This window comes from Zeus faber (assembly GCF_960531495.2).
Source record: "Zeus faber genome assembly, chromosome: 1".
In the NCBI taxonomy this organism is placed as follows: Eukaryota; Metazoa; Chordata; class Actinopteri; order Zeiformes; family Zeidae; genus Zeus; species Zeus faber.
Genome location: NC_137193.1, coordinates 53,626,821 through 53,698,909, shown reverse-complemented (window position 1 = coordinate 53,698,909; position 72,089 = coordinate 53,626,821). Strand labels below are relative to the sequence as shown.

The 72,089-nt window shown below is 44.5% G+C and overlaps 2 protein-coding genes across 5 annotated transcripts; both read right to left on the bottom strand.

Moving 5' to 3' along the window:
• Positions 1 to 15,090: 15,090 nt before the first annotated feature.
• prdm5 (PR domain containing 5) lies at positions 15,091 to 47,087 on the bottom strand (the record flags this gene model as incomplete). 2 transcript variants are annotated; one of them, XM_080002433.1, is made up of 15 exons in its annotated part: positions 15,091 to 16,132; positions 18,965 to 19,069; positions 22,488 to 22,573; positions 31,023 to 31,116; positions 34,826 to 34,986; positions 37,070 to 37,163; positions 38,289 to 38,446; positions 38,544 to 38,628; positions 39,999 to 40,074; positions 41,113 to 41,238; positions 43,050 to 43,227; positions 43,539 to 43,707; positions 44,706 to 44,828; positions 46,137 to 46,220; positions 46,995 to 47,087. In XM_080002433.1, 15 exons carry the CDS (start codon positions 47,085 to 47,087, stop codon positions 15,968 to 15,970), a joined length of 1,797 nt encoding a protein of 598 aa, XP_079858559.1. In that variant the 3' UTR covers positions 15,091 to 15,967. The 2 variants fall into 2 exon arrangements, with proteins under 2 accessions (XP_079858559.1, XP_079858560.1); XM_080002434.1 differs by lacking the exon at positions 18,965 to 19,069.
• Positions 47,088 to 53,581: 6,494 nt separating this feature from the next.
• Positions 53,582 to 64,260, bottom strand: ndnf (neuron-derived neurotrophic factor). 3 transcript variants are annotated; one of them, XM_080011970.1, is made up of 6 exons: positions 63,970 to 64,260; positions 63,788 to 63,827; positions 63,139 to 63,264; positions 57,993 to 58,196; positions 57,365 to 57,489; positions 53,582 to 56,129 (listed from the first exon to the last, which is right to left on the bottom strand). In XM_080011970.1, the coding sequence occupies exons 4-6, from the start codon at positions 58,193 to 58,195 to the stop codon at positions 54,733 to 54,735; spliced, it is 1,725 nt and encodes a 574-aa protein (XP_079868096.1). In that variant the 5' UTR covers position 58,196; positions 63,139 to 63,264; positions 63,788 to 63,827; positions 63,970 to 64,260; the 3' UTR covers positions 53,582 to 54,732. The 3 variants fall into 3 exon arrangements, with proteins under 3 accessions (XP_079868096.1, XP_079868095.1, XP_079868097.1); XM_080011969.1 differs by having other exon boundaries at positions 63,788 to 64,260; XM_080011971.1 differs by lacking the exon at positions 63,139 to 63,264.
• Positions 64,261 to 72,089: the final 7,829 nt, after the last annotated feature.

The window sequence follows — 72,089 nt, the reverse complement described above, 5'->3', positions numbered from 1 at the left end:
ATTGATTACGATGCCAAACCAAGACATCTCTCAGCATCTATCATCCCATGCAAACAGTTACTCTGCTGCACTTGGAGCGTCCTCTCTCCTCCATCACATGCCGAAATAAGGCACGTGATCCATTGCTTATTAAACAGAGCTTACACGGAATTAAGCAATCCCAGACCTGTTTATTGAGGTTCCTTTTTCCACTCCTGAATGTGATGAGTGAAGGGCACAGACTTTCCATATGGCATAGTTAGGCATTGCCTGGAGCGTTGTGTGCTCGGGGGCCTCGTGAAATTGTTTGGATTTTTCTTCTCGTAAAATCTCTATTGTCCTTTGTCACTCCAGCGATAGGCGCTGTGCATCACACTCACATATTGAAAGTATCCCTATAGTTAGAATTAGAAAAGAGAGAATGTACAGAGTGGACACAGCAAACCAAAACTAACCTGACAAAATACCGCCACAGTAGGGAGGTGGGGGGACCACGAATATATTGAAATTTAAAATGCATGGGTTTATATTTCATTCTGACTTTCACAAAATAAAAGTGGGATACTGGTTTTGCTTTTTCTCTGTTGAATGGTCTACTAAATTCAAGGTTGGGCGAGAATAGGGATATAGAGTTATACCCTCAGTATGACTTTCATTCATAGATAATATTTAACTGGATACAGTAGCAGCATTTGCGCACCTGTGTACCCATCAGCCAGTGTGGTAAACATTTCCATGGTAACTGCGAGCTCCATCAATCAGAGACGTTCGCTGTTACACTTATAGTAGTTATAGGATAGTTATGGGTATTGTAGTACTTCTCCATGACATCAGAATTAAAACATGTTTTTCTCAAAACAAGGTTGATATCATACAGAGCAAAAACAAATTATTATACACATTACGTAATATTGACACAGTTATTTATAAACATTTGAAACCCTAACTCTAAAAACTACACAAACAATTCCTTGCGGTGGGGTACATTTGTTGGGTTCGTTTTAGTTTCAGTGTACGTAACTGTGCCCCCCTCCTTCCCCATGCCGCCTGTTTCTATTTCGTAGAAAATCTCCCCATTCAAATAAATTGGTTTGAATTGAGTTCTGTGTAGCAGGAATAAAGTAGGACAATCGTGCTCCGGGACACAATTCAATAGATTAATTTTCGTGACTTCTTGAATTATTTATGCACTGAGGGGCGCAGCCATAAGGAGCAATTAGGGGTGAAGTGTCTTTCTCAAGGACACTTCAGCATGGTAGCAGGAGGAGCCAGGGATCGAACCGGCAACCTTCAGAATACTAGACGACCCACTCTACCTCCTGAGATTACTGCCACCCCAGAAATTCTTCCTGTATTAAACAAAGCTCTCTGGTACCTGCGGGCCCCCTGCCAGTGTTCCTTTGTAGTGAAGGTGTGATGGTCATTGTTGTGTCTCCTGCAGGGTCAGTTGCTCGAAGCTTGGTCATATCGTACAATCATTTGATTCAAGGAACGGGACTTAAATCTGTGACTGCAGACTCTGAGCCATCATGCAACCAGGTTGCCTTCACGCTGAGCCCTGGTCTCCTGGCGCTACTTTAACATGCACAGCTTTCAATTGATCACATGGCATCGAAACCTCAAGTCCTCATCCAACAACTTATCCCTTTGCGTACATGGGTGAAAAAATCAGGACCTGTGAGGACAGCGCTGGAAGGCAGTGTCTGAACCGCCACCCCAACAGGCCTCCTTCATGTTTGCATCCAACCCCCAAGTCCTCCTACAGTGACTTGGATGGTAAAATGTGAACTTGACCCTGTGATAGCAGCACCTCAACCCATCCGACCACCTGCTAGGTTTCCGATTCTCTGAGATGATGAATTTTTGCCCCTGACCCTAACACGCATGCCACTGCACTAGAGATATTTTATGTCAGGGTATTGGCACTTTCACTTCATTTAAAGGTCTACGTACTTCTCGCAGCACAGATAGATTTAGTGAATGAGTGTCTATACGGTATATACTGTATACCAAACACTTCAGGGTTTCCTAATTATCCTCAATAAGTAGTCACAATTTACACATTTTAAAAAATTGTTAGTGTTCAAATGTTTTATTTTATTACATGTAGGAAGACTAACAGGATAGATACTGTACAATTAATAATAAAAGAGACTTTCTATTCAGTATAGAGATCCCATTAGTTGCTCACGGTCCGAGTGTCATGGCCTCTGTTTGGGACTCAGGGCTCTCGGCTCTTTTCGTTCCAGATTGGAGTCTCAGTTCAGCCTGTGAGTCACTGCAGTTAGAGTCGCAAACAAAACAAGCAAATTAATCTTTTGCTTGAGTGACTCCTGACTCCATCATATCATATTTGAAATAATATTTAATTAATTCCTAATCATATTCTTGTCCCACTGTCTTCTTCTCGCGTTAAAAGTGAGGTGGAGAAGGGTCTCACTTTGGTCCTGACTGGGGCCTCCAAATCACTAAGAGCGCCCTTGGTGAAGGGTAATTGGTTTATGAAGTGCCACAGAAAAATGACTCACTGTTGACAAATCCCATTACTTTACCGCAACTGTCTCACATAAGACAAACACACCAGTTCAGTGTTTACTATAGTTTGATAGCATCTTCAATTAAAAAGCACATTTAAACACAAATCTTCACGCTCATGCATTTTTTTCCATCCAGTAGAGTCATGTTGTCAGATGTGCTGCAGTAAATGACTGGAAATCGTATGCGAATGCATTACAGAGTTACATGACATGATCAAAAACATTTTTATAAAAGGATGAAATATTATGTGAATTTTCCATGTCTTGATGTACCTACAATCCATGGGGCACTACTTTCCCTGTATAAAAGTCATCGTGTAAGAAGACTGAAGACTGAAAAACTGAGGTAGAGACCTCCGCTTTGGCCTTTTGTTTGAGCACGTTATGCCTGCTGATCACTGCGTAGGGAGCCTAAAGGGGGATCCAGTCGAGCATGATGCGGCAGGAACACATCTGGGATCTGGGACGAGAACCAGGAAAGCAGGTGTGATACAGCAACGGTCCTGGGGGCCGGGGGTCCCTCTGATGTGAGTGTAGGCCTCCCAACACCTTGCTCCGTACCTGCGCCACGCTAACAGCTTTTACAGCAACATCTGGCGGGCAACAGGCTTACTTTCTCGGCTCTCTTGCCAATTAAGTGTGAAGAAAAAAAACCCTGAAAAAACGGCTCCACATACCCTGTGCGTCCGGCACACAGCCTGCTCTGTCTTTCCGCTCTGGACCTGCAAGCTCATGCCGGGTCGGTAACACAGGGATGCAGACATGAAAAGGAACCTATAAAAGGCTAATCTATCCCATTTTTAAACATGGAGTTTATTTTTACAGTCTCCAGCTGGAGTTCTATTTCACAGTGTGGAAGCAATCAGTAAACAGGGGGGGGGGGGGGGGGCTGAACAAAGACTCAATGACTCAAACGTCACCAAGCCCTTGGGATAAACTTGTGGAAATCCCAAAAAAGGCTTATTGAAACAATGTCTCATCCGAGCACTCGGGCAATTGTGACCAAATGGATGTAAGCGTGTTTTATCAGTGGAAGAGGGGTCACTGTAAAAGAAAAATTGGAAGCACTAGGTTTGTGTGTCTGGGCTTTAGGCCAATCATCAGCCCTCTGAAGCCACTACAAAGTTGGCCATACTTTGTCAGTGGCTGAACAGAGGAATCTGAAACACATACACACACACACACACACACACACACACACACACACACACACACACACACACACACACACACACACACACACACACACACACACACACACACACACACACACACACACACACACACACACACACATACAGGTCATGTTTTATTCTCATGGCAAATATATATATATACAGTATATCCATAATTGCCTTCTAATTCTATCTATCTATCTATCTATATACAGTATCTATCTATCTATCTATCTATCTATCCATCTATCCATCTATCCATCTATCCATCTATCTATCTATCTATCTATCTATCTATCTATCTATCTATCTATCTATCTATCTATCTATCTATCTATCTATCTATCTGTGTTGTTGTTGTCGGTCTCAGACCCCATATGACTGAGGCTTGACCCCCTCTCCTCGCCCTGAGGATGACTCTCCTGGTGCCTCCCGCTCCCCTGATGGATGTGTTCTGTCTGGACTAGGTGGCCCTGTACTTTCATCAACCTCTCAGCGGGCAGCAGACGGGGCGAGGGGTGCGGGACGATCATCCCACATCTCCGCGCAGGAGATAAAACAACCGTCCCATGTCACCGCGCTGCAGATAAAACAAGGGCCTTCTTCACAGGTCGTATATCAACATTATACCAGCTGACACCAGGAAACAGCAAGGCATGCTGGGTAGATGACACACCTAAAAGATGGATCTCTTTAATCCGAGGAGTAAACACATAAATTATCCGGGGATATGCTTAACCGTGTCAATGGGAAATTGGTTTCAATTTAGTTGAGATGTAGCCTTGGAGGTATTTATCTGATGGCTACAACAGATACGGCAGTTTCATCCATAAGGCCTCCAGCGTGTTAACATCACCAGCGGGGAAGCGATGAAATTCTAGTCCATGATTAAGAAAAGTGCTGTTTTCCCTTGATGATAATGTGATTCACAAATTCAAATTTTAATATTTAAACGATGTTTAGACAGAAAATGGGTACAATAGTTCAACCGTGTGTGTGTGTGTGTGTGTGTGTGTGTGTGTGTGTGTATGTGTGTGTGTGTGTGTGGCTGTGTGTGTGTGTGTGCGCGCGCGTGTATGCAACGTCAGCAGACTCCCTATAGCAGCTTTCCTTGTCACACATTTCACTGGGGAATCATGACGTACCGCCGTCCCACCTTCGCCGAGTGCCTTTAAGCACTGCGGCAAAGCACCTTCTCCCGGACACAGGGGAGCATTTTTCTCAAATGACCTTGAGAAGATGCGCTCCTCCGTTTACCAGAAGAGACACTGCTTGACCGCTGCGGTGACCCTGAAAAGGAAAACTCTGGTATTTTTTCAACATAAGCCTCGGTTTTCAATCAACAACGCTGTCGCCAATGCTGGAGATGTGGTTGCCCCGTTGCACTGCACCGCATGCAGCATATGGTGCTATTATTCCAATGATTCTTCCTAATCTCTCAATGTCGGATCGATTCAAGAGTTTTCCTTGAATCGCTCACCTCTTCCTCTTTTGGCGGTGGTGTTTCCTTCTACTGCTTTTCTTTTTCGGATCCCCGTCTTTTTCATCTTCACGTCCTGCGTTGATAATGTAAACATACAAAGAGCTCACACGCACCAACGGTTCTCACCGCACGCGGGGAACTCGGCGCGTTGTCGTTTTGGAGCAGCGGTGTGACAAGCAGTTGATATCAGAATCCGGTTGTATCGCTTAGCGGGTTCCTCCTATGCGCTCGACATTTCAAACCCAATTACGCGTGATTGTTCTGTTGTCCTCAGAGCGTGCTCGAGCCGCCCGCCATCTCTCTCCCCACTTACCCAAATGTGGCTTTCATCTCCCTTTAACATGGTTTCCATTTTTTTTTCCCCCCGGCTGAAGTGCCTTCTCACAATTTTGCATGACCGTGAGCTTGGCCGCTAGATTGCCGTGTTTAAACGCCATTTCGCCGGCTGCGGGACTGTTTATTTGGAGAGCCAGCCCACGCTACAACTCTACAACAAACCCAGACGAGTGTAGTAGAGCCTTTAATTATTGAAGTTTGAAATGAGGCTCCATTAAAATGAATGACCTCCATTAACGTGGTATTAAGGGACAGATGCCTTTGCTGGTGGTGTATGTGTGTGTGTGTGTGTGTGTGTGTGTGTGTGTGTGTGTGTGTGTGTGTGTGTGTGTGTGTGTGTGTGTGTGCGTGTGTGTGTATGTGTGTGTGCGTGTGTGTGTGTGTGTGATTGTGGGGAGAAGGGGGATATAGGGTGGTTTGGGGGTGGGGGGGTGGGGTGTACTTGACCAGGCCTACAAGTGCCTGTATAAACAGCTCGGCAGGTTTTTCTTTCGCTCACTTTCCTCCGTTGAAGCCCCACCGCGACTGCCATCAAGATTACAACCACCTGGCTGTGCGTCCCCCCACCTCTCCCCCTCTCCCCCTGTACACCAAACATTTTAATCATGGATGAAATTCATTTATATCTTGCGATAATTGTCTCTAATTGTTTCTTTGAAGGGGAGTGAGGCCGGCCGCATCTGGCCGACATATGGTCGTGCTGCCCGGCTCGTGTGAGAGTGACTTTGTGCCCGGCACGAAGCTGAAGGGCCTAATCCTCTGCTTAATGCCCTTTTTAAAGCCCTTTGAGCCTGGCGGAGGTGTGATGGAGCGACGTCCTCCGGCTGTAATGAACGCGTAGCAGCACTGACCCGCTGGCCGAGGTGGACGGGGTGCCCGCGGTGAAGGTGATGTGCTAATCCCCGCCTGCGTGTGCATGACTCCAAAACAAAGGTGTGTGTGCGTGGTGTCACCGCTGAGCCCGGCTGTCTGGACCTGTCCTGATGCGCAGTAATTTGGCGATTCCCCAGCTGGGCTTCCCCCTGTCTTGATTATGCATTCCATATGGCCCGCAGATTCACCGTCGGTATTCACAAGCACGCACACGCACAATGCCGGTCCGTGAGTCTGTACACGTGCTCCAATTAATACAGTACAACACGTTCAAACAGACACACACACACACACACACACACACACACACAGAGGCTTGCACTTGGAAGCCCATAAACGCAGGATAGCAGAACGCCATCTGTGGGAGTGGAACTTGCTTCCTCTCTCAAACACACACACACACACACACACACACACACACACACACACACACACACACACACACACAGATATATGCATTACACACAACACCTACCAAAACAAGTGCCGACGCGACGGCTGTTCAGTCGTACCTGGTACTACCAGGAACCCTTACGGCCCCGAAAGCGTCTCTGACAAAAACACACAGGCTGCCATTGAGGAGGAGATTATTTTTCTCTCTCTGCTTGAGTGATGTTTTAGTTAACTCTGAGGGCCTGTCAGTCAACCCGCCCGACACCGAGTGTCGTTGACGCTGACACGTCACATCTGGAAGCAACATTCCCTGCATGTGCCGCGTAGACATTTCTCCGCTCACTTTGCCTTTCTCAGGAGGCCTGACGGTGAAGCTCCTGTGATGGCGTTGAGACGGAGGGAGGAGCACCGGGGTCCGGAGTCATGCTCCCATCATGTTGGCGGGTTTGCCATTCACCATGCACAAGAAAATGAGAGAAGGTTGGAAAACCACTTGCAAAATGAATCACTGTCAAGTCAGTTGTCAGTTTAGGTTTTTGTTTTTTTTTGTTTTTTTTGGAGCTCACCATCACAGGACAAATAACTGACTCTTGGGTTGGAAAAGGTTAACATGCTTAAAAAGGGACACAATGTTTGGCATGTTTTCAACCACCATGAGCACATCAAAAACTTGAACACATCAACTTCAACAAAGACAGTCGCCCATCCCAGAATGCACTGCAGGGTTTGTGGGAGTCGACAGATGCACGTCAGGCTCCTGGTTCCTGTGGAAAATCTATGCTAAGTGTGCTGGTTTGCACCCTTGCTAGAGGCAAGGGTGTTTCCTTGGCAGGAGAGGACGATGAAATAACCATTAATGTGTCTAAGGGGTAAATGATGTCATGCACACTGAATAAATGTTCCTGCCAGGCCACGCAAGATTAGTATATTATTTCACCGAGAAAGTGACACTTCGTTACAGACATGTATACCACGGACACTTGCATGACACACACACACACACACACACACACACATACACATACACACACATACACACAGCGTGGCCTACTGATGAAGAGTTGGATGATCTGCTTTTAGTTAGGTTGCACATTGTTCCTGTTCGACTGGTGTACAAAGGAACGGAGGGATGGATCAGATTTCAGGACATGCTCTAAATGAAACTCAAACCGAAACACGTTTCTGATTGGAGAACAAAGACCCAGAATCAAAAGCTGTTGCGGAGGTGACCCGGGCTGGAGCGTGCTCACAGCTCTAAACACCGGCTCCAAACAAGACCCCACCGACGCATCCTGTTCCCTGTAAAACAGCAAACAGGTTGACAAACGTGGGCCGACTTGGAACCTCGCGGAGATAGGATTACATAATGTTTTCAAAACCAGCGTGACATATGCATAAACTACAATTAAAGCTTCTTACGATGTCCAGATCAGCACATGGGAAGCTACTGACATGCTGGCAAAGCTTTGAAGAGGAGAATTGCCAAGAATTCTGTTACTAAAACAAATGTAATTTTAAACAAATGTGCTTTACAAAAATATTATGTCTTATGTAGGAAACAGATATGAAATGTACATCATGAATGAGATCATATGTCTATACTGTACGTACACATATTTCCCCCCAGAATAGAAAACTTTTGAGAGATCTCCAGAAGGTCTAAAAAAACTACAAACTTCAACTACCCTACGCCAGTGTCTGTGAATATCATTGGCATTAATGAAATGAAAACGGTTCTTTGCCTCCCATCTCTTACAACAATACGTCATATATATGCATCCAGTGCAAATGGTGCGTGTAAATGCAGGGCCCAGAACCCCGGCCAGAGCGTGTCCAGGGTCCTTTTTCGAGTCCCAGTGCGACCCAGGCCGTTCCCCAAAGGTCTCTGGTCTCCCCCCTACACCTGTGGCGGACCATGACCAGAGCTGGAAAAAAAAAGCAAATAACTCTCCCATCCTGCTTAATGGAGCTTAAGAGCCGCTTTCGCCCATTTGCCATGAAGAACACAGGGTTCAAAATGGCTCGGAGCACAAAAGCGCTCACACAATGCTTCACGGTACGAGCAGTCCGCAGTTGCACCACACATGAGCGAGCGAGAGATCCTATCAGTTTAAACAGTGCGGTGAAAAGAGAGAGAGGTGGGAGTTTGGTGATTGTAAAGGCTTGCTGCGGAGGTTAAATATGCAGGTTGCCCACATTCACCAGGGGGCAATAAGAAGAAAGTCAGACGCACACATCATTGTCTGCTACTGAGGCACGGAAACTGCGGGTATTTGCATCAAAGGATATTCCAAGGACATGAAGGTTTGCCGTCCCGTTTGAAACGCAGGCCGAAACCCGAGTAGCTTAACAGGGTTCCTTTCATATGCTCTTCAATGCATGTTTAGATTCAGCGTCTGGTTATTTTCATTCTGAAACCTTGCTTTTTAGTATGTAAAACATTGTTCTCAAATAAAAAATACATCCATTTTATTTACAACTCCAAATGAATATGTCCGTGCGTCGAAAATTACCAGTGATGTTGGAGTTGGGAAATTTCTTTGCCTCCCTTTGCCCTTCGGCTTTGGGACAGCTATTTTATTTATAACAATGGGATAATTCATGAGCATCCGAGGACCCGGTCGCTCTGTGCCCAGGTCGGCCTCACTCATTCCTCAGATTGACAGCGCTGGGCTCCTGGAGTTATGGGATCAAGGCTGATGTCTTACAGACCACCGCTCAGGGAGCCAGTATCTCCACTTCCCATTTTATCAGCTTTCTAACAAGTGAACATGAACACGGGTCCCAATAAATCACTAGCTTCAGATGACGGGCCAGAAGCAGCGAGGCAGAACATCATCTGATGTTGTGCATGTGTGTCTTTTTTTCTTCTTTTCTTTTTTTGTTTTTTTACCTCTCAGAAACGCCCCCTACCAGAGTCGGATGTTACTTGAAATGCATTTGATTCTGTCTATTAGAAATGTTGTCTGTTTGTAACTTGCTTGCAGTCAATCTTACTTCAAGGCGCAACTGACGGCCTCGTAAGAGTGGATCATAGTGGGAATAGTGGACCTGATCAGGACCTGATCCTGAGGCGGACCACTAATGCCTATTAACAACGATTCTGTTTGTTGTTAACGTTTGGCCAGCGAGCCTTTTTGTTAACTCTTTTTATAAAGGACTGCAGCCGCACCTCACTGCCGGAAAGTCTCCGTCTCCCTCCCTGAACCTCCCTGAACCCGTATCTGTGGGTAGAGTCTCCCACAACCACCCAACTGAAAAAAGCTAATAATGATAAACTGAGGCAATTGAGCTTATTCAACATAATATTAATAATGAAAATAATGAATACGAAAAATAAATAATAATATTAAAAATAATAACACTCTAACATAATAATAACACTTTTTCCGTCCTGAGAAGGTAGTGTTTAGAAGTGAGAGAATGAGATGAAATGACAGAAAGGATATAGCAAAAGAGAGAAAGTCTGTGTACCTACTTGTGTGCACCCATGTATGCATGTTTACAGAAGAAGACGATGTGCGTGCATCCGTGTGTGTGTGTGTGTGTGTGTGTGTGTGCGTGTGGTGGGGAAGTGGTGGGAGTGGATAGATATGGTCACGGTCAACTGGCAGCGACAACACGGTGAGGAACAACAGATTCATTACATTTGTTTGACTGATAACTTCCTGTGAAAGATAGATGTGTTTTGGCCGCGGCAGCTGCTGATCCTGACAACAGTCACTCCCCTCGTGTGACGTCCGTCTATACACAGGGCCTTACCATTCAGCGCACGTATGTGTGTGTGTGTGTGTGTGTGTGTGTGTGTGTGTGTGTGTGTGTGTGTGTGTGTGTGTGTGTGGTCCTGGGTGACAGGTTCAGTGCGCCCACGGTAATTCAGTAAACTCAAACTCACACACACAAATAATAGGTTGCATACTTGACATAAGAAGTTCAACAATAAGTGTGCATATAGAATGGAAAACACACACACAGACACACATACACACACACACACACACACACACACACACACACGCACGCACACACACACACATACACACACACACACACACACACACACACATACACACAGAGGTCGCGGACTGTTCTTAGTTTTGTTTTGTTTTAGTGTGTCATAAAAAAAAGGAATTAAATCAATGTGTATCTCAGTGGTGATCCTCATTCTTCGCCATCTCCGCACCATTTGGTTTCTCCATGTTAACGGAAAAACAATTCATTTTCAAGTCCTACAAATTCAAAGCAGAAATGTGCCCCGCGAGCGTGCAGCAAAGCCAATATTATGAAACGACCTCCTTTCCTCAGATTGCAAACTGTTGTTCCAAATACAACTTTTAATTTGTCAAAAGCACTCATACCCTTTAGTCTGGGGTTGAAATATGTTGACTTAATTATGTTGCAATTCAGTTGTAATTCAGTTTTAATTACATTGTAATAGTTTACATGGGATTGTATCTACTTCCAAGGCGTCCAACCAGGGTAGTCTGCTCATGTTTTGTTTTTTTTTGATGATGAAACACAATGAGCCATTACCCTAAACCTAGGGTCCCACCTAGTTCTCAAACATCTTGGGAGAATGGTGATATTTGTGCTGAGTGTCGCCTCCCACCAGACCCAGTAGAACCTGGAGGGGGCTGAGACACAGAGAAGACAAAGGACGGAGATGAGAGGAGGGGGTGGATGAGCGCCTTCTGGACAGAGCGATATATAGTAGATCTATCATCACGTTTGCACAAATGTTTTGGCTAGACCATGTTAAGTCGTCTCCGTCACCACCAATCACCTAGCGGCAAAGCCCTGAATGAGACTCGGAGAGAAGGGAGGGTCTGGTTCCAGGAGAGGAGAAGAGAGGAGCGTTACGCAGCGTTTTCAAAACACCGACGAAACTTATCGAAGGAATGTGTTGTGTTTGTTCATTTTGCGGGCAGGGTTTGAGCTTTTTCGCTCTATGGGCTACAATTAAATTTGTCCATTAGGATTGGATTGTTGACTGGATTTTGGATTGGACCGCTCAAGCGTAAAGCAAATGACTTAGGTTTGTGTGAATGCCATATCGAAAGACATCCGATACGCGGCCGTAATGAGCATGGACACAAATAAAAATGCAGGATGTTCCTCCCGTTGTGTGTGTGTGTGTGTGTGTGTGTGTGTGTGTGTGTGTGTGTGTGTGTGTGTGTGTGTGTGTGTGTGTGTGTGTGTGTGTGGGTGGGTGAGGACAGCTCTGTACTTACTGTACCACTGAGGTAACAACAACCTGACGACAGCACCGACCAACGAGGGAGCAGCGGAGCGACGCGCTGAAGGACGTCTTTCGGTCTCCGGACCTTTCAGAACAAGCGTCAACGTCTGTTTTGCTTCAGACCAAAGTGAGGGCCATTTTTTTTTTTCCTGTTGTTTTTCTGTCTGGGAGAGACGATGGTGTTCTTCAGCGTTGAAACGTGCAGCAGTCACGAATACTGCTGGTTATGGTGCGCTAACCATCCGCATGGTAAGACCCGCCTTCGGATGCGTAGAATCTTTTGAGAAAACAAAAACTGTGAACAACCATGTCAAACACAAATGTACTCAATGTAAAATGTCAATACATAGTGTTTACAAAAAAAATGTGTGACAAAAAAATGTAATTTTTCGTGAACTGCCTTTCAAAGCTTACATGCATTTCAACTGAAATTTAATTCAGCATTTATAAAGACAGTTCAATTTTCCCTTTGACTCCAGACTATTTCGTTTTGCACGATAACATTGCACAAACTGGAGGTTGTTTTCATGATATTAATCATGTTTCTTTGCCAATTTTCGCAGAGCGGAATAATCTGTCTCTACCTGAGCTGATGCAGCAGCCTCTTGCCCGGGGTGGAGTCTGGAGATCAGATTATAACCATCTTGTAATTAAACCAGCCCGAGAGACAGAGAGGGGGAGGGCGACAGAGACACAAACAGAGACCAACAGAGACGCACCAGAGCATCAGCATCCAGAGGACCGTGGTGTACGGTATTACTAAAATAGATTATTTGAACCATTTAGATTGAGTTCGATTTAGATTGAACTGAGAAGAGTCATTTTATTTTGCAATCAAATCATTAGCTCTGATCTTTATTATTATTTTTTTTTCTTAAACCCTCTAGCCTAATGTCAAGAATTTGACCTTTAGGTGGTTTTAAGTATCATGGTTTTTAAGATGCCCAAGTGCCTCTGTGTCTGTTTCCATGGAAACACGTCTTTAAGGGAATGCCCATCAGCCTCGGAACGGGCGACCAGGAATAGACCTTAAAACACCCTTCCAGTGCGCATTAAAATTCCTCTGGATGGTAACCTTCGCCGGGCACCCGCATTCCACATTCCATCCAAGTCCGGGAACGGGTCCTTACTACCTGTTCCCATGGCAACATGGGCCAAACACCAAGGTCAGAAAAGCGTGTCCTTGTCATTCCCAACCTGACAGTGGTCGGCCATAAACTTTGGCTGGCGTGGTAATGACACTCCTGCGTGGTGGGCGTGGCCGGCGGGAGGCTCTGTGGACGCTGGTCGGGGCCCAGTCTGGCCACACTCGCAGATTGGGAGGCAACACAGGAAACCGGGGCTTCCAGTAAAAACATGTAATTAGAAACACATTGACTGAGCCCAGGCATGATACACCCAGTTGGAGAGGGGAGAGACGCATGCACGCAGGGGTGCTCAGACCGGTGAGGTTTCAGTTAAGATCACTGGGGAACGGGGTCACTGGGAAAGTCCCAAGAGAAAACCAAACTTTGTGAAACAAACAACCAAATATCATGCGAAAACAGGGGAAACACCAGCGGGAAGCCACAGTGACAGAAGAAGACCAAACCAAACCAAGCAGCAGAGTAATACAATAAACAGACACAGACATGAAGCGTAATAGCAAAGGAAAGGAAACAGATCACTTCCACGCTCGACTGCTGTGACCTGCTTGGAGCAGAGTGGGTGTAGGTCGTAGGAAGGAGGGGGAATGTTGAGAATCCCTCGTACATCTTCCACCACCACCACCACCGCTCCGACTACTACCGTTTACAAGATGCAGTATAAATGCCACCGGGTTTTAAGGAGCGTCGGCGTGGCCCTGAGGCTTGACCACTAAAGAGCAGGCAGCACCAGCACAGCTGGCAGTGTGGGCCCGGCCGGGGGGACTGGGCGGACTGGGACGACTGGGCGGAGCCACACCCTGCGTGGCCACACGGTGAACCCGGCTCAGCTCAAATGAAGGGTAGCACGGCCACAAGGCCTGGTCACCACCTGCCATGCGAGTAGACACTAGTGAACCAAGACCTGAAGGATGGAGGTTGGAAGGAAACTATACTGACACGTTTGACATGGACTGTAAGGTAGCATTTATAGTGCCATGAAAAAAGTATTTGCCCTCTTCCTGATTACTCTATTGCGTATTTGTCACACTGAACGGTTTCAGATCTTTGGACAAATTGCAATATTAGACAAACTGAAGCTGGAGTAAACATCAAATTTTTCATTATTATTTCAATCATTTGATCCAAAAAGTAAGCAAACACCCATTTCCCTGCTGTGAAAAAGTAATTGCCACTTTAAACGTTATACCTGGTATCGCCTAATTCAGATACATTGGTAGATTTTCGATTCATGAACTGCCCGTTTCAGGTCCGCTGCAATGCAATAAATATTATAATGCAATAAAAAGTCATTCAAACAGTTTAGAAATGCATACTTGTATACAATACTTTTTTAATGTGTGCGTGTGTTTTAGGAAGCCAAACTCCTTTGCCTGTTACTTGCTGCACGCTAATGAGCATAACCATAACTTTCCTACTTGTTTCCACTGTCCACACGGTTCCCACAATGCAGACTCCTAAGATACTCTCGCTGGGTGAGGACGTTCAGCGAAGGATGAAAGTGAGCGGCAGCTCCTCCCTCCACAGAGAGAAACCATCAGAGGAACTCTTCAGCGTGCGGCTTCAGAGATCAGGCCCGGCGGTTATTGTGGCTTTGGGGGGAAAAAGGAGGCTGTTCTAAGCTGTTGTTTCAAACTTTGAGTCTCCCAGCCCAGAAAATGGTTGAATTCACAACAAAAGTGAAGAGTTTTCCAATGTTATGTGCTCCAATGTCCACAGTCCTCTCGGGAATGAACAGTGGAAATGGAATTGTTGAGTGATGTGTTTTTTTTTCATATGTTTCAAAACACAAGTGTAAAGTGACAATTCACAGTCCACAAATGAGTCTGCACAACAAAAGGACAGAACTGCTTTGTTTTTCCTCAAAATGCATATTTAATAACAACGAACCAACAATAGGAATGTGAACGCATCAAATATTGCCATCAACATTTCGTAACATTACATCACACATGAGAGGAACACAGTACATTGGGCTCATTTTCAACAGTAACTCAGCAGCAGTGAAGCTGCATCTTCAGCACACAGACCATCATCATCATCAAGCCTCCGCAGAAACCATACAGTATTCACCAATAGGTTTTGTTGGTACCATTCACAAATCCAATCTTACACACTCTACAACTATGATAACTTTATTTGAAAACAGCTTCAAACCTGTAATAACTTAAAAAAAAAAAAAAAAACATTTACATTGATAAATCCTCTAACCAGTATGTAAATAAAGACCATGAAAAAATATGGCCCCATGGTACATGGCCCAATAGTAGAGCAAACAGAGTGTGCAAACAGCACTACGTAAACAATTTCTGGATTAGGATTTCATCTTAAGGCAACAGGCTACGGATGTACAGTAATTTATTTGGACAGTATGACACAAAAAGTAAAATACAGTGAGATGTTAGACGGTTAAGAGATCAACCTCAGTCAGGAACTCATTCAGCGTTCAGTGAGGCAATCTGTCTACATATGATATCATTAAAAGAAAGGAAGGGACATTTTTCGGAACATAAGGCTGGTCTAGATGCACCAGCGAAGTAAATCTCTGAATCATTTTTAATAAAGTGTAATATTTACAGTAGGCTTAAGATATTGAACTAGTATTAACCTTAAGGGTTATACTTTCAAAAGCAAACACTGCAAATGTGTTTATATATATATATATATATATATACACACACACACACACACACACACACATTGGCTTTGCCAGCTTTATGAAGAACAAATAAAAAGTAAACATAAGTCTCAAGGCACTGAATTGGAAATCTTGGAAATCTTGGCCCTTCAGTGGGCAGAGCCAGCCGCTAGACTTCCGTTTCCCCGTGCACGTTCTCCATGTGCACTTTGAGGTAGTCGTTCCGGGTGAACTTCTTGTGGCAGAGCTGGCACTCCGCCATGGGCCGGTTGGGGTTGTGCGTGAACTTGTGTCTGCTCAGCATCTTTTTCAGGCTGAACGACAAGTCGCACACCTAGAAAACAACAACAGCATTGAACAGCTTTGGAAAATCTTGTGGCACAAAAAAAACCCATCTCTTTGACCCCGCTGACGTCTCATCTCGCTTACAAAGTCAATCTGCTCCTCGGCAAATTAAGCTCCTATCACGGCACATCATGGCCTGAGAAAAACCAAGGCTCATTTGTAAATCACATTCAAAGAGGCCTTCGAGACAGAATTTATTATTATTTTTTTTTACGAAGAGGGAACGCATTTGACTTGACATCCATCACAAATGAGCCGTTTTACACTATTCAAATGACTCCATCGTCTTCTATCAATCACTGTAATCTGCCGTTGGCCAGCATTCAGCGGCAGTTCAAGCCTCACAGCTTGTTCCCCGGTCTGCTCAGCCTGGCGAGGCAGAGCTGAGGTCTGTTGGAGGCGGGAACCTCATTGTTCTCTGCTAAGTCTGTGGTGTCAACCAACTCAGTACGTCATATTTTTAACAATGTTTTGAAAGTATCCACACGCTACTTGTCTGGATACAGGGCAATGAGTGGAGCAGTGAAGGGAACATGTTGACTTCAATGGAAACCCTAGTGTGGCTGGGTATACACAACGAGAAGAGGGATTGTCAATGCTGTGTGAACATCAAACTAATTAGATTTTCTCCATGGTTCCTAAATCCGGTGTATTAAAAAGGACTATGGCAGGACATAGCTTTAGTTTTTAAAGTTATTCCATGCAGCCATCCCAGATCTCAAGCTCTTGCAGATGTGGAAAGCGTGACACAAGCCGACGCCTCGTCATTTCAATTCAATGCAACTTAGTTATGATGCATTGTGCAGTAGATTTAGACTTAATATACTGTGCGTTGCTAATAAATTGATGAGCATAAACCTTCTTTCCTTGAAACGTTATCCAAAAGCCATATGAAAAGTTTTGCAATGATATGTTGAGTCCCCCAGTTATAATGTATGGCCTCTACTCTATAATTTAATTTTTGGCTACAGAGGTAACCCAAGCTGTCATAAATTGCTCGCTCAAACATAGTACCATGTTCTTTCTATATCGTCCGTACAACATTAAACATAGTTATATTTGGAAAAACGATACAGGGTATGAGAACAATGTTGACATTTACTAGATGTCAAAAAAATATTCTTGATGATGCGAAAGGCTCCCCGTCTGCTCTCGGACCAGATGGATCCGTCTGATCCGATGACGCTGCTAATGCCCTATGATGTATACGGCTTACACTCTTTTTAGGAAAACATTGTGTGTACTTCTTTTATCTCGGCCAAAGAAATCCACCCGGAAAATAAAATGCACATGTTATTTCTATTATCTGGAAAAGTTTTGTCTTGTGTTTGCGTCCATGAGAAAGCCTCTTCCAAAGCGACAAAATGAAAGACAGAGTGAAGACTAATCTGGGATTGTCACAGAGAAACACTTTCTGGAGCTGCTCCACTGACAATGAATGGGATACTTTGTGGTCTCGGACAGAACCCGGGGCAAGGCTCCGGGGATATGGGCGCATTTTCTGTTTAAGAGCTCACAGCGATGCTATGACTGAGGCCCTATTTTGGCGAAAGTGCTCAAATGAATATTCTCTAAGTCCGCAGAGTAAGCCTCCCCTCCATTTCAAAGGATTACCTCTGCAAGTGTCTTTGGGTGGTGCCATAAATTTAACAGCTCTCCAGATTCGGGCTTTGGGAAACAATTGTTCCCTTAGGATGAGGGGTTGGATCCTAGAGCATCTGCGCTTTGCTTCACACAGCCTTGGTTGCAGGGCTATGCGCAGGAAATCGGGTAAATGGCTACTCAACTGAAAACCCAAAACAAGCCTTTTTGGTCCTCGTAGTAGTGGGGAGTGGTTTTGGCGCCATCTGTAGGTGGGCAGAGCCAGCATTGGTAGCCGGAAGGGGATGCAGCTGCAGGAGATTGAGGTCATTAGCAGAGTCTTAAAAGGCTGCTCTGTTTTCACCTCTCTCCTGCCAGCGAGGCTGGGCTCTCACTCAAGATGGCGTACTACGGCGAGTACGTAAACGTTTGTCTGAAAAAACAAACGTTTCGACTTTTGTTACAATAAACGTCGAACGAAGACTGGTTTTCCGTTCCGCCGGCTTCCTTGTCCTTCTCCTACCCCACAAACGAAGTGAGACTTAAAGTCCTACACTTAAAGGAAAACTCTGACTTTTTTTTTAACTTAAACCAGGAGTTATCGGGAGTCAATCTGAGGCCAACCATGGCAGCATTATGCGTCTGTCAGCGGAAGCTATTCTCTCAATACTTGATCAATTTCAAAGATTCTGATGCCAATCAATCGGATTGACTCCCAATGATGAAAAAATAAGGTGAACATAAAAGATAAGCATTCTTATGGTGCAACTTTACTCAAACTATACAGTACATAGCAGAAATGTGGACATTACATTTTCTCCAATTTTAAGGAATACAAGAGCGTGGCATCAACAGAGCCTTAAATGGCTTCATCTACACACCAGCAATACCCTCCATCACGTGTTCTCCCTCTTGTCTCTGAGAATAATTATTACTCCTGCCGTATTATAAGCAGAGGGTAATTTCTCCCTCTGATCCTCTCAATGTGTTTACGTGAGATCAGCCCACTAGGCCACTCCAGAGGAGGGAGATCCTTATCTACCTCTTATTGGTCCCCCCACACCCCACCCCCCAACAGCTGGCCCGGTGCCAGCAGCTGCTAGATCGCTGTTAAACATGCACAGATCCACACACACACACACACACACACACACACATCCAGAAACTACATGGAGGACAGACGCTGTGGGTGGGTGTGAGGATCTGGGGGGGGGGGGGTTAGAGGTGGTCGGACACTCACGTCACACTGGAAAGGTTTCTCCCCCGTGTGCGTCCTCATGTGCTCGTCCAGCCCTCGTTTCTGACTGAACGCCTTGTTGCACTCACTGCATTTGTACGGCTTCTCCTGGACAGATGGAGAGATGGATGGGCAGACACACACACACACACACACACACACACACACACACACACACACACACACACACACACACACACACACACACACAGAAACACACACACATCACCTCTTAATACACAGCAGGGCGGATTCTTGAGACAATACTTCCGCCCGTCCTTCCACATATGGACAAAACCTGGAGGAAGATGTATCCAACATGTACTGAGGCTTTCTCTCTCTCTCTCACACGCACGTACGCAAACACAAACACACACACACACACACACACACACACACACGATGATATACACATGCCAATACACATTTAGCACAGATGTAAAATATAGAAATACAAGAATAAATTCACAAAGAAATTTGTGAGTGAGTTTACGGAGATATAAAATGAGAGATTGCACAGCCCCCGCAGTAGGGAGGAAATGAGCGACATAGAGGCCATCAGAAACACATGGATTCCTCAGAAGACGAAGGAAAACATGCTGCAGTGAAGCCCTTTGAACGTGTATCAGAGCACTGGCACGGTGGTGCTGTGGAATATCACTCCTCTGCCTCCACGCCCCGTCATCTTACCAAAGAACATTTCCTTCCCGGCTTCTTGGAGGCCTGTCTTCAATGTCAGTCAAAGGGGATATCTCGCTGTGGGTGTGTGTTTTCACAAAAGCTGTGTCCATGTGTGTCTGTGTATCCAAATGCCTCTCGTGTGTTTTACAGAGTGGATAACCTCTCAGGGTAGGGTTTGTATACATAATGTTTTTTAGGGGGAAAAGTGGCGACACTTAAAAGACTTTGAGTTTGAGCCTGAGAAGTAAGAAGCACGTAGATAGGAGTTTGGGAAGTAGAGTTCCTTGTTAGACTGTCAGTCTTTGGGAAACTGTTTTTGACAAGTCTGGCTGATAGCAAAGGCTCTACCCATTTGAAGCTTAGTTGTCATAGGAACAGGGTGAATGCAGGAAATAAGGGTCCTGGGAACAGAGCTATCTTGTGGGCGGGACAAGGAGTGCCCAATGACACAGGATACAAAAGGAGGTAAAGATCAGGTTCATTGCATGTTTGTGTTTGTGTGTGTGTATGTGTGGGTGTGTGTGTGTGTGGGTGTGTGTGTGTGTGTGTGTGTGTGTGTGTGTGTGTGTGTGTGTGTGTGTGTGTGTGTGTGTGCGCGCGAGCGCGCGCGCTCTATGTGCCACTGTGGGAATAATGAAAAAAAAAAAAAAACATCCAATAAAATTTGAGCTGGGAGTTTGGGATGGATGCTGTGATGGTCTGAACGGTTCCAGTTCTTCAGTCGGGTTAACAGGGTGAGCGTTTCCCAGCGAAGAATCTCTTTTCCATTAGGGGAAAAAAATGTTTCTTGAATAGCAGATAAAGCAAACCTATAATGGGTCAATGTTCAGAGGTCAGGAAACACATGGGCAGACTTATGTGATGCGCGTACCCAGAATGCATCGCTGTGACCCCGGTAACTTCGAACATCTGTACCTGGTAACCTCCGGTCTTTAGCAGCTGTTCAGCCTTTAGCCTTTGACCCTAACCTTCCCTCCGAATCTGACCACTCTCTTCGGCGGCCACATCTATGAATGCAAGGATAAAACCTTGTTTATTTACCCCTGGAGAAGCTAGTGTCTCATATTTCTTGAGAAATGTGTGGGATTTCTTTTTAAGAAACACGGCAACAGGATGTCTGTTATCCTTCCTTAAGTTTCCAGGCTTAATCTAAAATAAAGAAAAAACAATGTATATCTGTTCAGCTTTGGGTCCACAGCACAGCTCTACTTTAATTTATTAATCAATAGAGTGTTAAAATCAACAGTGAAAACTGTCTCAGTGGCTCGACATATTCAGGAAAAGGAGCCAGAATTTCTTGCCGTCTTGCCAAAGCAGGGAAAAAAAAACAAAAGAAAAAAAACAATGTCGTGCACGGAAAGAAATTTAAACCAGTTTGAGCAGAGATCAAAATGGTATCAATAAAACTGTGTCTGAACAGCAGCAGTAATGATCAGCGTCTCGTGTGAGCGGCTCCCTCTGATGTGGTCAGTGGAATAAACACGCCAGCGACAAAACAAATCCATCTAAAATGTATTTTGCACGTTCACGCCGAATCCCACCGCCGCCTTCGGCCAAATGACATTTGTTCAGCCCGGCACTGACTTCATCTGCTCCTGCTATTTGTCACTATTTAGTCCATATTTCAGAACCGTCTCAGCGCCCTGAGCGAAGGCAGATCTGGAAACATTAGCGAGCGCGTGTCCGTCAAGCACAGCGGTCAAATCAGCCGCTGGCCCGGAGAATTGAAAGCAAATGATTTAATTGGAGAGACGTCTGCTCCGAGGCTGGATTCCTCGATATTTCCGAAAGTCAAACTGGGATTAAATCGCCCTCTATTCAGATAGTTCGAAGTCTAAAAAACGAACATAAAAAGTTGTCGACGAGCCACCGCGATAAAATGCTTTTTCAAAGTTGAACGGTCAAAAAAAAACACACAAACGGAAACATATGTGCCATAGGAGGGAGTAAGATGTGAAAGGAGAGAAATGAGCGAACGAGAGAGAAAGAGGGAGCGAGGAAGACAGTCAAGTGCTTTGAGTTTCTACTGGCACTAGGAGCGGCGCTTGGTCAGCGGCCATGTCCAGGCCCAGGAAATGAACTCATGAGGTCCGGAGCCTCGATACCTTTCACTTCTCCACCCAAACAGGCTTCTCCGCCCGTCCGCACCACTCGCTCTCTCTCTCTCTCTCTCTCTCTCTCCAATTTGTGTCCTAAGAGGCGAGGGGAGTCTCATTTAATTTAAGCCTTTTTGCACGTTCTACTTCTACTTCTTCTCTCTCGTGTCTCTAGGTGTATTTGGTCTCTCGATAGTACAGAGGCCTGGAACTGTGTTGGGTTATTACCTGCACAGACGGGAGCTTTACAGTACCATTGATGGCTGCACTGAAATCCGAAGCGTGGCATTTGAGATTGAATAATAAAACCCGAGGACACCTTGAAGTAGTGTTTCTCTCGCTTTCTCTCCCTCTCTCGCGCTATAACAACAAAAACACTCCCTCACTCCAAGACTCCTCACATATATAAAATGCACATTATATAAGTTGCTTTTGAATATTTAATAGAAACTTTCCTGTGGTTTGAGATAGAATTTCAAAAATGGCCAGATGGTCTGCCGGTTAAAAACATCACGCAAACTTCATAAAAAAAAAAAAGAAAAAAAGACTATCGCTACTTCCTGATGGACATTTTACACTGGCTGAAAATAACTATAAAGTCATACGAGAAGGATGTAAAGAATGTGAAATATGGTCACGCATGCTGAGTGTGCGTGCCCCGGTGTGCGGGGCGGACATGATAAAAGAAATACGAAATCTTTTCAATGCGAGGAACGGTTGCTGAGGCTGTGGTGCGAGGAGGGACTTACGCGGGTGTGCGTGCGGATGTGCATCTTCAGGCCGTCGTTCTTGCTGAAGGCTTTGTCACAGTACGGGCACTGGTACGGACGCTCGCCTGGGGAAGGAAGGGAGGCAGGAAGACATCGGTCAACGGGCAGCGTGCACAAGAGCCCCATCGCGTCCGCACGAGGGCGGAACGCGAGGAGGTAAATCGTCCGCGGTCACACTCCACACTTTGATCTGGGAAACATGAGCACGGCCTCTCAGATACAAAGACGGAGCTGGACCACGGTCATAAACGTCTCCGTGTAGGACGGATCTGCCCTTTAAGATATCGGATATGGGATGTAAAGGGCTGAGGAATATGTGTTGTTTTAGGAGTTTGTAGGCGTCTTTATATTCATTTTTTTAGCCTCTATCCTCATTTACTCTGACCCCACAGAAATGGTGGTGAACAAATGTATAAGCATACATGAAAACTGCTCCTAAATCAATGTCAAAACAAAGTGGTTTATTGAAACTACAATGCAAACAAAACAATGAGTGTTCGACGTGATTTATCAACAGCTTGATTCCATAAACATAAAATCAATTCAGTATGGGCTCAGTATTACCACTTTTTAACAGTAGCCTGTGTGCAGGAACTTCATCTTTATATCTTTAACAGAATATAACAGAAAGAGCACAACTGTGACTGTAACTTCATTTAGGTACATAAATTTTATTTTGCTCTCGCATATCTGGTGGGAGAGGAAAAAAGCTGAGTGTGTTCGATTTGGATAATCGTGATTCTAATGTCTATATCGTCCTTCAAGGTAAACCATTATGAGTTTTGCAATAGCATCCCGTTTGTATAAATAATACTGACACGTCCTGTCATGTTCACTTTCTGTTTTCTTCCTTTTAATCAGAAAAAGTCAAACAGCAAGAGCAGCCGTAAGCTGTGTAAAGAGTTGACAATACAAATGGAAAGGGGATGGATTATTGTGGGAAGAAGAGCTTTCCACCCTGGAAGAGAAAGAAAAACATTGTGATATATTTCAGCGGTTCTGTGCGGCCCGAGTATGGACACATCAAAGTTCCCATTGCCTGAGTGATGAGAGCTGTGTGTGTGTGTGTTTTTGCTGGCGCTGACCTGCTCCTGACTTTAGCTGCAGTTCCCATCATGCTTTGCTGCAGATGCTTTGCTTTGACCTGGCATCTGCTTGAGCAGACATCTCTCCCTGGCAGTCATTAATCACTGATGCACCTTCACCATCCCTCGCAGAGCGAAGGTACCGCTACCTCAGTGCAGCACATAGTGTGCTCTGTGAGCTCCTATTGACCCAGAGCAGAGAAGCACATCAGAAGCTAAGAAGCCTTTACATTGTTGCTTATCCCAGCTCTGATCAAAAGGAGTCCGGCCAGCCCCCTGAAGATCCTATCTGAGCATGCACACACGATGGCCAAGAGGAATTGACAGCCTGTCAGTCAAGAAATACGCCGACACGTGGATCTGTTTACCCCCGAGCTGATCCACGGGCCAGATAGGAGCACCCGAGCTGATTACTAATCTTAAGAAGGAATATGAGGTAACCCACAAAACCACTACAAAACAAAAGCTTCAAGTCGAAAAATACTGCACAAAACTCTCAAATATATATATACAGTACGTATATACACTGTATATGCCCAGTTTTTTTAAGGTACTCGGCAGATAGGCTGTTCCAAGCATCTTGGAGAACTTGCCACAGTTGTTCTAGGTGCCGGTTGGCTGGGTGATGTTGAGATCAGGGTTCGGGCCATACCATCTATTGCAGGACTCCTTGTTCTTCTTTTCTCTGAAGACGTTCTTTATGACTGCATGTACCAAGGAGAATTGGTGCCATTTCAAAGGCAAAGAGTGGTCACAACATATTGATTGGATTGGATATTGATGGATAAATACAAACTATTCTTGGCATTACTTTTAGAAACATTCTCACTTTACAGTTCATTGAGAATTAAGAAGAATTAAGAATCTTTATTTGTCACATGACTGCACTACAAATCATGCATACTGTATATATATATGCACACACACGCACATGCTTTTTTGGATGGTGGCCGGTGAAATGAGGCCTCTGCATTTTTCCCATCCTGGCTTGTCCTTCCTCTGGGGAGGCAGCCAGGAGCAGTGGGCAGTATTTGTTGACGCGCCCGGGGAACTGGTGACGAGTGTCCATCGCTGGTCAGACGATGATGTGTGCATGTTTTTGGTGGGAGTCCTTAGTCATGGTAGGTGGTGGAAACCCCATGCAAACTCCACAAAGAAAGGCTCCTATTTGGGAGATAACCCGCTGGAGCACAGCAAATCAAACCCAGGACCTTCTTACTGTGAGGCAGCAGCGCCACCATACTATATACTGTGAATATATATATACATACACAGTATACAGTATATATACTGTATATATATAAATAGACACATATATAGTATATATACTGTATACTGTGTGTGTGTGTGTGTGTATATACTATGTATATATATATATACACAAATACACACACACACACACACACACAGACACACAGTATATGCTGTATATATAAAGCGAGAGAGAGACAGGATGGACAACATAACAGAAACACGAAATAAAAAGGTATTTAAGTTAAGTACCTAAATCATGATTGCAACTACAGCTGCAGTGGTGAGTCATAAGGTTGAAGGCCAAATCGTGGGATGTACAGGTATCAGCTATAAAACACTAAATATGACTCAGCAGCCAAACTTCAGGTACATCAGTCACTCAAACTGCACAATTATGGAACGTGTCGAAGGGAACCGCCTCAGAAATCATGGCAGCATATGTGGCACATGGACAAACTGCATCAGCAAAAAGGCTCAGCGATCACAAGTTGAAGCTCATCGACAGAGACAGACGGACATTTAATGGCTCAAAACCACAGAACTGAATCAGCACCTCTGTCTCAACAAAAAATGTTGGCAGGAAACATTGGTAAACTTTGTGAAACCTTAGGAAACCTTGGTGTCCAGGGCTAATGCACAAAGACGCATAGCCTGGTGTGAGGAGCAAAACCCCGAACAATGGACAAACTATTACGGTCTGATAGATCAACTTTCATGGTTTTTCCAACATCCGCACAGGTTTACGTTTGGAGGACTCAAACGATTCAACCCACAACGTCTGTTGCCAAAAGTTAAACAGGGTAAGGGATCTGTGATGGTGTGGGCAGCAATGTCGTTGGAGTCGCTGGGTCCAGTTATTGTTCTGCATGGTCATATAACAGCGAAGGACAATGAGACTGTTTTACAAGACCAGGTGCATCATACTGGTGTTGAAACCCTCGGGATGTTCCCATATTCCAGGATGATAATGCCCCCATACACGTTGCTAAACAAAGGGTTTCATGAACACCAGGACTAGAATGGCAGCGTTCCAAGAAGGATTGCAGCTGTTTTTAGGATAAAGGGTTCGCTTTGCTCCTTCTTTGGACCTGATATGTCGCTCTGTGTTTTTGTTATATATTTATAAAAATAAATCATTTTATTTATATTTACATATTTTTTTACATTGCTATTGCTATTAAACTCCTAACAATATATATAAATGAATAAAAAAAAAAAGACGAGTAAATAAAACACAATGCAACGCAGGGAAACACAACGTTTATGTTACTTCAAGGGAAATTATATATGGAATTTGCTATTGGAAATCGCTCTCTCCTGAATTAAGAAATGCCCTGACTTGTGTAAATAGAGCAGCTCCTTGGGGAAACAAGGAAGGTAATAGTAACTTAAAAAAAGACTGTGGTCTTTAAGGCCGATAGCTGCTCTCGCAGCACAGCAATCTAATTTCTCATCCACTTTGTGATGGTGTTATCTCTCTTCAGTGACTAATTGTTACACAAGAAAGCAAGTCGTTTTATTGATGGGGGAGATGCTTTGCCCCTTTAAGTAATAAGGTTAATGAGCTGTGTTTCCATGGGATTCAAAATGCAAAGATGCTTTTAAATCTGGGAGGCACCGTGGGAGTAAGAAAAGTTATTATCATTACAAACACGCACGGTTCACCTTGGTTCCTCACAGCAACGAGTGAAGCTCAGGGAAAGCAATTTGCTTAAACGGTCAGATTGAATAAAAGCTTGGTAACAGTTTATGGATTTTCGACTATTTTCTTTCTTGTTGCTCATTTTACAAATACTGTACAGAGCTAGCAAGGGCATAAAGTAAGATATTATTAAGATATATTACTAATCCAACAAAATGAGAGTGATCTGATGAACATTTGGCATATGAAAGTAAACACCAATCGGCAGATAAAAAAGGCATAAGCCCACCATAAACCCCCACAAGAGGGCTTCCGAGAAACACACAATGTGTATAACACAAACTATAGAAACACCACCCTCCGCCCGGCGTGGAAAGGGTTAACATGACATATGCGCCGAGCGACTATGCATTCGAGAACATGTGCAGAGGGCAGCTCACAATCCGAGCTCAAAATCCCCCTTCAGCTCAATTTCTGCCTCTAGGAGGCTTTTTTTTGTTGACAAACAGGAGAATCTCAATCCCAGATGTGTTTTGAGAAAGAGAAGAGCAAAACCTTGTCTTATGTAGCATGTGTGGTATCGGGTTCGGGCCTGGCGTGGCCTTGGGGAGTCCTGGGGAAGGCATTATGCCGCTAATAGTGCTGGAGCACAGTGTGCCAGTGTACGCTGCGGCTTGGATCGCATCCCTACCAGGAGCTGGCCTGTGTCAGGTCCTACATACTGCAGACACCCACATCCAACAAACACAGAAGCTCACAATAAGTGTGTAGCAGTTCACCTAGTTAACCTGCATGTATTTAGGTTCTGGATGTCTGCAGCTTGCAATTATACAAATACATAAAATGCAAACAGAGACCATGATGGTAGTGGGCAGAGCTGCAGAGTGCCCTTTATATACTATAAACACATACTGTACTTTACTGTGTGTGTGTATATATATATATATATATATATATATATATATATATATACATACACACACACACACACATATATATATATATATATACAGTATATATATATATATATATATATATATACACACACACACACACACACACACACACACACATATATACATATGTATATACATAATACTCGACTCGGGGAAAATCAATCCCTTGTGGGGCCGGGAATAAACAAATGCCACTTTGGGACTGAAGTAGCAACATTCTAGGAACATTCATCTCTATTATTCAAACAAAAGGCTTTGTGTCTGTTCTGTTCAGCATTACTGTAACTGGAGACCCTCCACTTATTTTTCCAGATTGAGCCAGATTGTTTGGGGATTATGAGGGGTGGCTGCAGCGGCGAGCCTGGGATTTGTGTGTGTGTGGAGATGGTAACTGATTTAGCATGTGCCGAAACCGTACACCATCTCTATGACGCCCCCCCACCCCCCCACCCCCTGCTGTGGCCCTCACACTCCTTGTCTGCTAATCGATCCGTTTGGCACCCCTCGAAAAGTAGTGGAGCGCGCGTGCGCGCGCGGGTGTGTGTGTGTTTGGGGGTGTAGATGTGTGTGTGTTTGCGTGCATGCCTGTGTGGATGTGTGTGTGAGTCTGGTTAGCAGATGGTCTGCTTTGTCGCCTGCCTGCCGCACAGCGTTCGTGTTATGGAGAACGCTTTGTAGCTCCGGGCCTCGGTCTGAAAGGCATTAGTGCTGTCCATCAGAAATTAATTCCCGGCTTCCTCCGCTCCAGCTAGACGGTGGACCCTCCATCGGCCCTCCGATGCATGCCAACGGAGGCTGGCGCAGAAACGCGATATCGACTTGTTGGTGCCGATAAGCGATCGCCTTTGATCAGCCGTAGAAACGCTCAACAACTTTTACACTTGACCTCTCCATTATGGCCGAGGTCTCGGTAGAATTCTCCACTTCCTCAGACAGTTCTCTTAAACTCACCCATGTGAGGGAATCCGGATCGGACACGTCCACGTGCTCCACGCCCCTCTTGCCACACATCCATCAGAAGTGAGAACACAGAAACATCCCTCTCAGCACTGTCAGCACCGTCCAAAATGAGCACCTAGAGGAAGCCCACTTAGGAGCTCCGGAACTTATGTATCGAGACATTAGGTCATCAAAATAAAACGAATACAAAACAAGTAATATTTACTGGGATACAGATAAGTTGTATGCATGGTTATGTTGATGTACCCTGTGCAGTAATAGGTTTGGTGAAAATGTGCTTTGGCTTTGGAGTCCTTTGGCAAATTAAGTCATTAATAACATTTGCCATAACTCCACTGCCCTACATCAAGTCACACGTGCCCATACGATCATTCTGACCAATGACGTAGCTGTGCTGCGCTAATGGTGTGGCAGTGTAAAAGGACAGAAAACACCCATCATAAACAGTGGATTTCAGCACGCCCCCCCCCCCACACACACACACCCTCTGACACCACCTCCTCCTCCTCCTCCTCCCCACACACCAAGTTTCCTGACGGAGGTAAATCGTATTTGACATTAAATGAAAAGGTTGTTTTGAGGGGGAAGTAAAGCCCGTGCTGCATGTAGTGAAAGACAGACGGAACAACGCTGAATGCCTTCGGCAAATCCAAAACCAAAAGGCAAAAGTTCTCTCCAGTTGCCAGTTGCAGTTCATTTATTCCCCTTTAAATCATCTCATCGCGCCACCTGACCTTTCCAGTTGGTGTCTGGGGGGTAAAGCGATAGGGGTGAAGGCTCTGGGGAGCTCTCGCGGAGTGTCTGAGTTGAGCAGGTAAATAATCAATGCCGACTGGTTCCTGTGCAGGGGCCGCAAAAAGCCAAACCAGATCAATCGCTTCTATGCTCCGTCCGGAGGAGCCGTCGACGTACGAGCCTTGTGGTGGTGGGGGTGGGGTTTGGGATTGGGGTGGGTGGGGCGGGGGGTGGACTGACAGGGCTCTCTTTGGGAGATTACCGACAGAGGGAACTTCCACCATCTTAAAAAAGTTTTATTTACATGACAAGCACATTTTATGATTTACGCATTCTGCGATGCCAGCGCAATTACCATAACCACACAAGTTGCCATGGTGCCCTCCCAAAAACTTTACATTTCTCAGGGAGAGTCATGTGTGACCAAATTACTCCGCAGCGTTAGGGGAACAAGATGAGCCTTTGTCGGGATTGCGGTCGAGGGAACGACTCACTGTTTCTCTAAACCTTATTCGCCCCACAACCCCCCGCCCACACAAAAACACAACAAACAAAAAGTCCCCCGGCTATAGAATGAGGGGACAGATTTACAGCCAGTCAGGGTCAAGGGTCATCGCGCTGGATGCTTTCTTGGAGTGGTCTTTTCTCTCCTTCCTCCTTTCTTTCTTTGAGGTGTCCCCTCCGCTCCCACCCCTCCCCCTGCGTTCCTCCACAGCCCTCTCTTTTGTTTATTCTATATATATACAATCTGACTGGGCCGCGGCCCACACGGGTGCAGGTTTTCCCCTGCGTCTGTCTCTCTCTCTCTCTCTCTCTCTCTCTCTCGCTCTCTATCGCTGTCTGTCTGACTGTCTGTCCGTCTGTCTGTCTCTTCTCCGACACGCGAGCTAGCTACCAGCATGACACCATATGATTAAAAGAATAACAAAATCCCAATAACACACGCGCCACACGTGTGCGAAAGCTGAAATTCGTGCAAAGACTCAAAGTGCAAAGTAAACAAATGCACAAAGGTTGAAAAAAATGGCACCTCCGAGGAGGCAGGCTGTTTCTCCTCCAATGCTTTTCTGTTAACATCTGAGGAATAGAAAGCGGACGCTATCTTTAATCGTGATTTCAACATTTGCTTATTAGTGCAGTCACTTGGCATGTGCTGGTGATAAAGCGGCGGCTTTATCATCAGACCATTATTCAACGGAAGGATGAAAGCCCGTCCGACATTCTTTTTCTGCCCGAAAGCTTTAAGCACAACGGCCAGATTAAGGGATCGGTGCGGGGAAATGGCTATTGTCTAAGGTAGCTACTTAGCTGGAGAGGATCTGAGCCCGGTGCATCTGTTGGAGGAAAAGAAAGAAGAAGAAGAAGAAGAAGAGCGAACATAGAAACTCTTCCATTACGACGACCTGGGAGGACAACATGAGCGATGAGGAGAGATCTTGAGGGTGGGAGTTATGAAATGCAGGAGGAAAGTGGCAAAGAAACCTACGGGGGAGCAAGAAAGAGTTTTGAGTCCAAGAACTGTGTGTGTGTGTGTGTCTGTGTGTTTGTGTGTGCGTGAGGGAGTGTGTGCGTGTTCGTGAGTGAGTGAGTGAGTGAGTGAGTGAGTGAGTGAGTGCGTGAGCGAGCGAGCGCATGTGTGTGTGCGTGCGTGTGCATGTGTGAATGCGTGCGTGCCAGGTCGTTAAGGGAAACACACAGGAATGTGCGTCTCTCAGTTAAAGGCAGTTTAATGAACATCCAGTGTGAAACCAGCGCGGCGTCACGGCGAAAGCGCTTCTGCTTGCGCTGAGCCCCCGGACCCCTCGCCGAGCACATGATGCTGGCGACAGCTGAGGGCGGGGTCTGTCCGGACCCGAGCCTCCCTCGGTGGCGGGCCACTCACCTGTATGGCTGCGGATGTGGACCCTCAGCGTGCCATTGCTGGCGAACTTCTGTCCGCAGTACGGGCAGATCTTCTCCTTCTCCCCCGTGTGAGTCTGGTTATGGGAACAATGAAAAGCCATGTGGTGGATGTTAGGAGGGGTGGGGTGGGGGGGACGGTTGTAACGCTCAGCCTCACATCTTTGCTCCATTAAGAACAAAATGCGATCTGCTGTGATAACTTTTTACGATCAGAACACCATCAAGAGTATTGGGATTCTGCTCTTTCATCTTTGCAAAATGTTATTTACTCACGTCTGATATGATATGATAAAAAAATAAGCTGTTACAACAAGCCAAGTCTATCTGTGGGGAGGGGGGGGGGGGATACATTTTAATGGCGTCTTTTCCTAACTGGTCTCCCTGGGTATGTTATGGAAAAATATGATTAAATAACTGCATGTCTGACTGCGTGTAGTTGTCAAAAGATTGCTGACTGGAACACACATACATACTTTCTCTTCCAATACAGAATCAATACTTAGGACCTCGTAAAATTCTGAGAAATGGACCTCGTGAATCACTGAATAAATAGTACTTTTATTTGATTGTTGGAAATGTATTTTGTATATATTTCTTTCTTGAACAACACCAATATCGTGATGAGTCATCATGGAATGGGCTGCGTGGTGACGGTTGGATACGTATCATGATCGCGTCATACCGCCAGTCGCCCGGGGATCGGGGATCGCACTCCAAACCAGGAAAGAACTTGAAGACAAAAACAAAAGCGCCAGGAAACAAGTCGCCGAACAGTAACAGTGTTTCGCCGTGACGCAATGATCCGGTCGAGACCTCGACTCGTCTTGTTGCACTTTTACGGTTCTGAATGTTCCTTTTTGCTCAGTTTGGTTGTGACTGGCACCTAACTACCACTGTATTGGCCTCATAGGGGCTGTCCATTTTCTTATTTTTTTTTCTTCCCTTCCTCCACCTCTACCATTTCCCTATTCTCCTCCCTCCCTCGCTCGCTGTTGAAAAGTACGCTCTGCATTCTGCCCCCGGCCCTGTTGTAAATTCCCCAGAACAAACACACGAGTCTGAGCGGCTCAAATCCAGAGTGACAGATTCAACAGCGCTACAACAATACGGCAACACCTCCGCCACCACCACCCCACCCCCACCCCCTGCCCCCCCCGTCCTCCCTTCCAAACCCCTCTCGTGTTTGGTTACGAAAGCTCTGTCCACGTGCGCGCTCACACAAACACAACCGCAAACACACACACATGCAAACACACACACACACACACACACACACACACACACACACACACACACACACACACTCACACATACACACACTAGGACGGTGGAGCCAGCGACACATGCGCACACAGATGCGTTCCAGATGGTCCGGTGTTGCATTGTTTGGAGAGTTGTTTGTTCAAGCAGGAGAAACACTCTGACATAATAAAAAGGAGCGTTACAGCTTTGCCCCCAGTCGCAAACCTTTTCACATCCCGGTAAAATATGTATCCGTGGAATTTATTGGGCTTATAGGTAATCATTACATTCCATCCCCAATGATCTATGTAGGTTTTGAATTGCTCGACACACAACCCTATAATTGCGTATGAATGCACATGTCTCGCCGGCGCTAAGAGCGACGGTGCTCTGTGGTGTAACGTACAAACGTGCTCGTACATGCACACAAAATCCCACTCGAGCAGACACACGCACACACACACGCACACACACACACGCACACACGCACGCACACACACACACACACACACACGCACGCACACACATGCACGCACACCTTGATCTCATGAACAACCCAATCTGTTCTCATCAAGGGGAGAGAGCATTCACTGCTGCACAAGTGTGTTTCTGTAAATGAGCCAGTTCTCCTCATTACTGTTAATTTCCAGAACCAACTATCAGCGGAGCAGGACGACTACAGCACCTGGAGGAAAATGAAAACAGATGACAGGCACAGACAAGATCCATTCTATCCTGCCGTGCGTGAGAAAGGGCACACGGGTTTAGAAACGACATAGTGCGCTATCACTGTATATCCGCTGCAAAATTAAAATACCACCCTAATGAGTTATTAAATCCTGTCATCAGGCTCCTTCGAAAGCTTCTCCAACAGCTGTCGTTATACCGGGACAAGGGGAACGAGGTGTATTGATGAAGCGCTGTAACTCCAGAACATACCACAAAAAGTCACAAGTAAACAAGTGAAATCATCTCATCTCCATGGGGAAAACGAAGGGATGGTTTTAGGCCCCGTCCACACGTAGACAGATCCTTCTGACAACACATTTTCCCCCCCTCCGTCAAAAAAAAAAGATCTCCATCCACAACCAGAATGCAAAAACTATTTAAAGCGCTCACATAAGGATTCCAGGCCTGTTGGGGGCGATAATAACTCATAAAACTTGATGTCAAAACACCACGGAATAACATAAGGAGCGTGCGTACTGAGCTTCTTCATAATATCCATACATGGATGGACAGAAGTTGGAGAGACGTTTCAATTTTTAATAGAGACACCGCAGACGGCACAGGGGTTGTCAGCTATCGTTCCTGGGGTCCTGAACATTTTCAAGAAGCTCCTTTTTTATACACGGAAAACTTCGGAAAAACTTTTCGAAAAAAATCTCCCAACGCTTCATTTCCAGCGACCTAAAACGCCGTTTTCGTGCGAACAGGAGGCCAAAAACGCAGAGGAAATAATACGTTTTCAAAAATATCCGCACACGTGTGGACAGGGCCGAAGATAAATATACACGTCAAACCCGAAGTCTACGGGGAGACGTTTCCCTCCATGGAGAAAAAGTCAAGCGACGGTTTAAGACGGACACATAAAAGTTGACGCTGAGTCTACAGACAGCTTTGCTGTCAAGTCTCCACCTCCGACGGCCGCTCCGTCCGCTGGATCTCAGCGTGTCGTCCTGACTTTGATCAAGGCCAGGCCTCTGGGCACTCCCGCTCTCTGTGTGTGAGACGCCTCATGTGCCTGTCTTCAGCCCTACTGTTCTGAGGCAACCTGCGAGACCTTTTCCTTTTGGTGTGTGTGCCAAGAAGCTGTTCGCCTTCAATCCGGGCCCGTTACCCCCGCTGGACGCTGTCGGGTTCAGAACGCCGCAATCTGCAGCGGGATCTGCATGGCGCTACGCAGTCCCATGGAGGTAATGGACCGACTGACATCACTAATCCCCAAAACCGGGACCTGATTGCTGGTGGTTATGAGTAGCGGTGGCGAAGACGGGCATCTCATACGGTGTACGGTATGTACTGTGAGCTGTCAGACTGCTACAGCGCTCTGTGTGGGGGGGGCGGGGAAACTACAGGGAAGCAGATTTGAAACGATGGAAACCATTTTTCATACGGATCGTACAGTTCAAACCCAATTTTGTGTGACAAACTGGACAATCCGGCTCATTTCAAAAGTCTCTAACGTTTACGTTTTTTAACCTAGGGCATTTCTAAACTCAGGTCAATGCTTCAAGTCAAATTTAAGATATTAACGTATAGGTTTGCAATTTCTTCAACCCAGGCCTCATTAAAAATGTTGGTTCCCCTCACTTACTGTTCACAGCACGACCTCATTGAAGGCTTGACTATTTGAAAAAACATTCCACTCTCACTGTGCTTAGACGCAGTCCAATGGGGCAAAAAAAATAAAAAAGTTGAATCTCCTTTTTAAGATGGGAGCCAGCGTTTCAATGTGGGCCGGGGTGGAAAATTGGAGAGGCCAGCGTTTAAACTTTGGCGTCTGGGGCTGTCTCGTTTGAGGTTTTCTCCACAGCTCACCTTCTTGTGGCTTTTGAGGACGGACGGCGTGACAAAGGCCTTCTCACACAGGTCGCACTTGTACTTCTTGTGCCCGTCGTGGACCACCTGGATGTGGACGTTGAGCGTGTCCTTTCTCTTGAAGGTGGCGTTGCACTGGTCACACTTGAATGTCCGCTCACCTGGGGGGAGAAAGAAAGAAAGAAAGAAACGGCCACTTTAACGGCATTCAGTCGCAGCCTTTCACCAGTTGTGTTCTCCGAAATTCGCAGCCATCAGGCACAGCGAGAGGGAACCCAATTTCACCAGGTTGATTGTGTGCGGGAACAACTGCCAACAGTTTTGCTTTTTTGGGGGTTTTCTTTGGACCAAACAGTTCCGCACAATAGTTTTTGGGAATGATTTAGCCGTTTTTTCTTTCTGTCATGTACATTATTTGTACCTGAGTAAATCCCGGGAAGAGGAGACTGTAGAAAACGTTCGCACGTTGGACGTGCACACCGGCTGAATGTTGAATTGTGAGTTTTTGCATTGTTTTTTTTCCCCAAACAACAAAAACATGCTGTACTTTACAGTATGATTCAAGGCAGTGAAATCATTTAAAACTGCCAGACAGGGCCGAGCGTGGAGTTACAGCGCGGCTCTCAGCTGTTCCCCTCCGAGACACAAGCATGATGTTATTCTTCACGCCTCTGCTCTCTGCTCCACACAACAGACTCTATTGTTGAGCACTACTTGTTTCCATTATACGGGGATCATTCAATTTCCATAGAGTGGCGTGGATGGTGTGTGTGTGTGTGTGTGTGTGTGTGTGTGTGTGTGTGTGTGTGTGTGTGTGTGTGTGTGTGTGTGTGTGTGTGTTTGTGTGTGTGTGTGTGCGTGCGTGTGTGGGTGTGAGTGTGAGTTTGCCAGGGTAAGTGGCTTCACGCATGTGTTCAGTCCAAGGCCAGTGACGGGCAGCGAAATAAACCGAAACATCAGAAACAGCCGGGATGCGCCTTTCATCCCACGGCGACATTTAGCTGCTTTTCAATAAAAAAAATTGGATTTCGTCAATAACCAGAATCTCCCTCATCTGTCATTCAGGGGGGGAAAAAACAATGTGAAAATCAAAATACACAGGCACACACAAACACATGTAACCACACACCTTCCCGTGTTGTGAGAGGATCCTTCTGGAGGTGTTTATAAGGCTTTTAAAGCGGGATTACCAAGAAATGACATTTGACCGCGCTTAAAGCCGCCGCACGCGTTTTATTGATTTTAAAACAACAATTTAATTTTACGGCATAATGCTCGGACAGCTGTCCTTAATTTTCTCGGCGCGGGGGAAAAGCAAGCGACGCGGGGAGGTTGACTCCCAAAGAAAGGATACCTCCGCTCTCTATCGCGTCTTTCCTTTCTTTGAGAATGAAATAGCACTCCCTCCCATTGCCGCACTGTACTGTGCAGCACCTGATACGTAACACGAGTCACAGTTTTTATTTAGCCCCCGCATCCCCACGATTCCGGCGAGTGGTAGTCCGTCTCCCGAGACGTCGGCAGGAAATGCCTCCAGCTTCACAATCTTTGTGTCATCAGACTCGATTGTAGGAACGCGGCCGTATCCTGCCAAGACCCGGTGTCTGCAGGCGCAGGGCAGCCAGACCCGCATCTCTGGCGGGGATGCTGCTCCGGGGCCAAAGGTCTGACCGGGACCCCGGCAGCTACGGCGGTCTGGTTTGAGTTTAGTGAGGGATTCTCTACGAAGGAATGGGCAGAGGATCCGGTGGGTTTACTGTGATTGCAATAAGACAGCCGAGGTAATTTGGATGCAAGTGAAAAAAAAAAAGAAAAGAAAAGCAAAGAGCACAGCACGCGGTGACCGTACATCCAATGGTGCCTGTACCTTCACCGTTCACAGAACACATTAGGAAGATTTAATTAATGAAAAAAAAACAAGGTAATACACAAAGACTATTTTTATTAATCCCCTGGGAGGGAAGATTATGAATAAATGTAAAATAAAAAGTCGATAACAGTCCATGAAATAACTAATGCTTGCTAAATAACTAATGCTAAAATCTATTATATTATTTCACTTCTTCCTGCCATGCAGTATCTTTGAGCAAATGGCTAATATACCTTAAACCTAACTTCGATGACAAATTAGGAATTATTATTTGTCAGATTAAATACATAACTAAATAAATGAGTAAATGTTAACCTTGGACCCTTTAGCCTTCATTAAGGCTTTTTATGGAAATGGCTTGAAAACATGCTTACTGTTGTGGATGAGTAGATGGCGCTGTAAGGAGAAGGGGGTGCGGAACAGGGCCTTGCACTCCTCGCACTGGAAAGGTCTCTCCTCAGAGTGGGTCTGCAAAACAAAAATCGATTTCAGAACCAAAAAATATAAGTATGAGCTCATGACACCGTAACCATGCACCAGTTGAATCTTTCTTCATCTTTTGTTTCCCACACTTCTATCCCTCCACCGCATCTGGACCCACAACCATCTCCCTTCTTTGAGGGTGTCCCGTCTCAGAGTTGTGATATGGCTGGGGTGGGGGTGTGGGGTTTGGGGTTTTGGGTAGGCCAAGGCTCCAAGCTGGTTTGTCATGTTGACTTGATGAAGACAAGTAGCTTAAGGCACTGGGCGGTTCAAAGTGCTTCTGTTGGTCCTCCCCCCACCCTGTCACCCACCTGTCTGGGTGAGTGACACCCCAATCCCCAAAGCAAACAGAGGAAACCTCTGGGGTGAGCGCAGGCCAGGGACCCCACACCAAACGACCAGCGAGGAGCCCCGACTCATTTGGGGTGATCACTGATAAACGCCAGCTTTGAAGTGAGCGCTGATTTCTGCCTGAAAGAACACTTTCAGTTCAAGTTACACCCTATCCAATCCCCAGAGAAAAATAACTTAGGGTGACCCAACTCACCCAACACCCATCCACTTTAATTGTTTAATGTTAGTTTTTAGCTTTATTTTTTATGATTCGATTCATTTTTTTATTGATTGTCTTTTTTTTCCGGTTTATTGAATATTCTCATGTTTATTATATTACTAAATGACATTATATATATATATATATATATATATATTATATTATAATATATATTATATTATTTGTTGTTTATTTCCAGCTTTAATTTCCTGGTTTATTGTTTTTTAGTGTTTATTATTTCATTTTTAGGTTTTCATTGTGCATTGCCATTTTATCTATTTTTTTAAGTTAATTTTTGTGTCCAAATCTTTCTTTCTTCGAGGTATTTTTTTGGTTTACTGTATATAGCCATATTTTTTTTTATATTTTCATTACTTTATTTTTATTCCCTATTTTTTGTGGTGCTGTGACACCGCAATCTATCTATCTATCTATCTATCTATCTATCTATCTATCTATCTATCTATCTATCTATCTATCTATCTATCTATCTATCCATCCATCCATCCATCCATCCATCATCCATCTATCTATATATCTATCCATCCATCCATCACCTTCTTATGGTTCTTGTAGACGTTGCGGTGGGCAAACTCCTTCCCACACAGTTTGCACTTGTAGGGCTTGTCCTCGCTGTGGATGATCCTGTGAGCCGTCACCTGGTCCAGACGCTTGAAGGAGCGGCTGCAGATCTCGCAGGTGTAAGGCCGCTTCTCTGCAAGGGAAACAGAGAGAGGCGAAATGAGAAAAAAGAAAACCGTGGACGGATATGACAAACCAAGGAGGAAAGTTGAGGGTTTTTATTTTCTCACCTGAATGTGTGATCATGTGGCGCTTCAACTGATTGGTGGAGATGAACTTCTTGTCACAGTCGTGGCAGTCGAATATTTCATGAACCTACATGGTGACAAGCGTTTAAGAAAAACAGTTTTGTTCACCCGGGTATTCAAAAATCACGAGAGGGACGCTACAAAAAGTCTTTAACAAATCAACACGCATATAAAGTTGTTCTTTTTTATATTAAACGAATATGTCTACAGACAGAAAAGTAATTAAAGTGACACAAAATAGAATCCCTTTTTTGCTTCAGAGCGTAATTCCAATAATTGCATATTTCATAGCTCTCCAGCCACCAGCCGCTGTGTGTGCCCGCACTAAGCAGCTCTTCTCTCCACCACCACCACTCTGTAAGCTTGTTCAGCTAAACGGTGACAATGGCAGCTTTAAGCAGCTTTGTGAAAACTTGTCATTATGGAAAGTCTGAAAGTCCTTCTTTAGGAATAACTGCAGCGTCTCTTAACGAAGCTGGAGAAATTGCAGTGTATTATTATTTGCTATTTGTGTATATCATTAATGTATGGTATTTAGCTTGACATTGTGTTGTAGTTTAACCAAATTCTTCAAAATCTCTGCAATAAATAACATCACCTAGTTAAAAAAAATAAAAAAATTAAAAATCCATGTGTGATTATTTGCAGAGGTGCTTCCAATGTCAACTTGATACCTTCCAATATGGAGAATTCAACAAAAATAAATAATAAAAAACATTATCCTCAGGAAATCGTTCTCTGCCACATGATGTCTATAATTATAATTGGCAGATAAACACCAATAGGTGACGAGAGAAGCACAGTGGAGGTTGGAGGGGAGTAGGGGAATGATTGGCGGAAGTCTGATGATAAAGTACTGGGAGGAATGAATTAGTACCTGCTGATGACTTGAGCAGATTGATGTTGACAAGACAAAAATGAAACTCCAAACCCCAGATGGGGTCGGGATCATGAATAGAAACCTGTGATGAAATGAGGCGAACGCCACTCCACATCAAAAACATCACCCTGGCGGTGAGTGAGAGCCGTGCCATGTACACTTTGCGCAAAACCTTTTGCCGCAAGGAGACAAGTACACGTCTTTAGGCCAAACCCTATGATGCTTTAATAGCCCTGGTATTCATCAAAAAAAGCCAAAAGATTCCATCTAAGAGCAAAAAGATTCCTGACGCCAGGGCCCAATCCTCATTGTCTGCCATCGGCGGCTCTTAAATTTCACGAGGCCGGAGGGGGACGAGCCTGTGAAATTAAAAACCGACCACTGTCCTGTGTGTCCTAGCGACTACATTTGTAACAACTTGATCATAAAGCCGCCCCCCGCCGAGACAGAGAAGGGGACGAGACGAGGGGCCACGGGCAAAAAGCAGGGAGCCACGAGGTCAAGTGCTCTGGAGGGAGAGATTTTTTTTTTTTTTAGGGGGAGAACGAGGAGCTGACCTTGCGATGCTCCTGCAAGTTCAGAGAGGACGAGCACTTTCGGTTGCATATGGTGCACGTGAGTTTCCGCCGGGCGCTTCCTGCAACGAGACAGAACGGACAATAACCAACAGACTACAAGACGGAGAGCTGGATAGAGGTCTGCAATGTGTTAGCGTTTAGCGGCCGAAATGTTCATGCAGAAACACAAACGAAGCGGAGCACTAATTGGGGCGACTCTCGTACAGACACAGTTTCACCGCCGGGCTGCTGTGAACTTTTACTGGACTATGAAAACTGTCTTCGTTGTGTGGAGAGAATGTGTAGTCTGACACCCCTGCTTCGTTTACATTGGAATCACACCACCCACATCTGTAAAGACTCCCCACCCCACCCCACCCCGCCCCTCACGCCCGCCCGCACACACACACACACACACACACACACACACACACACACACACACACACACACACACACACACACACACACACACACACACACACACACACACACACACACACACACCTCATAACTCATGAACTGACCACACAGAGTTTCGGCCTCAACTCTCTCAGTACATGATAGTACAGATTTTTCCTAAGTGATCAACTCACAACCCAAACATAATTTTTAAGGATTTGAACCATTCTGATTTAGTTCGCAAAATGAATACTGCGCTGACCCCACAATGCCTCCATGCATTAAAAACACAGAGATTAAAAACTGCCATATGGGCTAAAATCCACACCATAGAAACTGAGTTTACCGAGTTTGCTAGATAGTGTTTTATTTAGACAGCAATGATGCAAAGAGGAGGACAACGGCAGGGAAATAAAAATGTAAAACCCTGAAATGGAGATTTGGATTAGATTATCCTGATAGATGTGATCACGCACACCCCTCTTTACTTACCTCCCCACACTGAAATCAATATAATTATTATTTGAAAGTTGTTAAAATGGCAGGAGGAGGTTAGCTGATCAGCGTCAATTAATGCGTTTGTGTGAATGTGTGTGTGTGTGTGTGTGTGTGTGTGTGTGTGTGTGTGTGTGTGTGTGTGTGTGTGTGTGTGTGTGTGTGTGTGTGTGTGTGTGTGTGTGTGTGTGTGTGAGAGGAAGCAGATACAGTGCTACAGACCTGTGTGGACGTTTCCTTTGTGCTTCTTCAGGGCGTCCTTGCTCTTGAACCTCTTACCACAGCTCTCGGCTTTACACACAAACCTGGCGTCGCCTTTACAAGCTTCCTTATGCTGCTCAAAACTGGAAACAAAGGAAGTAGAACAGTGTGTGAAAAGAGGAGGTTTTCCATTACAGAGCGATTATAAAGATTATGTACTGTACATTTATATGTGACCCACCACAGCAAAAGCCGCCATCTCACGCATTTCTAAAATCGCCAGGAGCAGCCAAATAAGTTGAAAAAACCTTTCTTGGAGGAAAATGAGATTTTTCCAGATTAGTGTTCCTTTGTGTTTTTTTTATCTCTCAACATATTTTTAAAACCGAGTTTGATTTATAAATAGTAGGAAAATGTTAAACCGTGGAGTTAAATATTCGCGTTAGATTGCATGGGGAAACGCAGTTCACTTACGAGACGCTGAACAGCACTGAACAACGCCGATCGATCGTTTCCTTTAAAGCGACCCTCCAGGTGAAGATCATTCCTCCATATTCCATGTGATGTGAAGTCACAATGTGAAACCGTGTTGATAGAGTTCAGCCTTTAAATATTACGTGTTTTATACACACACGGAGACAACGTTGTGGAGGGGGCGTGTCACTGACGTCACTGTCACTTCCGTAAACAAGACGAGGCTCCGGTTTCACTTGTCTGTGAAAACTCCGGTTGATAAGGAGAAGTGGGTGGAGGAAGATCGAAATCATTTCGTGGACCTTAATCTGACCAGTGCGATAGATCCAAGTCAGTTTAAGCAGCGCGCACTGGACTTCATTTTCCGCGATGATAGTCAGTTCTCCGACAGCGACACTGAATCTGATATTACTCCGGACTTGGAGAACATTTCAAACAGCGGATTTCAACCCGAATGTGACTATGAAATGGAATATTTTCAAGAACCACCGGAAAATAAATTCCACTTTTATAAAACATGTATATTCTTACTGTTAAATAAAAGCTTTTTTCAAAAGAAAAGTACGTTCAACGTTCCCTCAAAACACAAGAACAAAGCAGTGATTGGCCCATTCCGCAGTATGTTAAGTAGCCATGTGGCTTTGGCTACTCCATTTGCATGCTTTGCCACACCCTTGTCATTAACAAGTCATAGCTTTAAAAATATTTGCTCGATTTGCACAAGTGACACCTTATTTGGAAGCTCTGATTCTCCTCTTTTAAATGATGTGGGGGGAAAAAAGTCGAAAGCCGCTAAATGACCCTAAAGTATGCTGTGCGTCACATATTTTTTTTCAACCCAGGGACCTGTATTTCTCTATAGGTAAAGTGCGTCATCCATGATGCAGTCTATATGCTGATGTGTGCAAAGTCAGTGTTTCCCAATGTGTGGTCTGGGGACACCCAGCGGGTCCTTAAGGGGTCGCCAGCAAAATGATTAAAATCTAAACTTGACCATTATTTTATTTACAAGAGGTTAGCACCATTAGAGACAATATTGTTATTATTATTATTATTGTACAATATTGCCTGTGACTGCAGTATAGACCGGTGGGGAGGATAGGACTAAATGATATCTATTAAAATTTTCTCAGATTGGAGCCCGAAAAGCAAAATCTTATCGACGTGTATCACTCTGAGTGTCGACGTGTAAACTCGGTGTGAAGAAGGTTGAGGATCTAAGGCGTAAGTCACATTAGAAGAGCGACGTGCAGTAACGTTACCTGGATTCTGAGCTGAACGTGTTGTGGCAAATCGAACACTGGTGAGCTTTGGTGTCTCCTGCCGTGCCCAACGACTCAGAGCAATGCAGAACACTGGGAAGGACACAAAAGATAAGCATCAAACTGATAAAAAAACAAAAACAAATAGCAGTGTCAAATACGAAACACAAACATGAATATCTTGGCTGACTAAAGCTGCGCGTGACGGGGAAACCCACTGGCGCTGCAGGGCCTGCTTAACGGGGAACTTCTTGCCGCAGTTCCTGCACTTGAAGTCCTTCTCCTCTGTGCTGGGCCTCTGGTGCAGGCTCTGGAGGTGGGCAGCCAGGATCTCCTCGCTGGGGAAGCTGCTCTCGCACAGCAGGCATGGGTGGTCCTCCTTCTTGATCACCAGCTCTGCCAAAAACATGGCACGTTGGGGGGTCGATCATATGGAGGAACTCAATATATCTCGATAATATCTACTTCTATATCAACAATCTATCTGGACTATATGGTGATGGACAGTATGACAGGAGACCAAACTCAAGGTTTTAGAATCAACGTCCCTCACATTTCGGACCTCCTATTGTGACAAATTTTGGGTGACATCCGGTTGGGTGACTCTTAGAATCGTTAGAGACTACAACATTTTGCAGCAAAATATGCCCCATATGCCCAGATTATCGCCCAGCCCTGCCTGAAAACGGAATAAAGTTGTATTTTACCCATTTCCACAAGATGTTTGGCCTCTTTACTGTTCTCGTCTTCGAATTTGATGACCTCCTCCTCTTCCTCGTCTTCCTCCTCCTCCATGTCGCTGTCCAGGTAGCCGATCAGCAGCTCCGTGTCCTTCTCAATGTCATCCACAGCCAGGTAGAAGATGTTCTCTCCGTCCTGGAAGACAACATTGAACATATAAGGATGGTAACCACTATAACTACACAACATACACCTACTTACCCACACGCCAAAATCACAGTTAAATCCATCAGAGGTCTCTCAAAAGGGACCGGGCATGTGGAGAACTCATCACCAGCAGACAACAGTCTGCTGATTAAGGCTCCCACTGAACAACCCAATCCCTTCAAGACTCCGCCATTAACTTCCCTGTCCTTAAAGGTCACACTAATTACATCAAAGAGTCGTCTTGCTTTAGCCGTCGGGAGTCCAAATATACATAAATAATAATTAAGAAGAAGAAGGCCATGCAATAACTGTCAGCAGGGATGGAACACAGAGCATTAACAGACAGGGGTGACCTTGAACTAACCTTCCGATCACTAATCACCAAAAAGGTTTCATTTGGTTCTCTTCCGCTGTAATTTTGGTTTCCTTTGTGAGAAAAATAAAAAAATCCATTCCTAAACAGGTGAAGTTTTCCAGAACCTCACGGGTTTGTGATAGCATTTTGGATGTTTGCTTTTTTTTTTTTTTTTTATCCTCGGCTTTGTTATTGTTTCTGAGGCGACATTAACCAGCATCCTACAGGGCTTCGTTCTGTTGGCTTATTATTAAAGAATGACGCCTTCAGAGAACAACATTTAGTAATGTAAATAATGTATAGCAAACTGTGGAACTTGTCTGCTTTACTTTTATCATCCACCTTTTTCTAATGTAATATCATAGCAAAGCTTCTCACTGACCATTGCAGATGTTTCATGGCGTCAAGGAAAAGAAAATACTTTTACAAATATTTATTAACATTATTCCAACAACTAGTGGCTCCCCAGATGTGTCTTTAAAGAGTTCTTGCCAAATATGATTCTTGTGTCTAAGGTCGCTTACATCTTCTACAATTTACATAGCAAAATAAAGAAAAAAATGATCATGTAAATTCTTTGGCGCCTCTTTAACAAAAACGTTTCTCAGACTCTGTAAACACCTGGATGTACCTGGATTGCCGCTAGATTCTTCTGCTCTTCCGAAGGAGCTTGGTGGACAAAGCGCAGCCAGTTGGCGTGTCGGGGGTTGCTGGCATCCAGTATATAAAGCACGTCTCCCTTACTTCCCCGAACCTATAAACCAGAATGAGAAAATCTTCGTGAGAACATCACCATGAGGCCACTAAAGACCAATCCATCATATTTGCTTATTTTTTTTGAGAAGTAATGAACACTTGAATTGGCTCAGCCAGCGATCGAGTCCCTTTAAAGGTTTTCCTGAACTGAAACACACTGAAAATGCATTTTGCATTGTTGCAAACTGGAGCTGGGTCATTCTCAAAAAAAAAAAAAATGTGTTCTCCATCACTACATTCCCTTACTACTCTTTCTGTTGTCTGTTGTCAAATTTATAAAATGTATATTTCTTGGTAATGTGACTATAACTACAGTTTTTTGCCCGGACACATTGCGGTATTTATCTTTTTGATAAGAAAAGCACAGAAAAAAAGGAAAATAATATAATTAAAAACAACTAAGTAGGCATTGTGTACTTTAATATTTAAAATAATTATTTCACATTCTCTATGAATATGTGTATCAAGTCATTCGGGACATGTTTTATGGTGGCTTCATGAGAATCCCGTACTATGGCGAACATCGTGTTAAACGTGCTAAACTTAACTACAGCTTATTATATAAGACTGTACATTTTATTTATTGGACATTTTGTAGGTCTTTTTCGTCGTTTATCACTAGGGTTAGTGTGTATTGCCACAATAACATATTATTGTGTACTGTTAACTGTTTTTTTCCATATATTGCCATTTTCTTTTTATATTTGTATTTTTATTGTATCCTTTTATTATTATTTTACTATTTTGATGTGAGCTGCTGAGACCACTGCAATTTCACTTCAGGATGAATATATTATTTATCTATCTATCTATCTATCTATCTATCTATCTATCTATCTGTCTATCTATCTATCTATCTATCTATCTATCTATCTATCTATCTATCTATCTATCTATCTATCTATCTGTCTATCTATCTATCTATCTATCTATCTATCTATCTATCTATCTATCTATCCATCTTTTAAATAATAATTCACATAACCAACTGTTTTACTGGTTCCACTGATATTATAATGAAAAAAATTGTTTCTATGATTTAAGATAACCTTGAACTATGAAGGGGACGAATAACATGTCTGTCATGTCATGTGAAAATATTGTTTATATATATATTTATATTGAATTATTACCGTGTATCATCTTATTTCGTCAAACCTCAATCTTATCTTGAGAGATACTTAAAAGAGTTTTTCTATTTTTAAACTGAACAGCGAACAATAAATTATGTCGATAAACTATAAGGGGATGAATACAGTGTTATCTTCAAAACATGGATGCAATGCAGTTGTGAGGACATATTCACCTCCCACATCAGTCTGGTGTCAGAGCTCTCGTCCACCTCACTCGGCAGTCTTTTCTCACCAGCGAACGGGCCAAACTTTTCCCCCTTTGAAGAAGAGAAGCATGGATTTATCAATTCATAAAAAACTGCATTAACAGAAATACACAGCAGAAGCCCCCAGTAAACTAAAGCTTAAACAAAAATGACCATGCAGGTACACAGAAGAACATGGAAGGAGGAGGGTCACACCCACTGTGTAATGTACACACTGTACATCCCACGGTTTCCCACTGTCTTTCCTTTTGGATTTCTTTCCAGCAGTGGGATAATAGCCAAGGGGGAGTGGCCAGATGTTGCTTTCTATGAATGAAGTATTCATCATCTATTCCTCAAGCAATTCTACCAGCTTAAAAAGCAATCGCAATGTATTGCAATAGATTGGTTCGTGGATTTATAAGTCATTTCTAATTTCTGTATGATTGGGCATTTCTAATCAATGCATTATTTTAATATAATTTTTAGCAACAGGTAAAACATTTTTTTGTTTCCAATGCAAATGCAGGTACAAGGTTATGGTGTAGTTTTTTTTGGGGTTTTTTTGTTCTTTTTTTTAAGGTATTATATAGTAGAGACCAGCCTGCTCGCAGTGTGAACACTGTTGTGCACAAACACACTGAGCTGCAGTATCTACGTGGCACTGAACGTCAGAGCAACTCCACAGGGCTGATCCCAGATCTGACAGCGAGGAACAACGCGAGCACAAAACGTAAACTTTACATCGTTGTGAATTTGAGAAGAAAGAGCCTATTTTTTTGTTTTGTTTTGTTGGTTGGTATATTTCCTTGGCATAGTTACTGTTCAGTCATAAAAACAACGAACCTTTTTCACCCGCCTCGCCGTGTACAGACCGATTCCATCCTGGACCTTGGACGATTTCAGAGAAAACCTGTCTGGTACATACATGCCCAACATAGTCATCACTCTGAAATACAGGGTTTGCCCGTCTACAGAATGAAAAGCGCTGTCAATTTGGGTTTAAAGCAGATTGTTTCTTCGCAAAGCCGTTTCAAGTTGAACTTCTATCGCCTCGGCTTCAGGAACAGAATGCCGCGCTCTGATTGGTCCAAAGTTTGCAGCCGGGGGTTGTGATTGGTGGAAAGTTTGTAACCAGAGGCTGCTGTGTCACAGAGCACACAGTGCTGCTGTGGTCCAGGCTGGGCCATGGGGATAACAAACATCCACTTCACCGATCAACCCAGTGGTGCTCAACCTGTGGTGCGGGGACCTCTTTCAATAGGTTCCAGGGAGGTCCCACCGGCAAAGTTATTAATAATGGTTAATTAAAATTCACCGTGATTTTGTCATTTACACGATGCTAGAGTATGATGGATGAATACAATAATCCCTGTTGCTTCACTGTCGTAGTTTCACTATTCTCAATAGTAGTGGTTCTCAATGTGTGGTAACTTCAAGAAGTTACAGAAGGTCCAACAGCAAAAAGATGAACAATTAAACATGAACAATGTTTCATTTACGCGACATTATCTCCTTTAGAGAATGGTAAAATAATCACCGTTTTCATCCTAGTTTCATTCTTATCTCCCTAACTAACACTAACTAAGACAGGTATGGAAGTTTGGACCAAATCATATCTCGCAACACATTTCCAAGCTGAATGAATGAATGAACGAACGGATGAATGAATGGATGAATGAATGGATGAATTAATGAATTATTTAATTTCATCAATAAAGGAATACTTCTTGAAATGCAGCATACACTAAGTCAGGGGTGTGACAGATAGAGGAACCCCCTGCAGAGGGGTCCAGTCTAGCCCACAGGATGATTAGGGGAAAACAAAAAAACAATGTAAATAAAGAAATAAATACTTTCATTAAATTGTCCAAGTTGTTATTATCTACCGTATATGCATTCAATTACCGACAATCCAGTTGAATCAACTGCAGTTTTGCTGAGATAGAATCAATCTAGTCAGCCTAGTCCAGAAAAAAATTGTCAAATGAAACACTTTACACTTGCAGAGACAAATATATAATTTTGTATGCTTGATTCCTACATTATTAGCCTGAAAGGGCATCTGAGTGGACTGTGTTGTTCATGTGCACGTGCATGCATGCGCATACCTCGAATCACGGTATAACAAAAAGTAAACATTTCCCAGGTGACCGGGCCAACATAGATTAAAGGAGAATACAGATAAAAAATAATAATAAAAAAAATAAAGATAACAAAATATACAGACATAAAAACAAGAATGCAAATATATATTTAAAGAAGAATAAAAAAATATATATTTTATGACAGACTTAGATATGTGCAATGTAACGGTAAATACAGATAGTTTGTGTGTTTATGTTAAGTGCAAGAGTGCTGCAGTCACGCAGAGAGGGGATATGGGAGTGTCCTTGTTTCGGAGGATTATGGGCTGGGGAGAGGGGCTCTCTATGTGGCGGGTGGTCCTAGTTTTAAGGATTTAGGAAGAGATGCTGGAAGAGTGTAAGCAGGGCGTGAGGGGTCACCCGTGATCTTCCCCGCCTTCTCCCTCTTACTTGATGGTTACAAGTCTGCAATGGCATCCTTGACATGACCCTAAGTGCTGCTGACACACAATACAGAAATGATTGGCAATGTGGTCACAGTAGAACGACATACTCATCAACCATCACACAACCGCTGCCTGGAAACCGATGAGCACTCATGTTACCAATCCGACGACTGTCGCGCCACAGGTGGCGATTACACCCCCCAAACGATGAGAGAACATGACAGAGATGAAGAAGCTTCAGTAGATCAAAATGGCTCAAGGACCTTGATTTGTTGATATTCACCCGATAGAAAGAGCGAGATAATCAAATGCACAGCAACACTGTGTGTGTTCTGTCTTTCTATGAACACCTCTCCAGATCCCCTTCCCTCTAATCAGCTTTGTGCCCTCGTTGTTGAGGTTCTGTTTACCTTGTTTGTAGCTGGTGTTTATGCCAGCGGCTTCCTGCTGTATTATGGCTCAGGATCCAACTGCTTCATGATTGGTCCAAATGACCATTGTTGGTCAGTAGAGATACCGCAGGGTATTCATGTCATAATTTTCCTGTTTATCCTTCAGTCAATGAGCTGGTGTAATTTGCTTTCTGCTTTTTTTTCAGGGATCTGAGCTACCTCGGCCTTAATAAAATAGTGCAAATATGCAGGTTGTGGACATTTCTTCTTCTAAGAGTCTCCTGTCTTCATTGTATTCCAGGTTATGTCCTCAATGACCTCATAATTGGGTGGAGAAATAGGCTGTAAGCGTGCTACGGGGTGATCTTAAGGGGTCTGCTGTCTGACATGACCATGACCATGGCCATCACCATGAGAGGGTCCTTTGTTTTGCCCCGGCCCGACCCGTGTCCTCTCAGTTCTCTTTCTGTCTCCCCTGACCTCTCGGTCAGTGCCACGGTCTCAGTCTCTGTGCTCAGGACGATTAAAGGCCATGACCTCTTTTCTCCTCCCTACTCTGCCAAGACCCCTAACCCCATTAACTTTGAGCCAGCTTTCACTCATATCCTTAGGTGATTCAAGACCAGCTCTGATCACCAACACCTGAACGAAAGACGTGCCCCGCCCATCAGCTAACACAAAAGACAGAATCTGGACATTCCACCTCTGGAAATTGAATGGAATGGTGATCGGCTAAGCTAAAGGCTAGAATGCATACAGTATTTTTAATATCACAGTATATACAACAGTAAATTGCCGGCCCCACAGGATGAGGTCTTAGACTCCAATACCAAACTATGGAACCTAGCTGTTCATTGGGCATGCTGCCAATGGCTCCTTAGAGGTCCAAAAAGTACAGAAACCACTTTTTGGACATGGCAGAGGATCGCAGTGAAATAAATACTTTCAAAGTTCGTCTTTTTTCTGTGTAAATATTTTCACTGGAGGAAAAACCTCAGTCTGGCAAACATACAAATGCTCCCATACAAGTTTTTCCAAATGGATGTGTGCATTTTTCTGAAATCTCCCAAACTTGATACTGTAGATTTAGGGGCCAGACCACCTTTTGTTTCATGTTTCACAAACTCCCAACAGTCCTATACCACAACTCCCTATTTGAAGGCTGTCGTTGAATAGCATCTAACCATTTCCTGCAGCTTTCGAGGTCACTGGATAAATGATGTTTTCATTTGTCAACCCCAGGTCGCCATTAAAGGAGGGTCTTCAGAGGCAGCCTTTTGAAATTACAGTACTGATGAAGCGTGAGAAATTACAGGCACTTAGAAGCCATTTCACGAGCACAAGAGACGGAGGGACCACCCCTACGCGAGCCTGACAAGAGGGAGCTTGGGAAATTGGTATACAACTGGCACAAACACAAAAACATAAAACCTTGATCTTTGCACAAATTTCATGTATGGCATACATATACAGTAAATACAATCCACGCAGAATCTCATGGCACATGAATGCACTGCTTAGTATGATATTATTTCCTGAAATTGTACACTTCAACACTCTGTTCTTATTGTGATCATATCTATGCCAAAGACCGACCCGGTCAGTGGAGGAAACTTTACACCTTTTCAGAAGTCCAGAAGTGCACAATTTGTGTGCAATCACATAAATGCCAGATAATGGCTCCATGGTAATAAGACATGCCTCCCACTCTAAATCTCCAGATCAGCTTGGGACCAGCAATCTCCCCGCGGCCCCATTGTCCGCCCTGGACCTTTCCCTGGGAAAGAAGTCCTCCTTGCCAGGATGGGTTTAGAGAGGAGCCTCAGGCGTCCGACTGGACCTCCGTTCGAAAAAGAAGATCTATGTTGCTGGTTTGGAGCTCAGCCGAAGCAACGATCTGTCCCCAGAGCCGCAGAAACGGAATCATTTTCATCAAGTTCTTCTCGTCTTTACTCCCCTGGCAGAGCTCATTCGTACAGTACATTGTGTTCTTTGTGCGTGTAAATCTATACTCTCAGGTGAGTGCACATTTGTCGTAGATCTGCGAGCTAATATCCTTCCTTACTGTTGGAAGGATATGAGGTGACCTCATTCGAATTTTTCTTTCTGTACCCGAACAGTAGAAGAAAAGAGCTGTTTTTTCATTTAGTCTTTTAACTCTCACTGTCTTTGGCGATTTGATGTTCTATTCCCTTCTTTTCTCCATTCCATATGACCTCTTTGTTCGCTTTGTATTTGGTGGTATGAGTCTGTATTGAGGTATACCCACTCTAAACCCTCTCCAAAGTGTCCCCAAGCTCTTGTGGATAAATTTGTAAACAGGGCTACACAAACACATACAAATGCTGGTTCATAGAACAGCTATACCTTTTCAACGGGGTCTTGCTATTGCATTTGCTTTTTCTTTCAATTGCCCCTTTGCACGTGTCACTGTTAAACCACAAGCTCACACCCAAAGAGATATGAGACGCCCATGCATCTTTGATAAACACCAGGAAGCATCAAAGGCAGGTCTTCCGTGTGTAGCGCTGATTATTTCACCGCTGGAATCGCTTGACTACAAGATGCCTGTCTCCACTCCTCACCCACAAGCATGCACGTGCATACACATCAAAGCCAAAATATAAACACAGATATGTCCGGTTCGGTGGTAAGTGCTTGGCTGAAGTGTGCATGTGCGTGTTTGTATATTTATTTGCGGGTGTGTTTTTTTTTCTCAAAGGGGTTTAACGTCTGGATGAAGCCTCTGATTCTTTGGTTTATTTGGCAACATTTCATGAAACCACCGACTTGAGGAACAGTCCCGTTCATGACGTGCGAGGAACTTCGAAGGGCGGCCTTCACTTCTGACCAACTTTACGAGTGGCGGTTTACGGGGCCCTCTCCGTGGCTCTCCCCCAGCTTTCCGGGAGCTCCTCCGCATTATTTCGGGGCAGCGGCAGGTTAATGCAAGCCAGGTGGGGATTTTCCTTTCTTTGGGCTAAAACCGGGACCACTTGATTGACAGCGGGTTGCGTTGACGAATCGCCAGTGTACCCACTCAGAGAGTCAGCCGTGACGGAAGCCGTGATTCCCGGTGAGCAGCTGTTTTGCTTGGCCACAACAGAGACGGCCTTTCCACTCACCTGAAACCTTCCCCAATTGGAACGTGTGAACACGCAGGTCCATTTGTGTCTGGTCAGACTCTTTTGGTTGTGGTGTGGTTTCTTACAAACCTTGGTTGAAATAAGACTTAAAAAACTGGATAAAATAAAAACAGTTGGTGTTATGTAGGTGTAGACATGTTTTAATTTCAACACTTTCGGCGCCACCTTTTTGTTTGACTTCTGAAACTTATTTTAAAACTTATTTTATTTTTATTTTTGTTCTCCCAAACAATCTCTACAGAATTTTCACAGTTGTTTTGGCCTGTTTATTCCATAATTAACTCCACCTCTCTGAAAAACACACCGACACCACAGTTGTTGATAGCCCAAGACCAGGTTCACTGTCTGATCTTTTGGCTTCACTCTGCTTAGCTTTCTGACCTCAATCTGCCATTGTTGTGTACCAACTCGCCATAAATGTTTAAGTTTCATCGCATCTTTATAATGAATGCATATTCATACATACTCTTGTTTTGTCTGCACCTCGTTAAAAACACCACAGAACCTAAAAATGTCACAAACACCTTGTTGGTTTTTTAGGTGGACGGAAGCAGCGGAGCTGGTAGGGACGGTTTTATCACCACTGCCTGTGCAAATTGGTGGGGAGGCTTATCCAGAACAATTAAATGGGGAAAATATTTGCAATATTCAATTTACCCAAAGTTTACCTGAGTCTTGAGTAGCAATGATCCGGTCTTTTGAGCTTCACATAATTGTTTCAAATTATTCATTTAGAAATGTCATGTTTTGATAAGTTACTGCAGTGTTTTAATGGCAGAGGGTATCATTCAAAAGTATTGTATAACTTTCGATTTTGGCTCCAAACTCCAGCAGGAAAAAATATATCATGTTTAACATGATATATTATTGATGTTATGATATTATTTTTATTATGTTTTCAAAAACTTTTATATTTGTCTTGATGAAGTTATAGCTATAACATTGGTGTCTCAGGCACATGATTAAAAATGTTATAACATGGTGAGTTTCTCAAAACATAATGCAACGATTCATTCAAGTCATCCATATGATGTCAATCGTTGTCTTTGCGCTTGCACTGACATGGATTTCACATTTCCTGAACAATGAAACGGTGTGTCAGCAAAGTCATTGATACACAATGCTGCCTTAATAGTCCATACAGTGCAAAAACGGGCAATTGTATTTATTTATCAGTTCCATGTGAGCCTGGCTAAAAAGGCCTTTAGGATTCAGATGTGTTGAAATTTTAAGCTGTAATTTAATTCCTACTCTTAATTCGTTGGGGAACACATGGACAGGAGTCAATGTTCTGTGCTGCACATAAAAGGAACCATATACAGGGTCAAAGCAAAGAACCGATTATTGTACTTCAGTATGGTTGATTTTTTTTATTTAAAGTGTACATATGTGAGACACTGGTTTCATTTCAGACACTATTATAACAGAGGGTCTATGTTCTAGTGGCACGGAGCTTAGGCACTACTTTCGAGAACATTTGACACTTGGTATATCAAGTCTTTTTAAAGCCATTTATAAACATTCCAAAGAATAATCCTTCAGTCCTCAGAGTCTAATCTTCACAAGTCATTCCCAGGATCAAGTTATCATTTCAAACCCCGAAGAGTATCAAGTTCTGCTTGCGCGAATGTAATTTATGTATCTGAATCTGCTCAACACACTATGCAGTGTGCACCTTCATCTTGGAGTCATGGCCGCAAATGTGACCGCCAGGCAAAAGAACACGACACCCAGGGTGACACAGGGATTACTCGTTCTATATTTAGTGTTTATGTACATGAATATTGGCAGGACAACTCTGTACATGTGACACACACAGTGATACAGTGATAATACACAGACCTCCAGCACAGAACACATTTACAGACGGGCTCTAGAGCAAACACTGGCTGAGATACACAAAAGGAATGTCTCAACTACGACAATTTCCTTATAGAACTGGAATTTCCTCATCGCAGTTATCATCATCATCATCATCATCATCATCATCATCATCAATAAAAACAATCAAAAAAGAGGCAAAAAGTATAAAATAATTTAAATCTCTCCTAAAACATGTACTGAATATGCAGTGAGGGAACTATACAAAGCTGGAAGCTACTGTATCTCCGTAAGTCGACCTGAACTAAAACCGGGGACAAACAAATATGAGAGACAGAAGCAGACGTCATGCAGCGACAAAGAAACGTGGGGGGGGGGGGGGGGGGGGAAGAAAAGTTATCTTCTTCGAGGTTCTGCCTCCCCAACGGCGATGGGGGTGCGGAGAACCTACACCTGGCCTCAAAGCGCCTCTCGAAACAGGTCAGCCAGACGTGCCACGATGAAAGGTAAACATAAATATACAGGTTGATATTTCTCTCTACAAACAGTTCAGTCTCTGCCACAGGCCCATCAGCTGTGTGAGTAGTCAGTCTGTATACACTCCTTAGTAGGATATCACTTAGAGTTAAATAAACTTATTTAATATATATATATATATATATTTATAATAGATTTATTCTGTGCAGAGTCCTTTAGCAGTATTTCCTTGTTTTCACTAATTTGCTCTGGTATTTCACTGAGTGACCGCTGTGGCCCACCACGTAAACGTCCAGCAGGTACGTCTTCCCTGGCTCCAGACCCGTGATGGTTTCCGTGGTAACAGCCTTCTGCAGGTTCGGGCTGTGGAAGTACTTGCAGAGGACCTTATCTGATTTCCTGCGGGTCTCGGGACCGGCGCACTGGTTCTGTTCGCGCCGGCGCTGCTCCTCGCCGTACGTCTCCGCCACCTCCTTGCGGTAAACGCAGTACTTGTTGCGGTCCTGAGTGCCCAGCCAGGCGATGGTGGCGGAGGAGCACGTGCGCAGCTTGTCGAAGGCCTTAATGCGCGTGTCCTCGGGGAGGGAGGGGAAGGGCTGCTTGCTGCTGGGGCGGGTGGTGGCCAGCAGCTTCAGGGTGGAGGCGCCCTTCCTGCTGCCCCGCAGGCGGATCAGGTACTTGGCCTTGGGCTTCCCCCGGAGCTGGAACTGCCGGACCCCCTCCACATTCTGCGAGAGCACCAGCTTTCCGTCGCGCCTCACTTGCACCTGCACGGCGTCCAGACACGTGTGGACGAACAACGTGACCCTCTGGTGAGATGAGACCGGGGCGAAACGCAGAAACTTGCTGCCTTTCCTCTTGATGAAGACGTCGGACACTTTGCCATCCTTTAGCTCCACTGTCTTCTGCCGAGCTTCCTCTTTGGTGCGAGCAAACGTGCCCACGTACGCTGTGCTGGTGTTGGTGGCGGAATTGACAGCAAACACGTCAAAGTAGTACTGTGTGTCTGGCTTCAGGTCTGACACGGTGAAGATGTTCTTATTGCCGATGCACACTTTCAAAATGTCTGAAGCTTTGGGCTTGGCCGTGTAGGACCGTGAAATCTTGTTACTTGTGAGGCCTCGGTCCTTGCCAAACTCATTGTCGGAGGGGACAAAGCCAAAGTGGGCAAAGTCGAACGGGCTGAAGTCCCTGCCAGGCTTGGGAGCGAACATGAAGGCGTCGTCAGCGTTCATCTTAGCCTCAGCCGCACACATGCTCTTGAAGTTGTGCTCCTTGTTGATCACTACACAGTACTGGACAGGCTGACCCATCAAAAAGCCTGTGGGTGTGGGCTTCCAAGCCAAGGTCACCGTGGTGCGGCCCAGCGCCGTCACATCTACGCGAGGGTCATACGGGAGTTCTGGGTAGGGCTGGTCGGATTCTGGTGTGGTGGTGGCGTACACTTTGAAGTTGCTGTCTTTCTCTGTGGACAGCATCTCTAGCTGGTAGAGGCCAGAGGGAGTGCTGGTGGCCACGTAAGACTCCACATCGTTTCCCTTGTAGGTGAAGAGCTCTGTCCCCTCTTCCACCGTCACCTGCTGCTTCTGCTGGTCCAGGGGTTCGGGTTGTCCTGCAGAACAAACAGACACAACATGAGCTCTTCTCAAAACACCCCATCCAGACAGGCCAACATTAAGACATCCGATGCAGTCACCCTTTTAGCAAATGTTTCCACTATTATCATTAAGCTGAGTTAAAAAAATTTGAATGTGCTTAAAACTACTGTGTTGTTGCCGGTGAAGTCACGGTAAAGGTCCTTAAACCTTTACAGATAATTAGCCTGTCACCAGCCAGCGGCCATGTTTTCTCTGTAAACATCCTCAGAGATCACAGGCCGGTATTCAGCAGCTCTTCCATGGGAAGCCGTGCTACAAAGCGGCGCCTTGTAGCCTCCGAACAAGGAAAGGAGTCAAAGATCTCACTTAAGCTGAGCAAGAAACCATAATATTATGTCTTCAAGCAGCTCAGTGGTGTACTAAAAAGTAAGGGTCATCTGCTGCCACTTGAGGCATTTCCCAAAAAGAAGGGCCGATGCAAGAAGTGGCAGGAATGACATGGATTTTTTGAAATTAGAAGTTGAACCATCATTCCAGCGATGTGATGTCATGCTCTCAGCGTTAATCAACATAAGTCCATTGTCTAAATTTCCACTTTTTTTTTCTATTGGTGGTGAATTCCTTTCACCTGATGTAATGTGCATGATTAAATATTCTGAACGCAGACATGTTTTTATTTCTCTTGCTCTCTCTCTCTCTCTCTCTCTCTCTCTCTCTCACACACACACACACACACACACGCACTCTCACACACACACACACACCTGGACATTCAAGTGGATTCAAATATATAAATTTATGCTCACATTACACATGTGAGTCCAACACCTTTTTTGATCTTCCATGATTGGCTCTGAGCTTTTGAGTTAAAAGGACAATCTCCAGATGGACAATGGTCGTTGGAGGTTTTATTTGAAAACTTTTGAAGAGAGAAAGAATGAAAGAAAGAAAGAAAGAAAGAAGGAAAGAAAGAAACTAGAAATAGCAGCAGGGATCACTTTAGGCACTCTCCAGAATGTGTTTGATTTGCCAGCGGGCGGTGCACCTTTCTCTAAGATTATAGACGTGGCTTTGGTCTAGGTCAGACACCATAACTGGTCAGACGAGACACCACGACTGAGTTAATTAAAACCCACTCAAACACAAAGCCTAACATCACAGCGTTGGTTAATTATGTGTCTGTGGGATGGAGATATTTCTGCCCAAACGTGTGATTAACCTCGTCCCACTGCTTCCTGACGCTATGTACCTGATCCCTCTCCGCTGGCCTCCTCCGGCAGCTCCTGCAGGGTGAGCTTCCACTCCAGGGGGGCGTCGCAGGGCGTGACGGTGACAGAAAGGGGCGTGTTGTCCTCCTCCACCACAAAATAGTACCTGCAAAATTCACAGGTTAAGGATACGATACTTCGGGGTTTTGTTTTGTTTTTTTACTCAAAGTCGTAATTAAGCTGAGAGATGATGTATGGCAGGGAGCTTGAGAAGTGTGTCTGAGCATATTGGACCTGACCTTGTTCTCTATCTCTCTCTCTCTCTCTCTCTCTCTCTCTCTCTCTCTCTCTGTCTCATTTTGATGCTCAATTACACGACATGACTTTCTCATTAATTATTTAATCCCACATCATCATCGGAGTTCATGTTACAAGGGAAGCGTCTGATGTTTCCCATCCGCTTGCTTTGTTGTGGCCATTAACGGTTTTAATCTTAGAGAGGAGGCTCACGGCTGAGTCAGCAGAACTGCAAAGGACAAACGACTCGCATCGCCCATGCAGAGATAAGAGTACATACCGATAACACCTACCACACAGCTGCAGTTTAAATAACAAGGTTATAACAATCATCCATGACAATGACTGGCCTGGGTGGGGACATCACTGTACCTCTTGGGGGTGTCTCTGAACAGGTAGCCGCTGATTTCGGCTCCGTCAGGTATCACGGACGAGTCGTGGAACAAGGTCTTGTCTCTGATCTGCATCTGGAACAGACCTTCGTCCCGCGTGGGAAGCTTCTGGGCCACGGCCCCCAGTCCAAGCAGCACCGCCAGGAACACGCCCCAGCTCCCGGGGCTTTTACTCTGCCTCATCCTACGACACAAAGAAAAAGGGCTTGAGGATCACAGCAAAAGGATGATGCCACCAAAGAGTCTGAGAGTCGGGCAATGTATTTTCACTGTTTGTCTTTAGGTACGAGGTTCCAATGTTTTGCATTGCCACAGGCGTGTAGACTTGTAGATATTTCCCTTTTTTTACACTCCAGATTCATTCATGTTCTTTACATTTCATTTGACGTCAACTTTCTTTTACTTTGTTATTTTTTCTCTTTGCATCTTCCTCGAGTTTGTTCAAACACGTTCACTCGCGGCGCTGTTTTACATTTAGCTACAAGTTGAATTGAATTATCTGAGAACCCGAGGGTGGCAATACCAACGATTCCCCTTGAAGCCGGACTGAGCGAAAATGTGAGGGACAGGAAAAATAAGGGGAAACCCTTCGGGCGGCAGAACGGAAGGTCAGACGTGGCAAAATTGTGGAGGAGTGAAGACGTCTCCCAAGGGTCGGACACATTAAGAGTTGAAGGAGGAAGAGGCCGCTTAAAGAGATTGGCTCTGAGCTGGAGGCGACCATAACGTTCAGTGGAAAAGCTTGATGAAAATGTTGAGCACAGCGATCCAGGGGTGTAGGATGTGGCTGGGGACGTACGGGGAGCGGATGAACATAGCTGAGAGCCTCTCACATATCCCCTGTCTATTGATCTGGCTACATTGATTGCAGCTGATGGGAAAGCTAAATCCCTGGTGATTTAATCAGCGTAATGATGGCAGATTAGCCAGATACTTTACTGCCATTTACTGCAAGTGAGAGGGTGTCCTTTTAATGACCCCTCTCTTTTCCCTCCTCTCCCCTTCTTCTTTCACTTTCTTTTCATCCCTCTGTGAACCTTTCTCCCTTCAACAAATACAACTAATCTCTTTCTCGTTCGCACATGTGCACATAGAGCACATGTCCCTCCCTTTTCCCTATCTCGCTTGTCGAAACATATTCCCTCCTGCCTCGCCCACCCTCTCCACAGCGTAGATCAGTAGAAGCAGGGACACCGCCGGGCGTACCTTGGCGCTGCAAACACAGCTCCTCCGCCGCGTTATCTCTCTCCTTTAAAACACAAGCCAGAGCAAAGCCCTCGATGGCCCCTGTCGGTGTCTCCGTCTCCTCCGTTTGTCTGAGACCCGGGCCAGACTTCAGAGAGCGGAAGAAGGAGCCGTGTAAGTGTCGCTTTGAGGTTTGCCTCACGGGGAGAGGGGAGATCCTTATCTCCCCTCGCTCGTCTCGTTCCACTTCAGAAGCGTGTCGGCCGGAACAAAGGCACGTTTATTAATACCGGGGACGGTTCAGAGGTGGCGAGAGCAGAGCTGTTTCAGGGGCCGTCCGTCATTCCACCCGCTGCTTCATCGTGCCCGCGCAAGGTCGCCGCCGCATGGGACGTCATCGCCGCAAATCGACGAATCTGTGATTGCTCATGCCCGAGGAGGTTCATCACCCTGGTTTTTAACAGGATGCTTTGAGTGTGGTACCTATGTCTCCAACGTGGGAAAAGTTTCCTTGACACGTGATTTGACTGATTTAAAATCAAAACAGATCCACAAGCACTAAATGTTGGGTTTCGCTGAGTCGAGGAGCGAAAGATGACACCTCCATAATTAGCCCCATTGAGTCTGTTGGTGTCTGATTGTTGTGGTCATGTGGACCAGCGCACAGTCAATACAATCGTACAGCCTCCAACGGTTCTGCTTGTATATGCAATGCCGCCACCGTTCCCGTGACACAGAGTTCCCTTACCAAAATAAAACATCAAAAAAGCTACATCTGGAACAAATAAAGCCTAATGTTTAATTAGAATGAAAGCAGAATGTACGATCGTAATTTGGGGGGAGGATAATTTTAAGGCAAGGTCGCCCGCAATCGTGTCAACTTTGTTTTGCTGCTGGTTTTTATTTATTTATTTCAACATTTGCTTCTGCCTCAGTCTGAGCATACCGGCAAAAAAATGTTTTAACATGCCAAACTGTGGTCAACAGAGTTCTATGTCGTGGGGTCACCGGCAAAATGCTGCCATTTAGAAAGAATTTCAGCGATGGAGGAAATGATCTTATTCCTTTCCTGGCTGTCATATAAAATGTCTAGACCATCAATCAATTACAAAAAAGCCCAAAAATCATACTTCAACATTCCAAGGTATATCGCTCTAAAAGCATTGACAAATTGCCTGGATCCTCTAAATTTTCTCATAAAACTTGCTCAAGTGTAATTACAATTTAGTAATCAAACAAAATCTTCATAATGCTGATGGCTGAATGGCCTCCCATTATCTCACTTTCTACAATAATAACTTTGTATCCAGGGCCATTACAGGCCAAATTGAAGATTACACTATGTAAGAAGCCAAAAACACAAAGTTCAAACTGTGTCCTCACATGTCAACAGATGGCCGCAATTTCTCAGTGACATTTATCAACTGGCCAATTCGAATCATCGGCGTTTCTATTTATGACGGGATTAAAGCCAAATAAACAATACAACACCTAACAGCGGCTATTTCCAACCACATGGATCAAAAGTGTAATGACAATTAACATCACACAAGTCTATTACAGTGGAAAGAGTGGAGGTCAGGGTGTCTGCTCTCAATGTGTGCATGAAAGCAGAATGTGTGTCTGTGTGTGTAGGTTTGCGTTTGTGCTTGGTGCCGTACTTCCAGCAGCCTATGTCCAATAAGGAAGGCCCTGATTATAAGCACATGGACACCATGTATGGAGATGCTTCAAACTCATGTATGTACGGCACAGCAGCTCACCAGACCGCTGATCCACCGGTCTAAACCCACCATCAGCAGAAAACGTGTGTGCACGTACGTGCCCGCGCATTGATGAGCGAGCACCGAACCACCCCCGTGACCTACCCTCTCTCCCCTTCACTTTATTCAACCAGGTTCTCCCCTTCCCTCCAGTTCCTTGTCAGGACGGATAAGCCTCCTGCCCACTGCCACATGGAGCTCATTAGCCGAACGGGAGGGAATAAAAGACACTTTAATTTCAACACAAATAAAGAGACATTTCGGATTCCACCCAACAAGACGCCTGGCGGGGCTCGCAGGACCTGGAGCCTGTGTGTGTTTTCTTAAAGGGGCTCTGCAGGCAGATTTACGGTGGGCCTTCAGCAGCGAGCTCCATCATTGCTGTCACTTCAGGGCCAACATGGGGATTAGAACGAGCGGAGGATATGGGGCCGGGAGCCAAGGATGGAACCACACAGGACCCAGACCTATTCTTCAGGCGGGCCAAACCCAGGCAGGTCTGATGCTCTTGGAGAGCCTAACAGCTTATTAATGAATTGGTAGAGACTGTGGTATGGGCTCTGGTCCAAGAGAGGAGATTTTTCCTGTTGTGTTATGTGCTTGTGTGTGTGTGTGTGTGTGTGTGTGTGTGTGTGTGTGTGTGTGTGTGTGTGTGTGTGTGTGTGTGTGTGTGTGTGTGTGTGTGTGTGTGTGTGTGTGTGTGTCCAAACCATCAAATTCCTCGGCTCTAGACTGTGTATGGGACAATATCATCACTCAGGACCTGTCTCCACGCCATAGCCAACATCACTCACAGTTTCAGTTTCTGAGCTGTCCACGTCAAGCAACCACAGAAACATGTTGGCACAATAACCCCACGAAAAGGGGGAGCTCTATTTTAACCCCCGGTCCCCGACTCGGCTTTACGGTCCATCTACCGGAGCCTGAATTTAGCACTGCATCCTGGAATGTTCCTCGGAGGAGAGGGTCGGGTCGCAGGGGCAACTTTCTATTAGTGCAGTACAAATGAGCCATTCAAATGAGGAGGTGGGGGTGTGGGGGGAAAGTAGGCTGGTGGTGGTGGGGGGGGGGGGGGGGGCACATCTGACTGATGTGCTGTCCATTGCTGTCATTGTGACTGAGAGAGTGAGCGCAGATCAGGAGACACAACGCCCCATGGGAACGTCATCCACCCCACCGCCCATCATCAAGGATAAGAGCATAGAGGAGCATCGTGGGAAATAGTCAGCCCTGATGGGTTAAGGTCCACTCAGGAGCTATGCGGTATAAGAGCACCGCCTCGACATGTGTCCGTCCAAAAGAGCAGAGAGAGGCTCTGCGAAGTAAATGTACTGAATGTACTTGACTCAAGAGCGAGATCCAGCGTGAGGATGATTTGAGAAAACTTGTCACCGTGTCCCTAATCTTCCTTCAATGACTCTGGATGTGACATCCAGTGTTGGATAAAGGCCGGCGTGGAGGAGACTGTATATACACTGCAGCCCTGTCACTTCTCTAGCTATAGCAACACTGGCGGAATTCTTTCAGGCCAGAGTTTTCATATGCAAATCACAGTTTAGTTACGGTATGCGACGCAGACCTTCTCATTTTAAGACTTTTGTTCATGATTCATTCTCCCCAAGAAAGTAGAAAGGAGGGCAATGTGGCTTCACCCCCGCCACGAACGGTTATTCAAATCCCCCATTCCGAGTCTGTTTTAGGTACTCTGAGATTAAGGGGAAAACATGGCTCTCCCCATGGACTGGATGAGACATTTCAAGATATAACCTTACTTACTTTGCAACTTCCGCTTTACTACAGATTAATGTTTGGTTGCTTGGGTCCTAGAATAGATGAGAAATTGAATAGTTTGCTGTAGATGTTAAATGTGTGTCAGCTGATATAAATGTTGGATTGAGTGACTGATTGATTGATTCACTGATTGACTGTTTGTTTGATTGATTGATTTAATTTTCAGTCTTTCATGCATGTAAGAAAGAGGAAATTTAAAAAATGAAAGAAAACAAAACGTTCAGCAAATTCTTGACACAGAATAAACAACTAAAAAAATAAACCTATATTTTCTGCTACCCTCATTCTATAGACTCCCAATTTAATAAATTAATTGTTATTATGTATACGCAGTAATATATGAATAAGTCATAAATAGAAGTAGAGGAGGGAGAAGTTGGACATTACCCCAGTTTATGGTTCTTGCAGGTGCATAAAGCGGGACAAGAAGAAACCAAGTCCTCCGGGAACCTTTTCACTTTCTGCAACAGTCCAGAGGGTGGGTTTGGAGAACTGGCTGATGATCTGTCACCCCTGGGAGCATGGGAACGCTTTTCAGCAAAGTTCATCACTTTGAGCGGACTTCCAACAACGTGCGCTTTTTTTTTTTTTTATTGTGAAACGCAAACTAACCCAGACGAAAGGAGCGCGCAGTGGGTCCCAGCGCGTCCCAGCGCGGAGCGGCTGCTCGTAACGCGTTCGAAACGTTGAAACTTCCCGGAGTTGGTGAACCGCAAAACCCTCTAATTCACTTATTTCTGGCAAGACGTATCAAAGAGGGGGTTTTCTTTCTTTCTTTCTTTCATCCAAGTCTTATTCTGATTTCATTTCGAAGCCGTTTGAAGTGGATACCATAGCCTAGTACAATTTAAAAGTTGAACAAAGAAAGAGATAAAAACGAATTTTGCGTCAGCATCCAGCGAATTGGAAGACGTAACTTTGCTGAAAGTGCACCGGAGGCTGCGGCCAGTGGCACAGGAGAGATAACACAGGAGGAAGACACAAGAGACCCAAAACAAAACAAAAAGTAGATCATGGATTAAAAAGGCACTCTTACCTTTCAGATTTGGGGAAGGGACGAAACACTTGCTCTCGCACTGTTGTGATGGCGTCACCGCAGAGAAGGTAAAAATAATAAAATAAAAATAATAATAATAATAATAATAATAATTTAAAAATAATAATAATAATAATAATAATAATAATTTAAAAAAAATAATAAAAAATGATAACAATTACCCTGCGACAAAGATTTAAACAAAATCTAACTCGAACTACAGGAAAATAAAAATAAAAGAGTTGTCTTCTTCAGAGTCCAATAGTTTCCTCACTTCGGGTCTGGAGTTGGAACGTGGGGATCATGTGGATCCTCGGTCTCTGGAAGTGTGTGTGTGTGTGTGTTTGTGTGTGTGTGTGTGTGTGTGTGTGTGTGTGTGTGTGTGTGTGCGTGTCTGTGTGTGTGTGTGTGTGTGTGTGCGTGCGTGTGTGCGTGCGTGTGTGTTGTGTGCGCGCGTGTGAGCGTGTGTGTGTGCGCAGTGTGGATCCTGTGCGTGCACTGAGTGGGATCCTGGCGCTGGCTGCGTCCCTCCCCTAGTCCCCTGCCGAGCTGCTGCTATTGAAACCTCCACAGGATTGGAGGCAAAACTAAACTGGTGCAAACTTCTTCCTCCCTGCGCTCTCTGTGGGGAGAGTCAAGAGACACAGCCTCCCAACTCCGTGGATCCAGCCCACTCAGCCCACAGCCCAGAGAGAGAGAGAGAGAGAGAGAGAGAGAGAGAGAGAGAGAGAGAACAGAGCCTATTACACCCAGGCCCTGGAAGTCTGTCCTTTGAATGGAAACTCCAATTTCAAGACATTTTGTTTAAACCTACAATAATAATTCCATAATTTCAAATTATTTTCAATATTTCAATTGTTATTGTTATTGTTATAATCGTTATTGTTCTTATTATTATTTGACTTGTTGTTATTGTTATTATTACTAGTTTACTTGTATTACTATCTTTTTTTCATTATTTTTACATTTATTTTAACCAAAAGAAATGACTGGTGGTGGTATGGTATTTGATGGGAAACCTCAAATCTACCCAGCTCCATAAATCTGGTGTCTTTTGTGTTATTTTAAGGAGCGGGAATCCCCCTTCATACCTCTTTTTTGGGAGCTGTTTACCGTGATGCGTCCTGGAAATTATTACTTTGGGCACCACCAGCACCCTTCAGAAGTCACGCAGCCCTCGGGTGTGTGTGTGTGTGTGTGTGTGTGTGTGCGTGCGTGTGTGTGTGTGTGTGTGTAGACAAGTTTAATCATGGTGTTCAGATAGCAGGCTTTGCACAACATGATCATTCCCACCGTGAATGCTGGAAAGAGACACTTTGATCCTGACTGCCAGGGTGTAATGGGGGGAATGCAGCAAGTCGCTGATCAATTGTGGAAACTCCCACCACGGGGACACCGGTGTTTCAAGTTGTGTTCCTGCATGGCGGGGTGAAACATGGGGAGGTAAATATTTGTCCAAGATAAAGGCCATTGACAGAACGCTGTGGCCGAAGCGAATTGCAGTGGATTTATGGCTTGATGCGGGTCTGGATCTGCAGAATGGGCAACTTTAGACCAAAGGACGCTGCTGCTGCTGTTTCCTTCCTGCTGTTTACACACTAGTGCTGATGGCCATTTATCAACGGGAACAGGTGTCACGCAGGTGTCCTTAAACCTCTTGGAAAGTTATTTTTTTGTTAAACGATATATGAAACTGTTTTTTAGACTTAAATTAAGCACACTAAAAGGTTTGTTTAGTGTCCATGATTAGTGTCATTAAACAGAGAATTTCCGTATATGTTTTTAATTTATCTTCTTATTATGGGTCATTATATAGGCCAAGCTCCCAGTTATTCATATTTGCTCCAACAGCAGGACTGGTATGGTTTGGTCAGTAGTCAAGTTGTAGACAGATGCTGCACAAAAGTTTTGGTACAACAGTGACATCTGGCGTTCGATTGGATAAATTAGTTTCTTAACCTACACCCACCACTGTATACAAGCATTAATAGGAAAGGAAATTATAATGATGATGATTATAATCAAAATAATATTACAGATAATAACAGTAATGTTTCCATCAGAATAAAGTGTTAGAAGACATTAGACTATATTGGTGCATTGCATTAGAAGCATCAGGAGTATAATAGGGAGTGCGAAATATCTATGCACCTGAAAACCACACTTAGTCCTAGGAAGGAAATAGATCCACTGCCCCTTTTCACACAAAATTAAACTTCATATTGCTTCCAATTTATTTAATCTGGTTGAGTGATGTTAATCAATTAATAGTTTATTTGATGATGACTCGGTTAGTATACAGATTGTGATTCCTTGATTATATTCTTATACTGATAATAATTATAGTTGTTGTTGTTGCTGACTGTAGATAGTCAGGTACAAGGTGGATAATAATTGAATCACATAAATATTAGAAAAATATACAGCAAAGTCATAGGGGTCATGAATATAGTGTGCATATACACAACAAGGTGCACAAAGTAGAGTGCACACACACACACACACACACACACACACACACACACAAGCACAAATCATCACCAGTACACTCCTGCTCCACTGATCGTCTCCGTGTCGGTTCCTGCAGCACGGACTGGGTTGGAGGCTGCAATCTGGGATGATGCTTAGGCAGCTCTGACTTTCACATCCTTGGGATTTAAATAGATGCCAAATTGAATCTGCTCGCAGCCACACCAAGAAGCTGTGAAAACGAATCCACTCAAGGGACATGTAGTCACACAGGCACACACACACACACACACACAAATACCAACACACACACACACACACCTAAGCTACATTCAGGAATGTTGAAAATGTATCCACACAAGGGACAATTTACCACAGATGGCGGGAGGAGGGGAATAAGGCAAAAGAGGGTCTGCTGCCACGGTGATCCCTCAGCTCCAGAGGAGAGAAAGACATGTCGTTTTCACAGAGAGGAGGAAGAAAAATCCCACAATGCAAAGAGCTGTGCACATTTGGCCTTTAAGCCTCACGCCTACAAATCCATATACAGGAGATAACTGTAAGAAAGAACTGGCCTCCGCTGACTCTTCTGAGGCTGGAGTCAGCATGTTTTTTAAGCCCATGAACTGTAAAGCATGTTGTGCAGGATGGAAAATAATGACATTCCTGCTCTAAGACCTTCAGCCAAAGCAACAACTGTTATTCACCTGCTGAAAGGGGGAACGTGACCAATACAAAATGTCATTTAGATACACATTCTGGGAACCAACAAGTTCAGGTTAAGTCTGAATAAATACAATTATATTATTCAATCAATTTAGTGAGGAAACACAACAATGTGCGGCTTATTATGGCCCTGGAAGACTGGAATACAGATTTGGGTCAAGATGTCTTTTCTTGGGGGCTCTTTTTTTCAGTTTATTGTGTAATGTGTAATGATCTCTGTGGTGTGGGGATGGTGTGGTTTGAGCAACCACACCTGTCCTGGGTCTAGGTAATTGGGCCCAGGATCAGTGTGGCTGGGCGCCTTTTGCTCATTGGTTGATCTAAAAAGCAACAGGTAAAACCCCCATCCCCACACTCACAGGAGAGGAGCCCTTGTCACGATATGCAGTCCATCTGCTCCAGGGCTTGTTCCATCTAGCCCACTCCCTACAATAAACTTGTTTGTTTTCTACCTCATCGTCTGTGTCTCTGTGCCAGAAGGCCCTGAAAACGCCACTGTGACGGTGGAGTGTGGCAGGCGGATCTGTCACAATCAACATTGCACATAAATGAATACAACTTGTAAGATCCTTGTGTAGAATTTGTAATTATGGAAGGCTTTACGGAAAAAAATAAATAAAATATGAATGTTTCACACCTAGTACAAGTTATCTGAGGGGCTTTTCGTAACAGCTTTGGAATGCTATGTTAAAAAAAAGGTGATTATTTTCTTCCATGGCCAGCATAGCCAGTCTTCTTAAAGAACAGTTCTTTATTAACTAAGGCCACTAACCTGGTCAAGGCAAACATTTATTCTGCAAATATTGCCGACAGTCTTATCTTTTGTTGCGGGGGGGCAGGGAAGAAATGAAAACTCCTGCGCTCACGTTGTTTGACACAATCCAGTCCAATCCCTGGAAATGTACTGACATCAGCACTGACGCTGACGAAGAGAAGCAGAAGGCATCCCTTTGCTGGAAGAGGAGGCAACAACCATGACAGAGTGGGAGAAGAGGAGGAAGGTCACGGGTCAAGGGAAAGAATGAAGGGAGGGAGGGAATACAAGGCAGGAGTGTCGAGGACGCCTTGTACATGTCAAAGTTTATTGTGTACCCGGCCGACGTCCGATAAACACCTCTGTCAGCCAGTACAAATCCAACCTGAGAGAGGGGAGGAGAGGAGAGGAGAGGAGAGGAGAGGGGAGGAGAGGGGAGGAGAGATGGAAGAGGAGAGGAGAGATGAGGAGGACAGAGGAGAAGACAGGAGGAGAAATGAGGAGAGGAGAGGGGAGAAGAGGAGAGGAGAGGAGAGGGGAGGAGAGATGGAAGAGGAGAGGAGAGATGAGGAGGAGAGAGGAGAAGACAGGAGGAGAAGGGAGGAGAGGAGAGGAGAGGGGAGGAGAGGACAGGACAGGACAGGAGAGGAGAGATGGAAGAGGAGAGGAGGCACGAGGAGAAGACAGGAGGCGAGGGGAGGAGAGGAGAGGAGATGAGAGGAGAGGATAGGAGAGGAGAGGAAATGAGAGGAGAGGAGAGGAGAGGAGAGGAGAGGAGAGGAGAGGAGAGAACAGGAGGGTTGAGGAGAGGAGAGGAGTGGAGAGGGGAGGATAGGACAGACCAGGAGGGGAGAGGAAAGCAGAGGAGAGGAGAGGAGAGGAGAGGAGAGGAGAGGAGAGGAGAGGAGAGGAGAGGAGAGGAGATAGGGGGGTGGGTGTTATTTGAAACCTTTGTGTATACCCTCTTGTGTATAGAGGAGTAACAGATGAGCAGATGAGCAGAAAGATGTTTGGTGTCTTGCCGAGTTTGTGCAGCTCTCCAAGAAACAGAGACATAAACAGATCCAATTTTTTTTTTATCAGTTTTAAAATTAGCCTTTATCTCCCCAACCTCCTGTACTCTCTCGCTCTCTCTCTCTCTCTCTCTCTCTCACTCTCCCTCTCTCTCCTTTTTTCTTTATCTCCCGTTTCTCTATCTAGCTGTTTATCTCTCTCTGTCTCTCTATTTTTCTTTCCCTCTCCCCCTCAAGTCACTAATTTACTCTTTCTGTCCAAAAGTTCTTTCAACCCGGCATCGGGGGAAAAATAAATCCAGTGAAAGCCGCAACTGAAACCAGATGAAAGGGGACGTGAGCGCCGAGTGCATGTCGTGTCAGCGTCTAACTTCCTCTCATTATCCAATAAGAGAGCAGTGTGTCAGCATCCAGCTCCATCCCCATTACCCAATAAGGGGGGGGGGGGCGCATGCCAGCGGTGCCCAAAAATACTCAGGGGACAGCAGACATAAACAAAGAGCAATGTTTAGATTCACAATCACACACACGGGCATAGTCAAACGGGAGTCTCTCTCCCGAGCTGGCGAAACTCTAGAGCGCCGCAGCTCCAGGCGTGCTATCTCTGTTGTAAACACAGCCGTGAGGAGGCAGCAGCAAGTGGCCCAGCTCTGGCTTCCCCCACCCCATCCTGTCCGGAGGCAGAGAGGGGAGTGGGGGCGGGGGGGGTGAGAGGGAGGGAGAGAGAGTGATAGAGAGGGAGGGGGAGAGAGAGAGAGAGAGAGAGAGAACAAGGAGGAGCAATGTTAGACTACTAATGCAATTCTACTGTACATCATTACCTATGCAGGTGACTTTATTTTTGGATGAAAAAGCCACCGCCCAGCAGCAACACGCTGTAAGATACTGTGGAAATACTATATTAGAGTGGTGCTTTCATAATGTCACTCGAGCTGCGAATGGTGTTTCGTGGCGCCGAGGTGTGTCCCATTCCCCTCAGGATGGGCCACATCTCACACTACAGTAGGGAGGCCTATTGGTCAAATGCGGACGGATATATGTACAAATGCTTGTATATAAATGCGTATGTATATGTAAAATTTTAATGATATGAAAGGGCTTCATCGCTTGCTCTTTCACTCACAGAATCATAAGGTTGTATTTGTGCTACAAAATAAAAACTACAGCGCAATTTTCAACGTAACCCGAATAAAATCAGTCCATGAGAGGAGAAAATAGTGATAATATATGACCACTAACTTCACAAAATCTAACTTAGTTCTCTATTTGTAAGCCAATTCAACAATGAAATTATACTGGTGGTTGATGAAAAGCAGTTGAGTGTGTAATGCTGAAAAGTTTGAAAATATACTTCATTTTTCCTTTCTCTATTGTCTTTGCTATTTCTCTTATTGACGTTTTCAATACAAAGTTATTATGTACAAGCTCCAGGTGAACCTGGAGAACTATATGTTCATGTAGTTCATCACCTTCAGATGGAGCAAATAACACCAATAAATCAGGTCACCAAACAATCGGAGGACAACTATCTACAAAACCATTTGTTTCAATAATGACACAAGAACAGTTTTATTTGCTGGTGAATGGATTTATAGATTTTCTGGCTTTATTGGATGGTAATTGTTTCCAGATTCAATGTAAGAACAACGCCATCTCAGATTTGGAGGTTGAATAGAATTTTGCAAATCATCAAAGAAACATTAAAGATCCCAGCGAGGTGCTTAGACTTTATTCGATTTGTACTTTGGTTGTCATGGGGGAATTCCGCCAAAAAACATTATCCTAAAACTGTTTGGAGGCGCTCCATCGGCCTTTCCCCAAAGAGCCTTTGCAGGAGAATACCATAAAATCTCCTTAGAGGACATTCCAAGAACAATGTCACAATATTGCATTCTATGGGAGCAAGCAAAGTTTTATAAATGCACATATGCCTACAAGCCTACTATGGCCCCTGTCAGGGTTCAAAGATGTGAAAATCAGCCAATTAAATAACTAAAATGAAATATAATAATAATTATTATTATTATTAGAAATAATAATAAACAACAATAATAAACTACAACAATAATAATAATAATAATAATAATAATAATAATAATAATAATAATAATAATAATAATAATAATAATAATAAACAACTACAATAATAATAATAATAATAATAATAAATATAGCTGCAGACAGCAAATACACAGGGTCCAGTTGAATCGTTTTAGGTACGTACTACAGTTTTCGCAACATGAGTTACAATTTTCCGAGTTTACATTATACATTTCATTTTCACTCCTTGTTTCCTAACTTTTTTAAAGGTCTTCTGAGATTTGATCGGTCTTTTCTTCAACACAAGTGTGACAAACCTCTAAGGATGGATGTTCTGTCCACTCCTTTACTGACTTGCAATGCGACTTGGTCAGGTCGCACTGTGGAAAACTGATTGAGGGTCGCTCCGAATTTTTTACGTAGATTTAATATTTGGAAATAAATTTTGTATAAATACAGACATATTTACTTTAAATGCTGTATCTTATTAATAATGTGTTTTTTCCAATCACTGTAAACTTACATCTGGATCAATCACCGTGCACTTACGTCACTCAATGTTCCTCTTGTGCCGTTTAGTTTAAATGTCCCTCAAGAACGGTGTTTTAACAGTTACAATTGTTCCTGGATAAGGCAATGTGGACACAAAAGGAAGGGAAGGCTCCTCTCAAGGTTCTTAGAATTTCCTGTGGTGCCAAAACGCCTTCTGTGACCCTAAACCTAGTTTTTGGGCTTTTGTAAAACGCAGTACGAGTTACAGTTTTTTCCGGATTTTCTTTAAACACAGCCTCGGCCCAAGTTGCCTATCTACGTGTGCAAACACTATGCAGTCCACAGGGGGCAAGTGGCTGGATGTGAATGACTTCTGAGAGACAAATGTTGGACTTATGCTACGTTCCATTTACCTCGGAAGTCGGAGCTGGGAATGACGTCACACCCGAGTTGCCCGCATTCCAGTACAACAAGTGGGAAAACCAACATGGACGCTTCCTCTGTTGTGCTTGCTCTTTTGGAATACAGACAACTACAGAACAAATATGGAACCGGGGAATAGAGTGCTCCACTGGGGGTACATGTACATGTTCACGTCCACTATATATACTTTATATTGTAAAAAATACACTGTTAACATCACAGCCGTTACTACAGCTTTCACTAACTGTTTATGTCCGGGGCAGCCATCTTGGATTTTGAGGTCGGGGTTGGTGCGGGTCTTCTGACTTCCTGGGTTGAAATTTCCGGCTAGGAACTTGGAATTTTCAACTTCCCAGTTAAAATGGATCTGGCATCATATAACTTT

Coding starts and splice junctions, on each gene's coding strand:
- ndnf (XM_080011969.1), bottom strand. CDS start 58,195: ATGAGGCAGAGTAAAAGCCCCGGGAGCTGGGGCGTGTTCCTGGCGGTG. Junction 57,490..57,992: donor TTCAGAGACACCCCCAAGAG/GTACAGTGATGT, acceptor TGAATTTTGCAG/GTACTATTTTGTGGTGGAGG. Junction 56,130..57,364: donor GGCCAGCGGAGAGGGATCAG/GTACATAGCGTC, acceptor TTTGTTCTGCAG/GACAACCCGAACCCCTGGAC.